At 41.7% G+C, this 72089-nt stretch overlaps 1 protein-coding gene across 1 annotated transcript; it reads left to right on the plus strand.

Annotated features, from left to right (window-relative positions):
• The first annotated feature begins 11010 nt into the window (after positions 1–11010).
• On the plus strand, positions 11011–39077 carry LOC311061840 (protein mono-ADP-ribosyltransferase PARP14-like). Its single transcript, XM_084080537.1, has 14 exons — positions 11011–11093; positions 11576–11632; positions 11804–11971; positions 12220–12345; positions 12590–12691; positions 12940–14043; positions 14171–14951; positions 25926–25984; positions 27774–27892; positions 28026–28238; positions 34420–34711; positions 35018–35154; positions 36789–36963; positions 38647–39077. The coding sequence occupies exons 3-14, from the start codon at positions 11824–11826 to the stop codon at positions 38928–38930; spliced, it is 3540 nt and encodes a 1179-aa protein (XP_083936663.1). The 5' UTR covers positions 11011–11093; positions 11576–11632; positions 11804–11823; the 3' UTR covers positions 38931–39077.
• Positions 39078–72089: the final 33012 nt, after the last annotated feature.

A 72089-nucleotide genomic window follows, 5' to 3' on the forward strand; every position in this document is an offset into this window, starting at 1 on the left:
AGGGTCATAATACAATGACATCAGTATTATGACGTCACTAGAATGGCATTATGCACTATGACGTCACTAAATGTCATTTCTCCATTGAAATTACCCCAAAAACGGGGGGAATAATAATAACTAGAAAAAGTGCTCCTCGGAGCACAAGTCTCCGCCAGCAGACTTGTGTTGGGAATGTTGGGAATGTTCTAATTCTTATGTTCTAATTCTTACAAAAAATAGAACATGTTACTGTGTCATAGTAACATGACACAAGTGTCCTATCCGTCTGTATAAGTGTCCTATCCGTCCTGTCTGTATAAGTGTCCTATCCGTCCTGTCTGTATAAGTGTCCTATCCGTCCTGTCTGTATAAGTGTCCTATCCGTCCTGTCTGTATAAGTGTCCTATCCGTCCTGTCTGTATAAGTGTCCTATCCGTCCTGTCTATGTAAGTGTCCTATCCGTCCTGTCTATGTAAGTGTCCTATCCGTCCTGTCTGTATAAGTGTCCTATCCGTCCTGTCTGTATAAGTGTCCTATCTGTCCTGTCTGTGTAAGTGTCCTATCCAATTGTTACAGTATCCGCCATTTCTCAACCATTTCGTGATTATTCCTGTCTTACCTCACTTTGAAAGAGGCACAGACTCTTTCAAAGTGACACATGTATTTATAGGCCGCTATACGTCACTAGCCAATCAGATCACACTATTTCACCGTATTGTCACGTGTCAAGTGAGGCTTGACCAATGTTAGCTTGTTTCACGGAAAGTGAAAACGATGTCTCCTGGCGGAGACAATAATAAATAGTGAAGATAAATAGTGTGCTAAAGCGATCCCACAATTATTATTACTAGAAGCGAAGGGCGGCCGAGCGTCTAGCCCTTCGGGTTGCCGAGGGTCTAGTCGGGGACCGGCCTACACAGGAACGATGTAAATAGGGAATGAATGCTCCACCCTTTAAATCAAACCCCATTATACCTGTTGTCATAGGACCCGTTTTGGCCATCTGTTTGCCTGTGTCCATTTATGCCCATCTGTGTGTGCATTTATGCCCATATATGGAGCTATCTGTGTCTGTGATATATGGGTGTGTCCCTTTTATGCCCGTATATGGAGATCTCTGTGTCTGTCTGTGTCCATTTATGCCCATTATCCTAAAGGAGTTCGCTATAAACAATGTTGTCAGTAATGCCCTTGTCATTATCCACAATGAAAACTTTTACAGCGCTGGCTCTCTTTCCTCTAGAGAAGGCTGTGTAGAGTTGGCCATGAGCAAACACAGGTTTAGGCAAGTAGATGCCAACTCGTTCATTCTCTTGGCCCTGACCCTTATTGATTGTAACAGAGAATGCTAAGCGGATAGGGAACTGTCGTCTAATGAAGGTGAAGGGAAGCTCATCTCTGTCATAGTGAGGTATTCTTGGTAGGAAGATTGTTTCACCCCTGTTTGTGCCTACAGCAATCTCACACTCAATGACTCTGTCCATCATTTGCATTACCACCATTCTGGTGCCATTCTTGAGAGTGCGGTCAGGACCTGATTGCAGGTTTCTAAGCAGCATGACTGGTGCGCCTACTTTCAATTTGAGGTTATGATCAGGGATTCCAGAGGGTGTCAGTGAATTGAGTAATTCCACAGTCACGTAATCCTTGTGGTCGTCCTCCTGAATTGAGTCGGCTGAAAGGTAGACTCTCTCTTCTGTAGGTAAGTCAGCCAAGCATATGTTGTTGATTTCTCGGATGTCATTGTTCAGAGGAGTGTATACAGTGCCTTTGAGAAGGTTGTCTTTGTTGATACATCCATTTTGCAGGTCAGGAAAGGTGGAAGAAATCAGAGTATTCAGATCCTTAACCAAGTGTTGTGGTGGAATTCGGATTTGAACTTCTGTGTCCTCGTGAGGGAGTTTTCCGTCCCCTAAAGCAAGAAGATAGTTGGAGAAGTCCCTTTCAGCTGTTTCTGTCCTCATGTTGATGTTAAGCTTGTGGTGCTTCATGAGAGGATACAGTGGTGACATCTGGATGCATGCTGTAACTATCTGGGCTCTGCTTGCTCTTTTAATAACAGGGAGTGTCTGCCTAGGGTCTCCACCCAGAAGGACAGTTTTGCCACCCCAAGGTTGTTGCGAGTGCATGAGGTCCCTCAGTGTTCTTTCCACACACTCAACATTAAATCGGTTAACACTGAATATCTCGTCCCAGATTATCAAGTTGCTCTCTTTGATGAGCCTAGCCAGGGAGGCCTCGGCGTTGATGGCACAGACAGAGTCTTCAAAAATGGGGATTGGGATCTTAAATCTTGAATGAGCTGTCCTACCACCCTCCAGGTTCTGTGCCGCTAAGCCTGTGCTGCCCACACACAGTACAATGCCATTCTCTGCGCGAATCTTAGCTGCAATTGCCTTAAAGGTAAAGGTTTTGCCATAACCTGCTGGGGAGTTTAGAATGAACTGCCGTGTGATGGTTTCTTCTTTTGGTGCATGTACTGCCTGATAGACAGCTTCGTAGAGTGCCATTTGTTCTCCATTGAGCTTAGGAGCAAGTGACTTTACAATTTGTTCTTGCTGTGTTATGTTGAATTTTTCAGATCTGAAGATTTGTGTCAGTTTTTCCTGCTCAGTTAGTGGTCTTGGCTGTGGCATATCATTGTGTTTGGATAGACTACCTCCCATTTGCGAGAGCTCGTTTTCAATTGCAAGTAGTACCTGATTGTGTATAAATGTTGTGTCTACTGCATCTGTAGGGCACCTCTGTGCAGTGGCCTCCTCATGGACAAAGTCTTCACTAAGCTGTTCAAAGAATCTTTCAAACAGATCTTTGGGCTCTGAAGGTTGACAGTAGTGGAGGATGATGGCAAAGGTTTCTCTTACTTTCCTTGAGGAAGCGTAGCTTGAGACGTCACGCATGGCGGTAATCCATTCTCCATCGTCCTGAAGCAAGCCCATGGCTAGAGCAGTGTCTTTGAAAGTGTCATAGTGGTTGCCGTTATATACCTTAAGGTCATCATAGGTCTGTGGTCCTCTGATATGTCCTAGGAGCAGTTTCAAGTAGAATCTTTCTCCTTGGAGCACTGATACATTGGACATCCTGCCTATTGTACTTGGAAGTTCTGCATCCTTGAGTTGGTGGACTTTTTTTTGCCACATGTGGTCCTTTGCATCCCATTTGTAATGTTCTGGAATCTGCATGTAAAGATATTGCCTTGCGTCAGGGTCCCTGCTGTTTAGTTGGAAGAAGGCAAGCAATGTAGTTGGTTTGGCTGCCGCTAGGGCCTCCTGTGCATAGCCTTCTCTGAAGATTATGCTCTGCTGGCCATCTGTGTGGATAGCGAGATTGGTGACAGCAGGGACTCTGTCCTGGATCTTGTATTCCATTGTTCTCCAGTGTGCATCATGAGCATCAATGGTTCTGGCATTGATGAATCTGGAGATCTCATCCCTGTCTTCAATATCGAGAGTGCCAACATCAACTCCTTTATGGACGTATTTGTACAGGTACTTGATGGTACGGAAGGAGCCAACAAATTCAACATTGATGTGGCATTTATATTTAAGTAGGACCCAAGCGTTGTATGGAACGACCCACCTGCTGTCAAACAGAAAGTCATTCTTCTTATGGGTGTGACCGACAATGGGCCGTCTGTACTCTGGGTAGCCATGACCATCATGAGGCAGTCGTGTGTTGGCACAGAAGTTTTTAGGGAATTTCTTAGTACAGATACCATTGACCATGCAGGGGCTGTTAGGGTAGGCCGGGCCACAGGGTCCATGTAGCATGAATCGACACACCAGCTCATACAGCTCTGGCTCCTTTTGTTTGTCAGGTATGTCTGCTCTAATTATTTGATCAATGTCATCGACAGTCAACATCTCATGTAGGAGTAGCAGTATGTGGGCATGTTTCAGTCCTCTCATCTGTCCTTCAATAGTGTGTATTCTAGCCTTCATCTTCCCAAAGACGCCGAGCTTTGTGTCGTGGAGGAGCTCATCCAAACTCCTTTTGAAAACTTTGTTAACAATGTCTGGTCTGTCAGTGGGCTGCTGTCCTGGAAAGATGTTACTCAGTACACCTTCACTCCTTGCGTTTGACGTCATGGTAATGAAGAGGTCAAACCTTCTATATCTGGCTGCTATGGCAAGGGCATCTTGAAAGCGCTTGAATTGGTATCTGGGGCTACCAGTGTGTGAGCCTGGAAGAATTATCTGTTGACCAATCCTGGTGGCCTCAGTCTGTCCTGGCTGTGCTTGCTGTGCAGTTAGGGCATCATCCAGACCTGAATACTGGTGGGCCCTGTACTTGTCTTGTTGTTCCCTACTCCTGTAGAATTTCATCCGGCAACTTTCAATTTTGGAGTATTGATCACAGAAGTATTCTTGAGTAAGTCTCCCTGACTTCAGAAGGGTGTTGAAAGAATTAGTTCTTTGTTGTAGATGGAATCTGAAGAACTCCTGAAGAGTGACTTTGCCTCTGGCTGAATTTGCATTAACCTTGAGGATGGGATTGTCGATGCTGAAGCAAGCATCTCCATATGGCAAGATCAAGGGATAGGCAGCTGGGTCATACATAGGGTGGAGTGAATTGATATGTGTAGTTTGTCTGTGATTAGGTGCATCAGCTGGAGTTCTGTACAGAACAATGTCTCGAGGTTGTGTCTGGTCTCCTGGTGCAAAAATAACAACGTCAGGGACATCAGGGTTAAGATGTTTTTTCTTAGCTCCCTGTGAGCTTTTGGACTTGAACACCATTTTCAGGTCCTGAGTTGGATTTACATTGAACATCTCGGCTCCGGTTTTAAAGAATCTTACTAAAGGGTTAACTGTCTTTAACTCATTTTGAATGAGGGTCAGAGTGTGTTCCTTAATAAGTCCATCTCCCTTAGCCTGATGAAGGCGGTTCTTAATTTCATTGTCTTGATCAAATACAAAGATTTGTGAGAATTTGGGTTTGTTAGTGCTGTCAGGAAAGATCGCTGAGGGAGTGATGTGGTACATTTGGCCACTCATCTTAAACGGTTTAATTCCTTTGAACTCCATGATCCTACCAGACACATGCTTTGAAGCCATAGAGACTAACTTTTATGAAGTGATGTCACAATGAGTCAGCGCTTGCTCCGAAACGGCCCGATGTCAGTCATCTCCGCATATGGAGATTCCGAACCTTTCGCGTTGGTTCCGGAAAACCGCATTGATGTTTCCATATATGGACACTCAGAGAGATTTTGTGTTGACTCATCTAGCGTATGTGATGTCAGAGCCTTTTATGAAGTGATGTCACAATGAGTCAGCGCTTGCTCCGAAACAGCCCGATGTCAGTCATCTCCGCATATGGAGATTCCAAACCTTTCGCGTTGGTTCCGGAAAACCGCATATCGGGTTGGGTCGAGGCCTAGCTAAGATCGTAGGCAAAGGTCTGAGCTATCTGTGTGCGAAATTTGGAGTCTGTAGCACCAACCATGTGCTGTCAGGGCTCATCCATGCGATTTGGCCCAATTCGGCCTCGGCTTCAATTAGTAGTCACGATAGAGGATTATTGCCAGACCTGAAAGGTATGGCCTACATGAGCCTTTGTCACCATTTTGTCCATACATGGTATGTACGGTTCAGTTTCTTTTTTAATGTATTCCTCTGCAACGAGCATGTTAATATAACAACACCAACAAGTAAAAAATCAAGTTAGTCATTTCATATCACATCACATTCTAATGTAAAGCAACACACCTGTCTGGTAGATAGGTACAGGCTGCCCTCTAGTGGCACAAAACTAAAACTACAACATAGTGATCAGTGAAAATAAAGGTTTATAAAGGTTTTACTCTATAAATCTATAAATATAGATTGAGGCGTTGTGAGCGTTTTGAAAATGTTTGCCTCTTTCTTATATTATTTGACAATTTGGCCAATTAATATTTGACCAGTTTTTATAGTTTGTTGATTATTTTTTATGCAGTGATGGTGCTTTTCTTTTCTCTATTAAAAAGGTCTTACAAGTCCTTAAATTGTCACTTCACTGACATCTGGGGACCCCCACCCCCCTCCAAAAAAAAATAAAAATCAAGTGGGGACCCCCCTGGGGGTCCTGACCCACAGATTGAGAACCACTGAGCTAGGAAGCAGGGAGGGGCGGGGCTATTTAAGTACTCTGATTGTCACCCCTTCCCCCCCTCTCTCACAGACACATAGGCCCTCATTTATCAACGCAGCGTATAAACCGGCGTATATTTTTCCATATATTCGGCCGTACACCAACGTCGAAGTCACATTTATCAACGCATCCTACACAGCTGATCCGAGCGTACACTTGGTCCCAGCGTTGATAAATGTCACGGCTGAAACCGAGCCTCATTTAAATAACACGCCCTTAAATATTCTCAAAACGCCCCGATTTTACGACATGAAGATTGAAGAACCAGAATACGACCAAAGACATCATGAAAAGCCAATAAGAAAGAGTTTCCCTCGCTCGACACACACGCACACGCCCCCCTCTCTCTCTCTCTCTCTCTCTCTCTCTCTCTCTCTCTCTCTCTCTCTCTCTCTCTCTCTCTCTCTCTCTCTCTCTCTCTCTCTCTCTCTCTCACACACACACACACGCCCGCCTCTGTGTTTTTCATCTAATCCGTACCGTAGTGTATCTTTGTCACGTAGTAGCCTACATGAGCCTACATGAATGACATATTATGATACCAATCACATCGGCATGAATGGAATACGTTTGTATATTAATGTATTTAACCCATACCGAGCAGTGCGCGGTCGGGTTACACTAAAATAAAGCCGTCATGTAGGCTATTCCCATTTCCCAGTGAGACTCGGACCGTCAGACGGGCGAGTCCCGTCCCGCTCCGCATTAATGAGAGATAGCCTGGAGAGAACATTAATGAATGAAGGCTGGGGTGTGTTGGACCATGGGTTAAATGTCTGATCTCCCGGTGGCCATGGAAATATAACAGCAGCGCCGCCTGTTAGACCGGTGCTCGCGCAGAAGAGTGCTCTCGCAGAAAGCGCCCGTATATTTTGAAAATAGCAGATCTACAAGCTCACAACGCGTCGCTGGCTTGTGAGCTTGTAGATCTGCAATTTTCAATACAGACAGATCTACAATCTTATCTGAATGACTGTTAAAGCAGTTTGTTTAAATTACTTTATAAAATGTTATTTTTTCACAGGGATTATTTATTAGTGCAGATATACAGATTTATGAGTGGATTATGTGTCCAGATGCCTCTCAGACAGTCAAACAATGCTGCTCCGCAGGTCTAGAATGGAATAAACGGGTGCAGCCAACGTCAACAACTGGTCTCGACCAGACGCGAGATTTCAGCGTACCGTAGGATGAAGCCCACGTCAGGATATATTGATAAATGCCGAAAGGTGTGGTGATCTCGCCGTACGCCCATTATTTGGGCTGCACCGCGTTGATAAATGAGGGCCAGAGTCTGGTCACACAGTGGCCCTCATTTATCAACGCAGCGTATAAACCGGCGTATATTTTTCCATATATTCGGCCGTACACCAACGTCGAAGTCACATTTATCAACGCATCCTACACAGCTGATCCGAGCTTACACTTGGTCCCAGCATTGATAAATGTCACGGCTGAAACGAGCGTCATTTAAATAACACGCCCTTAAAATATTCTCAAAACGCCCCGATTTTACGACATGAAGACGAACCAGAATACGACCAAAGACATTAAAAGCCAATAAGAAACAGTCGCCCCCCCCGCTGGCCTCGCCGCACACGCACACGCCTCTCTCTCTCGCTCTCTCGCTCTCTCGCTCTCTCGCTCTCTCTCTCTCTCTCTCACACGCACGCACGCACGCACGCGCACGTGCGCGCCCGCCATACTTAGTCTTTCATGTCCGTGTCCGTAGCGTAGCGGTACATGAGACTCGGGCGGAATGCAGTGATTCCGTGCCGCCACGTTAATATTGGAGCGTCGTGTTTATATCCTTAACCCAGCCAGGTTGTGTAGCCTACATAACTCTCTATGACATAACTCCATAACATAGGACAAGCCACTGTAAGTTTGTGGACCTCACTGTCCATGAAAAGGTGGCCGCCGGCGCAAAAGCGCTCGTATATTTTTGAAAATAGCAGATCTACAAGCTCACAACGCGTCGCGATGCAACGCTGGCTTGTGAGCTTATATATCTGCTATTTGCAATACAGACAGATCTATAATCTTATCTGAATGACTGTTAAAGCAGTTTGTTTAAATTACTTTATAAAATAATATATTTTCACAGCGACCAGTCAGACAATGGTGCTCCGCAGCTCTAGGATGGAATAAACGGGTGCAGCCAACGTCAACAACTGGTCTCGACCAGACGTGAGATCTCAGCGTACCGTAGGATAAAGCCCACGTCAGGATATATTGATAAATGCCGAAAATTGCGGTGATTACGCCGTACGCTCATTATTTGGGCTGCACCACGTTGATAAATGAGGGCCAGTGTGTTTCACCAGCCTGGTAAAAACACTGATAACTCAGCCTCCATGTAGAGTAATATTACATTATCAGTTGTTTATTTCACTATAAAGTGTTATTACTTCTAAACAAGCAGTTCTGTGTAACAATCATTTGTGTTTGCTGGTACAGGGAAACATTAGCTCCATCCACACCAAGGTGAGTTCTCTACAGGTGTGTTAGCTACTGAGCTTAGCTTATGAACTGCTCAGCGTTAAGGAATTGATGCCACTTTTATTTGAATTGGTAAAAAGCTAGGGTTGTGTAGTTAACGTGCCATGATGTAACTCCAAAGGTGGACAAGAAATCAAAAATAATCGCTCCAACACAGATACCCTGCAGCATCAGTGAGGGGAAAAGCTTTCTGTTGATGTAGCACTTTTTTTGTGTCAATCTAGGGGGGGACCATTCGGCAGCATGGCGGAATACCGTTCAAAGACAAGCCCTGCATTAGGGCTTATGCTGGCATAAATACTACATCATATACTGTATAAGCTACATTCCTACTACAGCTAATCATTTCTACAACACAGGCTGATTAAGACCAGTGGTTCTCAACCTTTTCAGGCCGTGACCCCCCAAAATGATCATAATTGAACTGGGGACCCCCCACCCCGACAGGCTCTTGGAATTATATATTTTTTTTACTCTGTTCCACAGATAAATATTGTGAAAATAGCTGATCTACAAGCTTGTAGATCAGCTATTTGTTTTAAATAGTATAGTTTGTTTATTACTTGTGATGCAGTAATGGTCTTTTTTCTTTTCCTTCTTTTTTTTAAAGGGTTTTAAAAGTCCTTAAACTGTCACTTTACTGTCATCTGGGGACCCCCCAAAAAAGCATGTGGGGAGCCCCCTGGGGACACATGAGCACTTTAAACCTATATGCATCGCCTATTTGAAACTAGCCGATGCATCTTTGAGGTCCATTAGCTCTGGTCCATAGCGTTATAAGGAGTTGGAGAACTCCTTCTAACACTAGTATGGACCAGAGCTAAGGGGTCCATGACATGAAAATATTTGAGAACCACTGTTGGTTTAAATGAGAATTAAAACATGTGGAAGCAAGGCCAAATACGCAACTACACTTTAGAAACAGGCCCAAAAAAGCCCAATATTTACAAGCACTAAACAAAAAAGAAGCCCAAAGTCGCTTATAATAATCCGACATGGCAACGCTAATGATTTACTGCGGTACAGCGGTGAAAAGTCGACCTACAAGCTCACAGTATGTCACAAATGCGACGTGTTGTGAGCTTTTAGATCGGCGATTTCTAGCAACATCCACAGGCAATCAAATACATCAGAACGACTTATGGAATGCACCGCAGTCTGGTCTCACTCACCCTCAGAAAGTTGTGTTAGCCTATTAATGTAAATGAGGAGACGATGGATTTTGAAAAGCTAACGCTAGCTTTTAGGCTAGCTGGCATTACTGTCGGAAGGCTCACCTCCTTACAATTAATAATCAGTCGGATAATTATCCATATTATCCTGTTTCAGAACCAAGGGGTTGGAGATCTCTCTCTCCCTCCATGTAGGTTTGACACAGCTGGACTGCACAGTGCGTGTTTGATGCACTGTTTACATTTAACATGATGATCGACGCACATAATAGTTATCGTGCTCGCTTTTAACTTATCTTATGCAAGCCAATTCTAGCGGTCTCGCCATTGTGGTTGAAACTTTATCTCCCTCTTTTTCGTCTCATACTGCTTTTCACTCTGGTGACTTATTTTTTCTGTATTTGTTTTTACCTGGTGTTTGACCGAATACTGGTGGTTTTAAAAACTTAAAACTGAAATATAGCTGCAAGCAGCAATAATACGGGGCCAGTGAATGCAGAAAGAGAAAAGAAAGAAGCAAAAATAAGTAATATGCACAATAAGCCATAGAAGCGTAGAAGACTGAACTTGAGAGAAAAAAAGACCATTTAATTAACAAATGAGCATTTTAAGTTCCTAATTTCATGATATAAATAAATATTTTGGGTCATAATTGATTTCATGTAAGGTTAAAAATGTAAAACATGATGTGATTAAACTTTCTGAACAAAGGTTCCCTGTCTGTCAGTAGCACTACACCAGACTAGCCTTGAAATATGACTGTCATACCATGACAGTCATGGAGCCTTGAGTTCCTGGTTTTTGATTTTTTTACATTGCCAACTCTCACATGTACATAAATGTTCAGGTTTCAAATATAAAGTGCTTACCCAAGTGCCACGGATGTTACAAGGCGATCCGTACCACGATATACCCGTATCTCCCGTATTGTTCAATAAAAAGCATTTTAATGCGATCGCCAGCCATTTTTTCCCTTTTTTTCTTTTTTTGTTGTTATCAGTGCAAACACCTCCCAACCATTAGTGTCGCATAGTTGATCGATCGGATTAAAATGCTTTTTATTGAACAATACGGGAGATACGGGTACTTATCGTGGTACGGATCGCCTTGTAACATCCGTGGCACTTGAGTTTTATTTAAATTATTATTATTTATTTGAATGATTTGTTTTATTTAAATTCTAGAATATACAGTAGGGCCTATGTGTATGTCTTTTGAACAAACTAATAAACAGTGATGTCATTGTGTATGACTATGTCCCCCTTTCTCTCCAGACCCCTCCAAAAGTTGACAATGTCGCAGGTAAGATCATAAAAAAATATTTGTTTTTGTTTCACATCTGAATATTTTAGGAATTTAAGTGATACAGACGGACTTAAACTAAGTACTGCAGTACGGGCACAAATGGGCGAGTGGTTAATGTGCATACCGTATACAGTTCTATCAATATAAATTAAGGCAGTTAAGACCCCAAAATAGTTTTTGTTTTTTTTAAGTTTACATTTCCAGTTTACAAGAAGAAGCAACCAATAGTGAGGAGGACAAGGGTCATCACCGTCTCCAGGCAGTTGCTTGTTCATTGCTTTGCCAAGTACCAGTCAGGAAGCGTGCCATTTCTAAGAACATTTTCACAGAACTAATCATTATTAAATATTAATAAGATTCCCTGTCATCATTCTGTATAATGGGTATGGCCAGATGATTTAACTAGGTAACTAACTTTAAAAAGGTACAAATACAGGATCTGAATTAACTAAACTGAGCTGAATATACGTATCTGTTAGATTTGGTGAACAATCCAGCTGATGCTGATGACGGATCTGGACTCAGAGGCTCTACAGGTGAGGAGAGCAGTACAAAATGAGCAGACTTTATGGCAGTCCTTCATATTGGGAGGGTATCAGGTTTCAGGATTGGATTTCAAACCAGTGGGTGGAGGTTTGCTAGCGTTCAAAGAATCAGCCAAGGGAACTTATTGATCATATTTTTTTCCCCCTTTACCTCTGAGTTAGAGTCTGCACATGGTGTTGCCATGGTTCTGGAGAACATCCCTGAGCACATGAACAGAGACCTGCTGTCCATGGTGGTGGAAACCGTCTCTGGGCTTGATGAGGGGAGCTTTAGTTTGGAGATCATCTGGGAGACAAAGAAAGCTGTGGTGACCCTCAACAATCCCACTGGTAGGAACAAACTTAGTCTACAGTATACCTGTTGCTTACATGAATGATACAAGCCACCTTGTAGCTACTCATTTGTCATGGAAGTACTGGGGTTGAATTAGTTCTCTCTGAAATGTCAGGATATCTAATCGTGTATAGTATAGTATGAGGAAGAAAAGGTAATAGCGTGAATAGATTTAGTGAAAGATTCGGCAGGAAACATGACGGTATGATGTCGGATGATACTGACCCAGTGGCGTTTTCTTCAGCTGTGGACAGATTTCTGCAAGCTAGTCTGGGAAATGAGAAGTTCAAGAGGCATGGGCTGGCTGCACGGCAGCTGGAAGGAGTACAGACTGTCCGAGTGGAGAACCTCACACCGGTTGTGATTAAAGGTACACATCTCTATATTTCACATGTTTTATTTACCTGGTCATTATGCCACCTTAGGTCAACTTCTCCATCTTGGCAGCACGCAGTGGTTGAATGATCTATATTCTTAAGAGTTGTAATAAATAAATAAATGGATGGATTTACTCAGCCAGCATGTGAAGTGAAAGCAAAGAGTTGTGAGACGTTGAGTAGTTAATGATGTGAATGGTGTAAAATGTCCCTGAATTTGACAAATTCCTTTTGCAGAGATGTTGGAACTGTACTTTGAGAAGAGCTGGACTCTGCCAGTCAACATCAGCATGATCCCTGAGGAAAAAGCAGCTGTTGCCACCTTCGATGATCCTAAAGGTGAAAAGGGGAAATAGTTACCAAACCATAATACTAAGTATATAACAAGCAACAGTTAAGTACACAATGAAGTGTGCACATTATGTATTTGATTTACATAAAATGGTTTAGTAAAGGTTTAATGATTTGGTAATAGTTTTGTAACTATAAACTATTACATTAACAGATTAAATATTCAATACACTACGCCTGCTGTCACTTTCCTATACTAAATTGTCCTGGTACTTTTCCAATTACTTCCTTTCCAGTTGCAGAGACAATCTCCAATATTCAAGACCATATTATATGCAAGGTCCCTGTCAAGGTGTACCCCTTCTATGAGTCCCTGGGCACTGCCCTGTATGGCAAAGACAGACCAACATGGAAGATGCCTGAACCTTTCACAGAGAATGTCCACCCCCCTGTCTGGAAATTCCTCCTCATGAAGAAACAGCTAAACGCCATCAACCAACAAATGTGCCCTTACTTCTGCAATGTGGATTTAGAAAACCCTGAGGCAAAGCTCAGCCCTCTGCCATGTCTATTGAAGCAAAAGGGTCTGACGGCAAGACAGGTGGATGAGTGGACAAACAATGCTTTGGAGGCCTTCAGAAAGCTCTTGAGCCAATACATTGCTTTTGACTTTACAGTGACTATCCCTGCTTGGAAGATGATGGAGAAAGATATCCGTTCAGTAGTGAAAGAAGACGCAGTGCTGGTGTTGGATGCACCAAAAGGGATGCTGACTGTGGCAGGGCGGGCAGAAGATGTGGATCGGATTCAAGGTCCTGTAGAGGATATCATTCTCAATGCTGTGCGACAGATAGAGAGGCAGCGAGACACTGTATCAGAGGCAATGGACATGTGCCCGGCCTATTACTATATCCTACAGCAGGAAGGGCTGCTAAAGGCGGTGTCAGATATTTCTCAGGAGTTGCACCTGTCCTATCAAGATCCCACCAAGACACTGACCATTTCGGGCCTTGAAGCAGAGGTCTCTAAAGTGAAGTGTTGGATCTTGGAGAGAAAGCTCAGAATGTGTAAGAAACCCCTGGATGATGTGGACCCATGTCTCCTAGACTTCCTCAAGTCAGTTGATGCCATGGAAATGTCGCAGGACTTATTCACATCTCAGGGAATCAGTGCCATTTACAGCACAGAAAGCAGGGTTCTTCTCACAGGAAGTTCTGAGAATGCTCTGGTCGATGCGGAGCGGAAGATGAGGAATGCATTTTCAATGCAGTCTCTGCTTGTGCAGGATGAGAAGGTAGTAAGGATGCCTGAGTGGATGAAGTTGAATACACAGCTGATGGAAACCTACAACACCTCAAAGACGAAAACGGTGCTTATAAATCTCAACCCAGAGAGAAGAGGCACAATAACAGTGTCCGGCTTCCTCAACCCAGTCAAAGAGGTCGCCGGCAGCTTGGAGAAATTTATTGTAAATTACTCACAAGTCACAAAGTTTGGTGGCAGCTCTCTGCACTGATGCACACACAGTGGACAAGCCTGGGGCTAAGAAGTACTTCCTGTCTCAAGAGAAAAAGTTCCTTACGTATATCGTTGACTGCGTGGTGGTGCTTCAGCAGGACAAGGAAGAGGAGTATGATGAAGATGAAGACGGCTATGAGGAAGAAGGCGGGGTGGGAGGATCGATCTACTGTGAAGTTAAGACGGCCTCGGGAGTCCTGGTCTCGGTCTCGAGGACTGATATCTGTAGCTTCAGGGTGGATGCTGTAGTCAATGCTGCCAACGAGGAATTGAAGCACATCAGAGGTGTAGCTCTGGCGCTGCTCAAGGCCGCTGGGCCACAACTCCAGAAACTCTGCGATGACTACATTGCCACGAATGGACGTCTGCGACCTGGGGATGCCATTGTGACAGATTCAGGCAACCTGCCATGCAAGTATGTTGTTCATGCTGTCGGCCCTCGGTTCTCTGATTCAGACAGGAAGACGGCAGTGTCACGGCTAAACCTGGCCATTCAGGAGAGCCTGAGGCAGGCGGCGGTGAACAACTGCTCTACTATTGCCGTGCCGGTAGTGAGTTCTGGGGTGTTCGGCTTCCCTCTTGAGCTTTGTGCTGAAACCATTGCTCAGGCTGTACGGGAATACTGCAATACTGAGAAAGCTCCCGGTTTGCTGACTGAGATCCACCTGACGGACAATAATGACCAGGCTGTGAGGGCTCTTGCCAAGGCTGTTAACAAGAAGTTCATAGACCTCCAGCCAAAGATGACTCTACCACGGCAGGGAGGCAGCAGACATGCTGGATATTCAAGGTATAAATAAAGTGAATTAATTTACAATCATTTGGATAGTCTTGTGTAGAAGACATGTATACTACCAGGTTGTTTCTTTGCTTTGGTCTTGAACAAAGTTTAGAGGCTGCAAAAAATAAATTAAAGGCTGAACCATGTATCCTCAAAATAATACTATATTAATGGTGGGGAAAATTAATAAATGTTTATTTCTTTTATGTTTAACAGTTCTTTCATTCATATGTTTATTTATTTTAATCGTATCTTACAAAAGAAATCCAAATAGATGCTATGCTACTACAGTTCTGCAGCACATTTAATCTCCAATTTTCTTGTTATTTTTCAATTTCTTCTCCCAGTGCGCATCAGGGACGAGGACAGTGGGGAGCCAGAGGACAATCAGGGTCCAGGAATCTGACAGCCAGCGGACACTGGGGCAGGGGGAGAGGACAAGGAGGATCTGGAGGGAAAGAGGGCCAACAGGGACCCAGAGGAGCTCCTAGCCCCAGAGGACACCTTCGGTCTGGTGGGTAAGACAGAGGGTAAGGGAAAAGGCTTGTCCTATACTTAGTGTTATAATTGCGCTACTGCTATGAGTAATATATATGGTAATAAATACAGTAGTAGTATTAGATTAACTAGTAAGTACTTGTCTCGTTTCCTGGCAGCATCCCCTCTACACCAAATTTGCTCTGAAATTAGCCAATCTACAAGCTCACAACACGTCACAATAGGTTGTGACTTATAGATTTGCTATTCATGGCGAATCTTACTCTATTTTTGTCAAATGTTCGCCTATTATGACTTTCCCAGAATAGGTTGCCTAGTGTTTAAGTGGTTTACTTCTCCAATGTGTTGACATCATTGTTCAGTTCTTTTGTGATTTGTCACAGGTATAGGAGACCGGACCATGAAAGAGACCTTGAAACCACACACACACAAGAAGGGCTGAAGATTTGTCTCAGAAAGGGAAACATCCAGGAGCAGGATGTAAGGACATACAGTGTGCATATTTCATCCTAGAATATATCCTGTGCTATATCTCTTTTCTCAACTGACATTTGTGCCTACCTAACCCTAACCCTTGTGTTGTGGAAATTCTATAAGTGTGAGGTGTAGTCAAATAAGTAAATTCCACAGAACGGGTACAAAATGTGATGATTCAAAGTTAGTTTATTGGGAGCTCTTAAGAGAACAGAACACATCATACAATCACTCAGATTGTCAAATCCTGTTCAAATCTGTTTACCTTGTTATATAGTAATAAACATACCGGCGTAATTTACAGCAAATGGGAGTATTATTCGCTTTACCTTCTGGCTATCATTTGGCAAGCATTCTAATAAACCTCCTTGTTAGCTGAATATGGTGCTCAACCTACACAACCTACCACAACTGTGGTTGTCATATGCTGCAAAATATAAAGGTAAATTATACTTAATGAATGTTTTCTATCACACTCGGTTCCCAGACTGATGTCATTGTCAACACCATCTCTGAAAACCTAAACCTGGACTCAGGAGCTGTTTCCAAAGCGATTCTGGAGACAGCCGGCCCGAGACTCCAGTCTGCGGTCAAACAAGAAGCCGGTTACGGTGATATCATTGTAACAGCTGGATTTAACCTGAAGTGTCAAAAGGTCTTCCATATCATCTGCCCCCTCTGGGACAACAGGGCCGGGCAGGCAGAGGAGGTGAATGGTGTAGTTATAGAAAGAAGGTCTGGGGAACAATTCATTGTTTAACCTAATCCCAGATGAAGTCAAACTTTATTTGTCCCTAATGATAAATTGTTGGCGCAATGCCTCAAGCACGAAAAAATACAACATATGGTATTTTTCTGTATAAAAGGAACACAAGAGACATACAGTATAACCTGCGACCTCAAGGGAAATATTTTGTTATAATGACAATATTCTACCCACTCTTTCCTGTACAGTCCAGTAAACTTGAAATACTTTTGAAGAAAAAAGAACTGACCTTGGTTTCCTCAGTTGCTTACATCACCCATTTTCCCACTTTTCTCTTTTGATTAGATTACATATGAATGTTACTGATAACATTCATAATATTATGATAAGTTTCTGATATTTGTTTTCATAAACCTGCGCATGTGCGAATATTGTCATTTTACAACTTCAATCAATAATGTTGATGCTGTCGTTCTGTTCCAGAAATTAAAATCCATCATCAGATATTGCCTGGAAGAGGCAGAGAAGCTCAGAATGGCGTCAGTGTCTTTCCCAGCGATTGGCACTGGTAACATGGGTTTCCCTAAATCTCTGGTGGCCAGACCCCTGCTGGAGGAGGTTCACATCTACAGCCAGAGGAGAACACCCCAGTATCTGAGGGAGGTGGCCGTGGTACTGCACCCTAGTGACACCCTAGCGACTGTGGAAGTGAGTTCCTACATTTCATCTCAATTCAGTTAGTTCATCTTTAAGTCTAGTTTATGCTTTGTCGATATTTTCTTAGTCTCGCGTAGCCAGACCCCACAGAAAATGAAAAACAGCGACCTCTGCTGTTTGTGATTTAATCTGTGTGGTCTGGAGGGAGGCAAATGGGAAGCCAGTGCGCAGGGAAACCCCGGTTTCATGTCTGCCTTCAGCGCATCACTTCCGGTTGGTGCGACTACGTTTTCATTCCCACTAACAATATTTCTACACGGAACACTAACACCACTTCTCCCAGAGAACATGGATGGTTTTGGTTATAAGCCCTCTTGTTTCTATGATGAAAGAGTAATTTAAAATGTGAATATCTTTCCGTAGTTTTGTCCGCTCCGAGGACGCTATTGTTAAATTAGTTTCGGCTAGTTTCGAGGGGGGAAGGGTGGATGGACACGTGAATCCCGCCCACTACATTTGATTGGGTAAAGCGCGGCCTACTTCCTGATCTGAAGGCACGCCCACTTGTAGCCAATGCGCACACGTTATGACGAACCTCTCCGACAGATTCCACCGCAGGGCAGAATCTGTTCTTGAGAGATTAATATTTTCTTGACACTTAACCCATTAAGACCTGAAGCCAATTCTACAAATGCCTTCTAGATCAGTAGTTCTCACACTTTCAAGATTTTTAAATTCAAAATGGCAGATGTACAAGCTCGCAGCGCGGCACAAAGTGACGCGCTGTGAGCTTGTATATCTGAAATCCTTTGAATAGCCAATGCTAAAATCTAAAATGACACAGATGCTTTCCCGGTTTTAACGGGTTTAGCCTTTAGTTCAACTCGAGTGTTTGTGTATAGCCCTTAATCACTGTTAAAGTCTCAACAGGCTTCACTGGCCCAAATTTAACAAAGGAAACAAAATTACACACTGCCATTCATTCAAACTGATTCAACTCAACGCAGATCAGTTTCATTCATCGATTCATCGTTTAAATCATCGATTTGATAAAAATGGATTCTAATAATTTGACTGTGCATTCATATTGCACAAGTATACACTGGACTAAAAACATGCAGAGCTATGGAGACTCTACAGTACGTACTGTATCATACAATGAGACGGACCCACACTAAGGTCTGTCTGTCTTATTTACAGTATGCTATCTAAAAGTAGAAATAACCATCCTCTTAGCATTGCCACCTTTCCAGAACTTGTCAGTTTTTATTATTGTCCCGTTCTTGTTTGTCAGAGTTATACCAGAGAGTTCAAAGGTCAGAAGCCGGGAAATCATCAGGGAGCACGTGCTTTTGACCCATCATCACCCTCTAAATCTACTGTACAATCCCAGCAGACCACTGGTAAGATTTTCCACCCTGAAAACATTTATTTTCTTTCTTTATTGATGGGGAAAGTTAGGGTTTAGCACATTTTGGACCTACATAGGACAGGTATGTGCCTAGAGGTGGAGGTCTAAACCACTCAGCTAATACTATCTACACATTGCGTTTGACCTCCATTCACTGCATCACTGTAAGGTTTTCTTTGCATGTATGCATTTACTTTACTGGAACAATCGTAGTCTCTTTGACACCAGTTGTTGATGGAAAATAATTGCTACTCAATCAGTTTCTTCTTCTCAGCTGGTCAGGAGAATTGAACCTGGACCCTTATTTACCAAGCCAGTGTAACATGGTTAATAATGCTTCCACTTGCCCAGACATCAAATGTGGATTGTGGTCTAGTGCTCTGTCACTTTAAGAGAATTGGCGGCTGCCTCTAAGGGAGTGACGTCACCTACCTGCTTCCTAGTCTTTCTCTACTATGAGAGCGGTAGGTTGTGTTCATTTTACTGTGCAGATTATTTCAATTATTGTGTTCATTTTCAGTCATAACTGTGCAGGATATTAATACATATGTACCCAGAGTTGTGTAGGCACAGCCTGATCATTTTTGATTGTATTTTCATTGCACTGTATCTGTTCTATTTGCAGCAATTGTTATGTGGAAACACATGTTCAGGGCAGACCAGTGATGTGCCTTATTTGTCTGTTTATCAGGTACATATTATATTTGTTTTCATTATTATTGCTAGTCTTTCTCTACTATGAGAGCGCAATTGTTATGTGGAAACACATGTTCAGGGCAGACCAGTGATGTGCCTTATTTGTCTGTTTATCAGGTACATATTATATTTGTTTTCATTATTATTGCTAGTCTTTCTCTACTATGAGAGCGCAATTGTTATGTGGAAACACATGTTCAGGGCAGACCAGTGATGTGCCTTATTTGTCTGTTTATCAGAATAAATCAACTCAACTGAGAATCCTGGTCTGTGGTGCTTTACAACACAACGCAAGATCACGTCTGTTACACCTGACTCTCTTCTCTTGTCCCGTAACACTTTTGTCTGTGTGTGTGTGTGTGTGTGTGTGTGTGTGTGTGTGTGCGTGTGCGTGTGCGTGTGTGTGCGTGTGCGCCAGCATCCTTCAGCCAGGTGTCATCCCCCTCTCTCGGTGTGTACCAGATGAAGATGGGTCAGCTAAACTTAGAAGTCTCATCTGGAGACATCACTAAGGACAACAGTGATGTTATTATCAACTCCTCCAATAAGGACTTTAACCTCAAAATGGGTGACTATGACCTTTAATCATTAAACTCTTTGGTGAGAGTTAGGGGGGTCACTATACAGACTTCTACTCTAGTCAATATACCGTTGTTGTCTTGATTCATGGCGATTATCAACAAATAAGGAATAGAGGAAAGAGAGCTTGTGTTGCACAATATTAGTTGCTTGTTTCTGTCAGGGTGTGAGACAGAAGTGTAGGTGAAAACGCTGAAACAACGAGGGTATTTAAATTCAAGGGTATTTAATAAGAAATAAACAGGATACACAAGGAAGCAAACTGGAAAACTTAACTATTATGGGAAACACTAAACTAATGACATGTAGATACAGATCTGGAACAGACAAACTCACAGATGACAAAAAGTAATAAACTGGCAATGAACACACTCAAACACAGGGCTTAGATAGACACAGGACTAGACACGGGTGAACTCAAAGACAAATTAATACAGGGGGATTGGCTGGGGTACAACAGGACGCTGGTGGAGAACACTTATCAAAGGGTAGGTGAGACAAGACAGGCAACAGCTACAGTGGGTGACCATTGACTTTGTCGCTTTTCATAAGAGAATCACTTCACTCATTTGCCTCACCCGCTTTGCAGTAAATTTAAGTTCCAAATACTACCACAAGGTGCCGCTTTGGAGTCACTTTTTTTTGTGACAGACAGACATACATACAGACAGACAGACAGACAGACAGACAGACAGACAGACAGACAGACAGACAGATAGATGTCTTATATTATTATTAATAATAATAATAATTAGCAATAATTACGTGTGCTTAGAGCGTTTAAATTGGGTTTTCTGTTCAGCGTCGGGCAGTCAGGAACGCATCTCTGTCATTTTAGAAATGTTCAGACACACATTGGTTTCTGTCTGATGTCTGTCTGTCTGTCTGTCTGTCTGTCTGTCTGTCTCAAAAGTCCTTGGAGAGAGCGAGAGACAGACAGACAGACAGACGTCTTATATGTTTTTTTTTTCTCGCATCAATTTCTGTATAGTAGGATTCTACCTCTTTCCTCTGTAAATGAAATAGTCCAGTTAGTGTAGCGGTTAAAACTGCTATCCGGTGATTTTACGACCCGGGTTCGAATCCCACGCTATGAGCATGCTGACCTGTTATTTTTACTTTTACTTCTACTCCACTACATCTCAGAGGAAAATATTGTACTTTTACTCCACTACCATTATTTGAACACTTTAGTTACTAGTTACTTTGCAGATATAAATCATTACATTATAAAACATACATTATTTGCCCTATTTCACATAGTCTATTTGAAAATGGCCGATCTACAAGCTCACAACGCATTGCGACGCATTGTGAGCTTGTAGATCAGCTATTTTCAAACATTTCAGTACTTTAAGTATATTTGCCAATACTTTTGTACTTTTACTTTGATTGAACTCAAGTAACATTTTGAGTTCATCCATGACCGTAACAGACGACCGTCATGTGATCCATGGCCAACAGCGAGGCGTTTGTTTTCATTCTTATAAGACCGCGTGGCTCATTTATATGCACGTGAAAGTAACTAAGCGGAAAGTAACTAAGTACATTTACTCCATGTCCACTTGTTGCTGACGGTGGTAGTGTAGGAGCAGCGCTGTAAAAGCCCCAAGCGTCATCGGTGCAGGAAAGATGCGTATTTGGTTGTACACACGGAGACGCAAGGGTGGCGTTTTCAGTCGGAATTCAAATCATGATGCAACACTTTGTGAGCTTGTAGATCGGCTATTTTCACTACTTTTATGGGACACTGTTACAACAAAGTAGAATTCATTTGTGAAGAAAGAAAAACCCATTAACAGTTGAAAATAGCCTACACCAGAGGTTTTCAACCAGTGGTCCGGGGACCACCAGTGGTCCTTGAGGGGGTTCCAGGGGGTCCCCAGCCAAATTAATAGTTAGCAACCAAATTGACCCTTATGTGTCTGTAACTCTTAATGTACAAATGGAACCAAATGGACCCGTCAGGGTCCATTTGGTTCCATTTGTACACTCTCAGAGTTAAATGAACACTGATGATGATGATACAGTGTAGATTGGGACGCCCAAGAAATCTAAATGGTTGAGTCCCTGGCATATCTTTTCAAATGGGGGTCCCTGGCCTAATATGTGTCAATTTGGGGGTCCTTGATGGGAATAAGGTTGAAAACCACTGGCCTACACCATTTCTGCCCATCCCTCTAACTTCATGTAGGCGCATTAAAAATATCAAAATTGGCCGCTCTGAATTTGTATCTGAACAAATACTTTGATAGAAGAGATAGGCCTACAGAGGTACTGTAGGGGGGAGGGGGAACCTGATAGCAGAGTTCCTCACTTGGCTTATTTGGAATAGGCTGCATAATCATTAACATAACCGGTTTGGCAAGAGACTGGGCCAGTGTTGTAGGCTAGTGCTAATTTTGGAAGTGGGGGAGCGCGGTTCTTGAGCGGATTGGAGGTTTTTTTTTGTTACTTTATTTCGGTTTTAGGGTTAAGCTCTGATCCACCCGTCCCCCCCTCCCACGAAAGCCCCCCGACCCCCCGCACGCAACCACTCCACTCCGCTGCGCTGCGCCAGGCCGCGCTGCGCTAAAACGCACTGTCTGTGCCTGTGGTGGCCAACTGAAAGCTATAATAACATAGTAGTATGACAAGGGTGCAATTATATTCAATGATATTCAATTGTTTTGTGGAAAACACATGGCTCATCATGCTTAATTAAAGAGAGACTCACTTGCCTTTTCTTAGTGCTTTTCATTGTTTGGACAGAAGAAATTGTAAACATTTAGCCAATATTCGATCATCATTAAATAACAGACAGTGAACTGGTTGGTGACAGCATGTCATGGATAGCACATTAATTCTTAAACAATATTGAGGAGGAAATAAGTATAAACGAGGAAATAAAATAAAACAAACCAAAAAGACGCCAATAACCCCTGTCTTATAAAAACTGCCAAAATGGGTCGGGGTTATCTGACATGACAGGCTGTGCCACTTTGTTTTTTGTGCTTTCTGCCGTGCGATGTGCTCGCAGCCAAGTCTTGATATAAGGCTCTGGATTCCAGGACCTGAGCGGAGGTCCATGAGCGGAGGTCCATGCTGTCTAATAAACATCAGAGCCGACACACGTTCTGTATGCAGTCGCGAACGGAGAGATGTTATTATGAGGTTCAATGTTCATAAAATGCTTCACAGATGATCCGATCATCTTTATTTTTAAATTGATGATGAAAGCCGCACACGCAAAATGGGGGTCCCCAATATGGTTATTTTGGGGGGTCATGGCCTGAAAAAGATTGAGAACCCCTACTTTGATGCATCTCTCTCTCTCTCTCTCTCTCTCTCTCTCTCTCTCTCTCTCTCTCTCTCTCTCTCTCTCTCTCAGAGACGTTGTCTTTGTACAGAGAGAGAGAGAGAGCGCATCTGGACAGAGACGTTGTCTTTGTACAGAGAGAGAGAGAGAGCGCATCTGGATAAAAGAGACTTTGTCTTTGTATAGAGAGAGAGAGATAATTAACATAACCGGTTTAGCGATGAATAGACTGGACAAGGAGCACATGTCGTTGAAGAGTTTTTTGGTTTGCAGTTTACTTAAGTAAAAATATCAATACTGCAATGTAGAAGTAGCCTACTCTGTTACGAGTACCTAAAGTATATATAGTAGGCCTATATTATATTAATTTCTCTCTCTCTCTCTCTCTCTCTCTCTCTCTCTCTCTCTCTCTCTCTCTCTCTCTCTCTCTCTCTCTCCGCCAAAAATAGACTAAAATGTTAGAAAATAGAGTTGCATCGCGACTGAGCTTGTAGATCAGCTTTTTTTTTGCCTATTTAATAGCCACGCTGAAATTGCATCTGAACAAATAGCCTGCCTTGATAGACCCCCCCCCCCCCCCCGCTCAAAGAAAGAGACACACGGCATAAGTGCACACACAGAAAGCACAGAACGTATGACCCCAGTATATATTATATATATATATATATATATATATATATATATATATATATATATATATATATATATATAGTGCCACTGAACCACCACCACAGAAATACAATTTGTCAATTCAATTGAGCTATTGGCAAGAGAAAAAAATACGTTTATTTTCCCGTCTCGTTTTATCAATTAAGACGTTAAAATTAAACTAATGTTAAGCTCAGCATCATGCTATCTAACTTTATTTGCTTAATATTTTGCTTAATATAGATGTCACGTCTTGTACTGTAAGCAACAGACAGGATCTTTCTCTGTCTTTCTAGGAAAAACAGTACCTAAAAACCCCAAAACAAACAATTTTGCTATTCAAATGAGCTATTGGCATGATAAAACATTTTCCAAAGCAAGTGTCAAAACATAATACAAAAGTGTAAAGTAATGTATGTACAGTTTGGAGAGGATATACAGTAACTAGTAACACATATATTCTTGCTGTCTGCTGTGGGCTGTAGGCAGCTGTAGGCAGTAGACCGCTGCTGCCCCTAGTGGCACAGAGTGGAAATCATACATGCCCTGCATGAAACGCATGAGAAGAATGAAAAAAAACGACAAAGTCAATGGTCACCCACTGTACAAGGAGAACAGGAAACACTGGGACGATACCACTAAATAAGGTACAAGGAGACAGATCCTGACAGTTCAAAAGGTCAATATTGTGTCATTTTGATCTAGGTGTTTCCAAGGCCATTTTAGACAGCGCTGGATTTCAAGTGGAGTTGGAATGCTCAACGCTTGGTATGTTTTCATTTGATGATTTTTATTTTTTATAATGTGAACCATAGAAGGGCTGCAGATTATCAGTAAATGAGGGCAAATAATTAAAAAGACACTGCTCTTGATGGACAAACTATAGACGTACATGTTTCAGCCACTGGAAATGCCATTGTAAAATTATACAATATATCTATCTATCTATCTACAGTAAATCCATATAGATGCAGTATATAGATGTGTTTATCTATCAATGATGTAGTATTTCTTCTGAAAATAGCTTCTGTTTATCATTGTGTTTGCCATTCACTTTCTGCCTTTCTGCAGTTAGTTCTCCTAGTCACCAGTCATCATCCATGATACTGACATCAGCCGGATCTCTCCCTAGTCGACACATTCTCCATATCATAGGGCAGAATGATCCTGCCAGGGTCAAAGATGTCGTCTGCCATGTGCTGAAGTACTGTGAAGAACAGAAATTCACCTCCGTCGCCTTCCCTGCCCTTGGAACAGGTCTGTTTACTGCTCTACACTATGCCACGTTGAGGTGACATCATTATCACATTATGCATTCCAATTCCAATTATATAATACAGTATAACAGCCTTTATTTGACCTTGGTAAGGGGGGTGATAAAAGGAGAGGGTGATTAGCTTGTGCTTATTGGTCAACTGCTGTATAACCCCAAGGGCTGGTAAGGCAGCTGACCAATCAATGCAAGCTAAAGCCATATCTGGCCTAGGGGTTATACAGCACTTTAAGATTAAATTCTATCATAATGTGCAGATTTCATGAATGAGGTTGCATATGTGAGCATTGCTGCTCCATTCATTAACGCTCTCCACATCTTGTTTAGTGGCGGTTTGTGGCCTCATACAGTATGTAGCAGTTGGTGACAGTCATTTTGTGAGTCAAGTTGGCCACAGCCAACCTTGAAAGCAGTGGGGGAATGACGTGCCCATGGCTTTTCAACATGCGTGCCTACTAGATTCACCAATCTTCTAGCAAGGTCCCTGATTGTCTCTCTGTGTGTTCATTGTTCAAAATGTGTTCAGTGTGTCAGATCTGCCTGTTCATCAGTCATCCATATTTGTTAGTCTGTCCATTCATCTGTGTGTCTTTATCAGGTCAGGGAGGTGCCAGTCCCACAGCTGTGGCAGATGCCATGATAGATGCTGTGGTGGAGTTTGTGAGGAAGAAGCACCAGTGTTGTGTCCACACTGTGAAGATCCTGGTTTTCCAGACAGCCGTGATGAAGGAATTCCACAACAGCATGAGGAGGAGAGATGGTCAGGATGTAGCGGAGAAGAACGTCTTGACCAAGATCGTGGGTATGTCACACAAGATGGGTTATTACTGCGAGGCTCTATAGGAGACTAGCTGTCTATTAAGTCACTTTCACAGTTGCACTGTATTATGTAACGCAACATTCCGGCTCAGTAGGATGGGACATGCAACAGACTTTATGCTGGCAGAGCCCTTGACTTAAGTCCTCTGTATGTGTGAATGGACATGGTGATTGGTTGTCCGGTGAATTTACATTTAGCGAGTGGACCTGTTGATGACGCTTCTATTTTCAAGGAGAGAAGAGCCTCCCCTCCTCCCGAGGTGTTTGGAGAGAGAGGCAGTTAATTGAAAAACAGTTCATTCATTCTGCTTTTTATTAGCGTTTGAGTTGGAAATATTCACCAATCAAACTTGCATGATCAACGGCTCATAATCGAAACAAAACACAAAAAACAACTCTTAATTAATAAGAAAGAAAAAAAAGCTACATCTGCACTTTGCATTTGATCCTTGCATCTCCCTCAGGCTGTGCCTTTGTTATATTTAAGTGGAAGTAGCTAATGTGTGTGTCTACTACCCAGACTCCGGCCCTCACCTTATCAAACAGGCTATTTACCTTCATGTGTGAACGCATCTGAAACGGACATTCTCCTGTTGCTTCATGTGTGAAAGGCCAACACCGGACAACCTGATTCCCTGGACATTTTCCAGTGTTCATACTGTATGAGAAAGGGGCTTTAGAGAAGTCTGTGTGCCTGTGTTTATTGAGCTAATCTTGCAAACCACTGGACTGATTGCCAACACAACAGTGCGGTTACATGGACAATATTTATTCATTCAGAATTAACTCATTCCAAACAGAGATTCATACCCAACTGTTTACATGGAACCTGAATAAAAGTATCCCTCGTGACCTAAAGCATTCATTTGGAATTTAACTTTTGACATGCGCAAAGTGGTTTCCGCCTACGCCCGGGCATGGACCAGGGGCCGCCCGGCTCCACTACCCGGGGCGGAGCTTCCCCTGGTGGGCATGGGGTGGAAGCAATAGCCCCCTTGTGCGTCCGTGGCGGAGGTTTGTCTGCCTTAGGCAGGCCGGGAAACAACGCACCGACTCCTGCCAGGCAGCATTGTATGCTGCCTGGCAGATAACAAGCGTTCGCTTGTTATCGCCGTTTTAATGCGAAAGTAGCAGATCTACAAATTCAGACCAGTTTCTTTTTTTGTATTGGTACCAGACACGGTAAAACTTAGGCTAGCCTACTACTTGTCACATTTCTCATGTAGGCTACCTTAATTTTATTTAAACAAAAAACGTTTCATCTGACTAAATAGATTATTTTGATTTTAAGTTCCCGTTTCATGTCAAGGACAGGTAAAGATAGTTCCTCCATCACAGGATCAGATCCTCGGAGCGTCCGGGGCAAGCCTGGGCTTAACCATTACAATAAGCTTATTAAATGATGCTATAGAATATGAATCATTAATTGTATCCCGCAGGAGCGAGCGCTTCTCAGCACCAACCGTGACTTATGCAGTCTTTGAATTAAAGTTCTACTGCATACAATATTTTATATTAAACATAATACAAATTCGAGATTTGATAGGTAATTTTTGGCCAATTCTGACAGCACTACTAAGCGCGGACATGTGCAAAAGCACATCCAAACCCGAATGAAAATGAATTCGGGTCAGACTGGAATGGAATATTCTATTCCAATTGAGGTGTTTACATGAGCATTTCTATTCTGAATGAATTCATTAATTCATTAATTCCGAATAAAACCGTCCATGTAACCGCAGCCACTGTGTTCTGCTTAAATGTCTCTTCAGATAAGTTTACTTCATTCTTTATGGGATCCATTGAGGCACGTCCCACCAGCAACAACGTGACGTTGGAACGAGAGGAGTTTGAGCCTGCAGTATTTCACCTGTGTGCTGAAAGCTCCCAGGTAAAAACATAGAAATGCAGACCATTTAGCAACAGATTGTGGTGGTACTGGGCAGCTCCTGCTTGTGAGTGTGAAGCAGGACCTCAGTTGACCTCCCGTGATTTCATATGTATATCCTAACCCCCACCTGTAGGCTCTGAGTCTGGCTAAGAAGAAGATTGAGGAGCTGATAGTGGCTGAGCAGAACAAGAGAACCATCACTGACCCCTTTATAAGTCATCTCTCAAAGGGGGATATGGACCAGCTCCGTGCCCTGCAGAGGAAGTTGACCGTCAGTATCCATCTGAAGAGGGTGCAGGGCAAGGAAGAGGAGGCCTGCATTCACCTGGAGGGGCTTACCAGAGACGTCTTTTCAGCAGAGTCAGCTATAAAGTCAGACCAACACTTACCTATTTAACCCCTTTAGCCCTATTTATTACTTTGCCTATTCAAAAATAGCTTATCTACAAGATCTGCTTTTGAAAACTCATGACAAATCATGAAAAAGCTTTTTAAAGTTTTTCAAAGAATGTGAACGCAAAAGTGACGCCAGGGTTAATGTGGTCGACTGACACTTGTTGATAGATTGCTTTATCATTTTACAAACACCTTAGGCTCAGATCACACATTGGAATAAGATAGACACAGACACAGCGGAGATCTCCTTCACTTTTTACTTGCCGCAAGGAGTAAATGTACAGCTTGACCTGAATCATTTCTGAAGTACAAAATACTTTACATTGATATATATACAGCAACATGAGAAGGGGAGACAGTTAAGCAGGAGGCAGGGCTTAGGAAGTACTCAAAAGTATTAGACTACTATGAGTACTCAGTACTTGAAGTTAGCAGGCAGAGCAGAGAAAGAGAGACACAGCAATCTCTGCTGGACTTAGAGATAAGGAAACAATGTAAACATCGGTAGCTTACAGGAGCTTTGTAACAATAACAAACCACCTAATATGCAGTCTTTGGCTCCTGCACACATAAGGAGAAGAATATACTTCATCTATTCAATTGAATGATTAATTAGTTGAACACATTAACAATATGAATAGAACTTATAAACCCACATTACATAGAACTGAGAATCGGCTCTGTCATTTCCCTCCTGTTGATCAAATTTATTAATCTTCACATTCTTCTTGTTTTCACCTTTTCAATTAGCCTTCCCCTGCTTAACTTTAATAATAGAGACAAAAGATACATAGAAAAATATACAATAACATAGATAGGAAAATATAAAAATAAAAACAAGTGTGGTGCATCGTCCTTCTAAGTGTAATCAGGTGAGGGGGGGTACTATTCTAAGTGGGTTCTTCACCGGTTAGGGCGTAATCTCACTCTATATGTGAGACTCCACCCCGCAAGCCGGCCTTCTTCACCTTCTTACGTAATGTTCGATGATGTTTGCACCAACTTGCGAATGTTTTTGTGTGGATTGGACAAACCACACGCCTCACATCAGGTGACATGTTGACCAGGGACTGCACCTCACAGCAGTCGACGCAAACCAGGACTCAGAAACGGCTTCTCAGCAGGACATAAATCCTCCAGTATGGAGGGCTCCCGCTTGGCTTGGCGACCTTATCAGCTATCTTATCAGCACCAGATCACCAGGCTTCGGTCCGTGGCCCTGTGGGGAGAAAAGAAATCTTGGCAGATTACTAGTTCTTTTGACTTTTTGTAACGTCTCCAAACTCATTTTTACAGTGTATGGCTTTTACCAGAATTTTTAAAATATAAGTGTGAATATAGTGTGAATATGCTTCATAATTACGTGTACTATCCCTCCTGTTGAACCATTACTCAGATGATTGGTTCAATATATTTCAATTACTGCATTAAGACACTATAATTATAAAAAAAACAATGGCCTTATAACACTGCTTGGGTACTTCAAATATAGGGATTTGACACACTAGTATCAAGACACAACAAATGAAAGATAAGTTCCATGAGAACTGAACTCGCTTCCTTTGCTATTTTTTTTTTATAAGCGTTCCCATGGGCTTGGAACGAGGGAGTCACTGCTCTAGTCATAACAGCTTGCAGGCTGAGATTAGAATGCCTTCACATGATATACTCCACAACTTGAGTAGAAATACTCTTCAGTCAAAGTGAAAAAAAATGCTTTTAGAAACACATGGCAGTTTCTTACATGTGGAGAGGGAAAGGGCCAAAACCATGAATATTACTGATTCTCAAACATGTACGAAGTGTCTCTAATCTTTTAACAAAAACAACACAGCTTTGACATAGGGTAACTTCAAATAAGTCTTCCTCTAATACTTATGATACTTTTCATTATTGAGTATTTCTTAAAATCAACAACTGTTCTACAGCTTGTAGATCTGCCATCTTTTGGAAAAAGATTTCCATTGCTAGTTACGACACAAATGTCACTTTCAAAAGTAGAACTCCCTGTCATTTGACTCTTATTTTAATCAAAACAAAAATATTGATTGCATACAGTTTTAATAAACTTATAGTTTGTGAGCCACTCCCATGGTACAGCGGATTTGGATCTGCCGCCCTGCAGTAGCGTACAAACCCAACCCACAATCCAGGACGCAACACACAAACCTCTACGCTTCTTATCTGGACAGGAATGACCCTTGACCCTGCAGTGCACATTCCTAGCTTGGGGCACTTGCAACTAATACATCTCAATACTTAAGCGCTTCGCTTCGCTTAAGTCTTTCGGACCTCCCCACTCCTGTGCCTCCTGCACCGGGACGCAGTCCTAGGCTAGACCCCTTTCCACTTGAGGTCTACACCCAGGTCACCCTAGATAGAGAATTCAAGTCTCCTGCTTCCCGGCGTCTTCTTTTCAAAGCCCACCGATCACAGGAGCATCACTCGCTTAGTAACTGTTGCACAAGCGGCGGTCGCTTTGAGCTTGTGATGGCCTGACTGTACATTGAGCCGAGCACGACGGCCAAGCATACCTTTCAAAGGCATCGCATGGTCTTAATGTCACCTGTGACCCGACCGGCCGGTGACCCAGTCGATAGCGACCCCTTACCTGTCGGCGTGGTTGGCGCCCCAGGCAGGAAACCGACGGTCTTGTCCTGGCCCCGCTTGGCTACGGGAACCAGAATTTTAACCGTTTTCACCAGCCTTGCCTTTTCACAGAGGTTGTCCCGCAAGACTGCACACTCTGCTAGGTGTGGACTGTCGTCCACCTACCACGCAGTGCCTGACACATCACAACATTTACAAAAACCCACAGGTGACACTTCAACGCTGTGACTTTCAAAATGTTGCCATGTGCGACACCCACGCAGACTAGACGGTTGTTTACACAGCTAGGATGTTAATTCATCCTTGACAGAACACGGGGGCCTTTCAGTCACTCCCCAGCACTATAAGTAGTATTTAACGTGCTCTGGGAGCCTTGCGACCCCGCTGCCGCCTGTTTTAGCCAAGGATCGGGGAGCGTAACCCCCTAACCTCAGCTAATGTACTAAAAACTTCATATTTTACTGCAACAATGAGCTCAATCCCATCAAGTGAAGGCCTGCATTCCTCCGATCAATGCGTCAAACACCTACAGGCCCTAACCTAATGCAATTTTGTTGCAACAGAACAGAAGTCATAAAACATCTTTAACATCATGTCCAGGGGGGTGTACTTGTACATCAAAACTGGCTCACACTAAGGAAACAGGAGATAGGCTCCTCCCCTATGGGCCTCACACTGTTGCTGGGCAAGGCTTACTTAACAACTTATTATGTAGACAATAAAATAATGTAGTGGAAATACTCCCCACACCGTCACTAGTTTTACTCTTCCTGTGCAAACACTTTGTCGGTCTTGTGTGTCACTAGTTGACTACTGGGAAAGTTTTGGGTATCTACAAGGGGCATTTAACTGTAGCTTTAGACAAAAGGCTTACTGTAAACAGGAAAGGAGCCAAGACATCGTAGCTAATTAACACCAAATGTGTGCCCTCATCATATATATATACATATAGATAAGGGTTTCTGTCCCAATTAAACCAATGTCCTGCCATTTATCTGTATCCATTCTGCCCTTAGACCTGCGTGGCCTTCTGTTCTTCGGCCTATTGTCACTACAGTTCTCCACAGTTGTTCCTGAGTTACAATCACCAACAACAACATGGCCCGTGAGCCCACACCTAAAGCATGTATTTGGGCCCTGTGTGTTCTCCTGCCTGTTATCGTCCCAGTCATTAACTGTGGTGCGCGATCTACAATCGGCTACGAAATGTCCAGTACGGCCACAGCGAAAACATGTTCGGGGGGGTCCCTTCCTTCCTTTTGGCCTAGCTCCTTGGTAATCAACATCACCCCACTCTCTTTCTTTCGCTTTCTCTCCCATCTTGCATACACGCACGCACACTCACGCACGCGCACTCCCACACAGTCCCCACACACACAGCACGCTTGAGTACAGTATCTGAGTAAATGTACTCAGTTACTTTCCACACACAGCTTTCTCTCTCAAGCAGTCGCTATTTCTCTCTGCTCAGCACGCATGCAGCCCTCACACACACACTCACTTGTATTCCTATACTCGTGAGGACATACACAGACACTCTCATTCAAGCATCACGTGTCCTGGTACACCACGACATGTAGAGTAATACAAACACACACAAAGTCTTACAACTGACACAGATCTTGACAAAATCACTGTATCTATGTACTTCAATTTCATTCACATACTCATGTCATTCACCAGGCACACACATTCATGGGGATCCCATCCATCACACTGTACTTTCATTCATAGATTCACACAATAGTCACCAGTCCAAGGGGGGGTGAGACACTACTCGTCTCTCAACCACCGTGACCCACTCACACTTATTTCGAGCGTTATTTACACTGCTGTATACTGGTTGAATCCCACTTCACACATTCCTTAATAACACATCTTAATATCACACTACCACGTTCCAACGGATTTCTCCGGAAAGGTGCTCACGGTAGTGAGGATCTTTTAGTAATATTAAGCACAAACATACAATATAAACACATTCAGTTTCACCACGTTCCAACGGATTTCTCATCGAACACCCAAGGGTACTTTGTGGGTTATTCTAGATGATCAGATCCGGAAAAATGCTCACGGCTCACTCATAGTGATGACCGCGGAGAGAAAATTGTTAGACCCGGATAATTCACTCAGATCGCGTTTGGATACACATATCGCGTTTGGATACACATAGTGATGACGCGCGTCCGTCAATATCTGTGATTTCATACACACTACAGTATACAATTTGCAGGAAATAAATCACTCTTGTTGCTTCTAAAACATAGCAACATATCCTAAGATTTCACTGCTTATTCAGTGCTTAGGCTTATGTCTATATTCACATAGATAGACAATGTCTATATTCACATAGATAGACAACTTTTGTGTCTCACTTACGTGCTATCTTATAGTTGTGTGATCAGCGTTCAAATGCCGTCGGCCGTTCCTTGAAGATAAGATGATAAGACGAGATGACCACCGGCCTGGAGCCGAATTCAACGCTCCAGGATTTTTTGCAGGATCCGGGCTACCGAGTCCTGGCTGCTTGCAGTCTTTCCCGGCGGCGTCTTCCCTCTTAATCTTCTTGGAACAGCTCTGACATCCAGGCTCGAGGGACCATTGTAATGATAGATTGCTTTATCATTTTACAAACACCTTAGGCTCAGATCACACATTGGAATAAGATAGACACAGACACAGCGGAGATCTCCTTCACTTTTTACTTGCCGCAAGGAGTAAATGTACAGCTTGACCTGAATCATTTCTGAAGTACAAAATACTTTACATTGATATATATACAGCAACATGAGAAGGGGAGACAGTTAAGCAGGAGGCAGGGCTTAGGAAGTACTCAAAAGTATTAGACTACTATGAGTACTCAGTACTTGAAGTTAGCAGGCAGAGCAGAGAAAGAGAGACACAGCAATCTCTGCTGGACTTAGAGATAAGGAAACTATGTAAACATCGGTAGCTTACAGGAGCTTTGTAACAATAACAAACCACCTAATATGCAGTCTTTGGCTCCTGCACACATAAGGAGAAGAATATACTTCATCTATTCAATTGAATGATTAATTAGTTGAACACATTAACAATATGAATAGAACTTATAAACCCACATTACATAGAACTGAGAATCGGCTCTGTCACTTGTCCACAGTCAGGGCCATAGACAGGGCCATTTGAGACATTCTTGACAGTTAGGTCCCAGTGTGCCCCCATCCTCACCCAACCCTGAGAAAGTCCTTCCTTTTCTCCCCTAATCAACATGTCATCACTAAGAATGGACCATTTGGCTTAAACATCCAAAGCAATAGAGGACACTTTCAAAGTAATTCATTCTCAGGTCCTATGAACTGGTGTAAACACTGCTTACTGTTGTATGATCTGTGTAATATTATGCACATACTAAATTGTACTCCTATAAAATCGTCAAATCACACTGGGATTCCGCTTTTTTCAGAATGTATCTAGAATTTTAAGTTTTGTAAAAGAAAATAAGTATTTTCTTGTGAAATCTTTAAAAATGTTAAATTGAGTTTGTTGCCCATTTTGTCAGGGACCTGATCCTGAATGTAGAGAGGACAGAACATCGCAGACAGAAGGCTATCCTGACAAGTGAACTGGTTAAGTGGCAATACCAAGACCAGCAGACTGGGCCAACACCCTTCGACATATTTACCAACTACGACCTTGAGGAGGCACTAGGGAGCAACCAAAGCTTAAAAATAAAAATCAACAATCAAGACTATACTGCTGATGTGCAGCGCAGGAAAGCAACTGAAACCCAAGGACAGGGATGCATTGAATTAATCAGAAAAGAGAAGAAAGGTAAGCAAATATAATATTTAAATACATAATTTAAATTATGTAATGTTTAACCAGAGGACACACTTGTTTTCACACCCTGGGCTTAGAAGAGTGGTTACATTTGGGGGAAAAAAAGAGAATAAACTACAACACACTGACCAATTATTAATTAATTAATTTGTAGGACACTTTTTTGTATCTAATTGTACATTCCTAACCCTAACCCTCAGAACGAGCTGTCCAGGACTTGAATAATATTCCAATTCTTGTTTAAGTTGTGAAACTAATTCCAAATACTTCTATAAACTATTGAACACATTTTTGCAGGTGAGATCGCTCTGCCTGCAAATTGGGAAAACTTGAAAGGCTCACTACTTACTGTTCCTGTAAGACAGGGGTCCAAGGAATACAACGATGTGGAGAGAGAATGCACAAAGACTGGACTCAACCTGACAATCATCAGCGTATGTTCACACCTGACTAACGATCAGATCATATAAATTGTGTTATTATAATACCACACAAATGCAACACATTAAATGTTGTTATGCTGTGTTCACACTGGCAGCTACAAAAGATACTAAGCGACGGAGCATATCTGTAGCCGAGTCACTGTTGAAGTATTGATTTAACCTATTAAGACCTGAGTCCGATTCTACAAATGTCTTCTAAAAACAGTTTTCTTAAAAAAACGTATGTTGCTATATCAGTGGTTCCCAAACTTTTTCCTGTCAAGGACCCCCAACATTATATGTATTTGGCCGCTGTTCCAGGGACCCCCAGAAGCAAAGATTTGAGTAAAACAATTTTGCTTTAAAAAGATATTTATTCAAATATTTTTCTAAAACAGCAGATCTACAAGCTCACAGCGTGGCACGAAGTGACACACCATGAGCTGGTATATCTGCTATTTTTGAATAGCCAAAGTATAAAATAATAGTTAAAGTGGTTAAAATCTAAAATGACACAGATGCTTTGCTGGTCTTAACACATTTAGACTCAAAGATTCATGTTGCTATGTACTGTATATGTCACGGGGAAATTGGCCTTCCAGGGAAATTGAAAGAGGAGCGCTCGCTTTTAGGCGCGGGGCTTCGGCGCGAGGTGGGGCTTTTCGAGACAGGGTTTTTTACGCGAGGCTCGCGAGGAGGCGGAGGAGGCGCGAGCCGGGCTTTGATACAAGGCGGCGCGAGGCGGGGCGACCTGGCTTTTGTTGTTCCCCCCCACATAGCAACCAGGAAGCTACGCTAGGGGAACGCTGAACAAGCGTTCACACGCACACGTGATAATAGTTATTGTCCATGACGGAGGCGCGCCGACTCAGCAGAGCTTGGGTGCATTTCTCCTTTCCGACATGTCGCCTTTCCGACGTTGACGAACCCTATACCTAACCCTAACCCTAACCCTAACCGCACGCGGAAGCCACTAGTCGGAGTGGTGAGATGTCGGAATGGAGAGTGAACACCGCAGAGCTTGAGGCCGAGGGGGCCCGCACTCGCGCCTCCAGTGCCCGCGCAGACTGGCCGAAGGTCTGCTAGTCGAATCAGCGCCGTCCGAGTTGTGAACCGATAGGGGGAGAATAGATCTTTTCATGGGTTACAGTCTATGGTTACTATCCAGTGTCCACGACGACACACATGTGTGCGTGTGTGCGTGTGCATGTGTGCGCATGCACACACACACACAAGCGTGCGCACACATGCACACGCACACACGCATGTGCATGCATTGGCTTGCATTCATTGCCCTCTAGTGTTGGTTATACAGAATTGCCTGGGTGGGTGGTAAAAACAAGCGCTCCTTTTTCAATTTCCCTGGAATGCCAATTTCCCTGTAACATATACAATACAACAACAACTACACCAAAAGGGGTTCCCGGATTGAAAGGTATAGTTATGTATTGGTGTTCCAGGTCAAATGGGTATGGGTTAAAGCATGTGTCTGACGAGCGAAAAGAAAATAATGACACATTATGCTACAGTGATTATGAGCTCTTGGTCTATAAGATAGCCTGGGAATTGTATTTTCGTGATAGGTGCTTAATCCTGACCATATCATGTTATTTGTGTGTATGTAAACAAAACCATTGTGTTAACAGATTGAACGTGTCCAAAACGAGACACTGTGGCAGATCTACCAACTGATGAAGAAGAGGCTGGAGGAGAAGAACCAACATAAGAACAATGAGATGCTGCTCTTCCATGGAACCACCGCCAAATCCATTGATCTCATCAACTCTCAGGGCTTCAACCGTAGCTACGCAGGGGCACATGGTAAACTTTGCTTTTGTCTTCACAGCAGGGCTGTTGCTTGTCCACTTCCCTTTTTGCCTTCAGCCACTAAACAGCAATATTGCCATTTGCCTATCAGGTTTATCCTACCCACATTGAATAGCGATTATTCTAGTAGGGAAACCAAACATCTACCACTAACCCAAAAGGGAATCCTTCCTCGCCAATGGAGATAACAGGCTTCTGGGATACAGGCAGGGCCACTCTGCAACATTAGTGGGAGTGATAAATAGACCTAAATACATAGACACTAGACCTTAGGGTTGTATGTCACAGTTGCCACCATATTGTCAGGGGACACTTGACTATGAATTGGGCTTATGAACTGGGTTTTAACTGCATTGAAAATACTAGACCGGAGCCCGTTGGGAACAATGCAAGTTAGAAATGCATCCCCGCCCGGTTATGCAATACCTGTTGTACTAGTCAGTCTGTCTGTCTGTGTCCCTTTTATGCCCACATATGGAGTTCTGTGTCAGGCATGCCCAAATATGGAGTCTAGGCCAGTCTATTGATGACATCAGCGGTTCCGGACAACTGGATCTCCATATACAGTATGACTAAATGTGGGCATATCGTCTGTCGCCTATCTGAACGACTCGACGAAAAGGGTTAGGGTTTGAAAAGTGAACTAAATCACCGCCCATCCATTAACAAAACACTTAGATGAGGTGCTGGAGGCGAATAATACCAGGGTGAACAAAAAAAAGAAAGCTGCAGCTGACAGATTTGGACAGCGACGTCACGGGCCCTTAGAAGGTGGGGGCTTTCGGTGGATGCATGCACGCGCGCATTTTCGTTTTTTGGGCGGATTTTGTTATTTCTTTTCCGTTTTTTGGTTACTTTATTTGGGTTTTAGGGTTAGGTTAGGGTTATGTTATTTAATTCTTCTTCTTCTTATTTTTTTTGCAAAAAGTGGGGGGTATGAAATCACGGATCTGTGAGAGTGAGGGTGTTGTGTCGTACGCACAGTGAATGGCCGTGACGCCCCTGGATTTGGATGTGATGGCAGTGCCATCATAGCCTGGTAAACCCTCCCTCCGGAAATCTCATTTCCATTTGATTTCAGGAGTGAGTCTGGCCTGATCGCCCATTCTGCAATATTGGCTGTGGGCTGGAGTTGGGCGGGAGTAATACCGTTGACTGACAACCCCTTCAGCCAATGATCGTTTTCCCCCTTCAGCCAATCAGCAGACCTCCAGACTAATGTGACGCAACGGGACTTTTGAGACGGCCATGCCCAAAATAGGTTGCCTTATTCGGATACATGTGTGTCATGTGTGTCAATCACAGAACGATGTGCGACGACGCTGATAGGCTCGTCTGTTTGGCGTACACAGCCAATATTGCAGAATGGGCGATCATGCCAGACTCACTCCTGAAATCAAATGGAAATGAGATTTCCGGAGGGAGGGTTTACCAGGCTAGTGCCATCATGGCACATTAAAATATAATTGAATATATCATAATATAATTGATATAATTATATATAATTGATTTCTCATAATTGCTAGTTAATGGCTTTATATTTTTACTATACATAATTATTTATCCAGGTGCATTATAGAACAACGTGTAAATACACTTACTGTATGTTTTTATATTGATAATGATACAAAAAAGTCTACCATTGATTTATGCTAGGATACTCTGTTATTTCTTCAGGTGCATTGATTGGCAATGGCTCTTACTTCGCCGTGGACCCCGTGTACTCTGCACGTTACTATGCCAAGGCTGACACCAGTGGGATGCGTCGCATGTACCTAGCCAGGGTTCTGGTTGGAGACTTCACACAAGGAGCAAGTGGCATGATTGTACCTCCTCAAAAAGGCACTGGGAACACTGCAGACCTTTATGACAGTGTCACCAACAATCTAGCCAGTCCAACAATGTTTGTTGTTTTCGCTGATACACAAGCATACCCAGAGTATCTTATCACATTTAAATGAATCCCAGTGGTTGTTAGCGTACTTAGCAGTAGTGTTGGGTGGGGTAAGCAATTGATTGGTGGTGGAGAGGTAAGGTGCAAGTGTTTGATGTTCTAAGTCTGGCTCCTGTTTCAGACCTTACATTTTTATTATTATTTGAAGGAGAGTACACAGTCTAATCTATCTTGTATTTGTAAGATTTATACCGGGAGGACGTAGTGCCTCCGTCCTACTCCTCCTGTTCAACACCCCCCCTGTGACAGGTGTCCCCCCCCCCCTCCCCCCAGCCCATTGGAGTCGCTAACACAGCTTCCCTCTCCTGAACACGGACAGTGTGTTGGTATAGAACGTGATGGATTCAAACCCCCTAGACTTCACAGAGGTGGACTTTACCCCTAGACTTCACAGAGGTGGACTTTACCCCTAGACTTCACAGAGGTGGACTTTACCCCTGCCACAACCAAGTGCCTCTGAAGTTGCTTTTGTTTTTGTTGGCTGGGACGCAGTGATGTAACTGCAGTTAAGATTTATAAATAAAAATAATGTTAAGTGTTTTCTGTCATACATCAATCTATGATCTAACGTTACAGGCAGAATGGTGACCAGGCATACCTATACACTATGTCCAAATAACTAATTTAGTAACTAAAGCACTCATTTAATTTGAGTGGAATAGAAACTACAGTATTTACCTCTGATGTTTAAATACTCAAGTTTATTAAAATACCTCAAACTAGTATTGAAGTAGTAGTTGAGATAATTTCCACCACAGGTGAACCTCAGGAACTCATAAATAGTCCAGATTAGCTCTAATCTTCCATCCTCCTATTGACATACAGGACTATATTTAAAGAGTTTGTTAAACCTTTGTATTTACACTTGATTTTTCTACATAAAACCCACAAACTAGTTTTGTTGTGACCAACAAATTGTAACTCCCAGTTACAGATGTCTGTCAACTGAACAGTGTGTAGTAGCCAGGATATTACACATAAAAATACTAATACAAAAAACTAGCATTTATTCCACAGCATGGAAGCCAGGAGGGAGAAACTTCTCTAGGATGTGTAGCTGACATGTTATTTAATGAGAGAGTTCACCCCCAAAATGACTTATTTTTCCTATCGATTAGTCACCTTATGGAGACTTGAGTTGAATTCATAGATATCGTTTTTGTTTTTGTCACATCCCTAAGCCACAAAGAGTCTCCTTTGTGTTTTCTACCGAAACCGCAGCCTACTGGTCCGCTGGTCTGGTATTGGTCCTGTATTGGTATAATTATTGCTCCTCTAGCAGAGAAAGCACCTAGTGGAAGAAATGAAAAAACGGAACCCCAGTGCAAGTGGCATTGCAGTAATGATGGACCAGACCTTTGCACTGTGGAGACGGGAGCTTGTGGTGGACGAACCTCCAGTGGCAACGATGAAGGAGCGGTGGCCAGCTCTTTTTAAAGAGAGAAAAGTACTGATATTCATAAGCTTTTTTGTTTTGCCCTATAATAACATGCATTACATTTTTGGCTTGGACCATTAACCAAATGTTTTCCTAATTTACACACTGGTTCAAATGTATTTAGTCACTGTATTTTGTTCTGTGGTTTGCTGTGTTGTAGGTTTATGCTGAGCTTAACAGGATCACCACCACACACCTAGAGACAGACTTCTTAGATGCTCTGGATCGCTACACACCACCATTGGTCACTATCTTCAAGTCCAAGAAAGGTGCCATTAGAGAGAGATTGTCCGGAATTGTGCAGCAAATTGACGGGGTAAGTCTACAACATGCTTCTTATATTTGTATTTATTAAGACCCAGTTTATGTACAACCTATAACCCCAAATAGTACTTAGATAGCTTCCTGGTTGTATTATAGAAGTATTATAGTGTTGGTGAGTTATAATACATCAAGAGAGATAATACATTGTGATCCTTTGCTATTGTTAACTATTGATTGTTAACTAAATGCTGTGGATTGTATTGTTTTAAAACACATCTCCAATCAGTAACGGTTCTCTGCACGATCAAACATAAATTGTTTCATGCTGTAACTGTACTGTAAGTTTTGAATGTCAGAACTTGAACTTTATTTGTTCATTCTCCACTTCTAGAAACCAGATGTGACAGTGCTGCGTACGCTTGTTCTCCGAGGCCTCCCTCTTCTGCTTGGAGATGACCCCAGCAATTTCTACACCACTGCCTTGGTAAGTTCTCATAGTTACATCTTAAAGGTCCAAATAAATGACATTTCTGTTCACTTTATTTTGAAGTTTCAGTCTGAAACGGCCTCGCAACCAATCAAAAGGTTCCATCCCTTCAGGCTATGGCACGGTGGAATCTCACTCACATGGTGTGCAGTGTTGCTGTTAGCCTGCACGCGCACGCTGCTCAAGAGAGAGAGAGACTATGCGCTGCTATAGAGAGAGAGAGAGAGACGGCCACTAGGCAGAATGTGTTACCAAGTTGCTTATTTGTCACCTAAAATGTTTTCAGATACATATTTTACTGTGCTGATTAAGTTTACAATGAGTAATACACCGGGAACCGTCCGGCAACAAGTGCGCTCCTCTAACCTCTAGGCCAGTGGTTCTCAAAGTGGGGTCCAGGGACCCCCAGGGGTTCCAGGGGGTACCCACTCCCCAGACAAATGATTGATAGTCAGGATCCAAATGGACCCTTATGGGTCAGTAACTCAGAGTGTACAAATGGAACCAAATGGACCCTTACGGGTCCATTTGGTTCCATTTGTACACTCTCTGAGTTAGATTAACATTGATGATTCAGTGTAGATTGGGGGTTCCAGAGGTTTTTAAAAAACGGTGGTCAAGGTTCTAATGCATATCAAATTGGGTTCCTTGAAATTAAAATCGTTGAGAATCGCTGCTATATAACCTTAAAAAAATGTCTCTGTTGGGGGTCCATGGCATACCTTTTCAAATGGGGGTCCGTGGGCTTATATATGTATCAATTTGGGGATCCTTGACGCAAAAAAAGTCTGAGAACCATTGCTGTAGGTCAACCGCTGCCCCAAAAGGCTTCATCTGCTCTCTGTAGTACCATGGTGATTGTGTGCGTCTCAGAGGGTGCTGTGTTGTTGTTGTGAGCTTGTAGATCTCATGGGTTAAAGTTCTCAGTCGCCACGACTGATTTCAGTCATTTGGACTCCATAGAAGCCAGCATGTCTTCTTATGGAAGCTTGTTACGCAGCGAAAATGGCCGATCTACAAGCGCTCAATGCGTCATTGACAGCTTGTATATGGGCTATTTGTGGTTATTATGGGGGGGGGAGGGGCTCCTTTCATAATGTTTAACAAATTGTACTGTTGTGAGATTGTATTTTGCTTTATTTGGCTATTCAAAAAATAGCAGATCTACAAGCTCATAGTGCTGCCCTATGAGCTTGTAGAGCTGCTATTTCTTTGAAAAACCGTGAACATCTTTGTCAAATCTTTGAATATATATACTTTTTAAAGTGAACATTTGTAACTCAAATCTTTGCTTCTGGGGGGTCCCTGGAATTAAATATTTGACAAATGTTCGCTTTAAAAATATATATTCAAAGATTTATTTTGCACACATTTTCAAGATGGATAGATGTAGTGATCGACCGATTGTGTTTTTTTCCGGCGGCCGATTGTTAGACTATAGGGAAGTCCGATGGACGATCAAGAACCGATTACTTTTTTTTTTCTTTTTGTTTCGGCATCACTAATAGTGTGAAAATAAAAACAACAAGCAGAACTGCCCTGGCTGCTAGTTTTGTCCCACAAACTAACACATCTACAAGTTATGAACCTGTGCTTGGATACCAGTGCACTTGCTCATGGGCATAGAAAACTGTGATTGGTGTTCTATCTACAGATAGGCCAAAAACAATACTAATAATAATCGTCTGAAATTGGACTGATATCCATAAATCATTAGATTCATCGAAAAATCGGGCAAATAAAATAACGGACGATTATTTATATATATATATATATATATATATATATATATATATATATATTTTAAACTCTTTTACTGCCATGGACGCGTTTTCGGGTCAATTGGTACTAGGTCCATGGCCATTGAAGCGTTAAAAAAAAATGCTTCATTTTTTTCCCGTTATTCACTCGGAACCAGGAGATAACGCGATCCAAAGATTTGCTGCTCCATTCACTTCCCTGTTAAAATATTAGGGAAATATTCTGTATCTCGGCTCCTGTGTGTTACTATGTATTTTTGGCAAAACATGCTATTTTCAACTTGCCGCAACTATGGAACGGATTACCACGTTCAGCAATTTATTCCCCCCAAATGTGTGTGTAATGAGGGGATCACCGTGTGGTGAGGTACAGTAGGTAAAAACACTAGTTTTCTCTGGCACTGGGGTGACAATTACAATTTTACTCTGGCAGTTAAAGAGTTAAAGACAAATATTGGCACTGATTAATCGGCCGGTAACTTAATTAATCGGCCGGCCCCCCTTTAGCAACTCTGAGGACCCCCTGTTGATGACCCCTGGTCTAAACCCAGTGTGATTGTGTCATCTCCAGGACAGGCCATCTATGGCGCCTTTGACACATATCTGATTCTTCACAAGTATTCCAACACACCGCCGTAGCCACGGCGACCTCCGAGAAGACCCCTCCCTCACGGGAAGTGACCCCAGGGCTGCGGTCCAATCGGCAGAGACCATGTGTGACTTGTCATCCCTGTCCCGGATTGGCTGGAGAAAAAGAGAACATCTCACTTGAAGGATTGCTGGCCTCTTCTAATGACATTTTAGGTATTTTTATAAGGAAAACAAGATGAATAGATTATATGACCTCTAGTTATGAATAGATTATGATATTTATGGCATGTTTAAACTCATGCACAGAAAAACAAAGTGCCTTTCATTTGACCTATATAGAGATTTGGGTTTTGTTAACGGCCTTCAAACTAATCGCAGTATTTAGACGTTTTCCATTGAGGTTGAGCCCTTGTGGAGCGTGTGTGTGTGTGTGTGTGTGTGTGTGTGTGTGTGTGTGTGTGTGTGTGTGTGTGTGTGTGTGTGTGTGTGTGTGTGTGTGTGTGTGTGTGTGTGTGTGTGTGTGTGTGTGTGTGTGTGTGTGTGTGTGTGTGTGTGTGTGTGTGTGTGTTCCAGTCTGCATACAATGCCAAATATAATAACTGAATTAATGCCATGCATTTCTACATCCTAGAAGGTAGAAACAAAAAACGTACCATTGACATAATGCAGTGGCTGCGGACCCCCATTTGAAAATGTTTTGTGTCAGGGACCCCCAGAAGCAAAGATATCAGTTAATTTTAGCTTTAAAAAATAATAAGTGCACACATTTTCAAGGTTTTTCAAAAATAGCAGATCTACAAGCTCGTGCCGCGCTATGAGCTTGTAGATCTGCTATTTTTGAATAGCCAAAGCTAAGTGGTTGAAGGAAAAAAACATCACATGGATGCAACTGGGACGTATCATCAGTGTTGTAGCCTGGGGTCATCGGGTGTTTCGGGTCTCACAACATACACCCTCGCCCAGGTGACCCAGCCAGGGTTGATCAAGCCCCGACTTACGTCCCAGTAGCTACTGTACCCACGGTCAGTCCTATAGGGCGAGACAGGGCCACTCAGTCCGCTTCTCCGGAAGTACTCTGCCGGAACACGGGGAGGCTCTGGCATTCCGGCTGTCACCAGTCTCTCCTGTGGTCACCAAACTATTCCTGGTTGTCACATTCCTATGAGCCACTATAAATAGAATAACTATAACGAAAAAATGGATCACATGGATGCACCTGGGACGTATCATCAGTGTATAATATATATATAATAATATATAATAATATATATATATATATATATATATAATAATATTAACATGGCTCTGGTCTCGACTGACTCTATTAAAATCAACTGGGAGGCGGAATTGGGCGACAACTGACTGAAGACATGTGGGATAGAAGTATTGAATACATGCATACCTGTTCCTTTAATGCACCACATAGTTTAATACAATTCAAAATATTACATACAGGTTACATTACTCAAAAGTAAAATTACACAAAATATTCCCAGACATCCCCCCCAGTGTGATAAGTGTAAATCTACTGCACAGTTATGCCCTGTGTCCCAACATACACAATGTATGGATGGAGATATTCAGACTATTTTCCAATAACTAGAGCATTGGTTCCCAAAGTGGGGTCCGGGGACCCCCAGGGGTACTTGAGGGGGTTCCAGGGGGTCCCCAGCTAAATGATGGGTAGGAACCAAATGGATCCTTATGGGTGTGTAGAGTGTACACATGGAACCAACCAACCGAGTGTACAAGTATAACTCTGAGAGTGTACAAATGGAACCAAATGGACCCTAACGGGTCCATTTGGTTCCATTTGTACACTCTCAGAGTTACATTAACATTGATTTTACAATATAAATTGGGGTCCCAGGGATAGAAATGCCATTAAATGGGGGTCCGTAGCCCTAATGCATGTCAAACTGGGGGTCCTTCAAATTAAAATGGTTGAGAATCACTGCTAGAGCCGTAAAAATCTTCTCTTATGGGGGGGGGGGTCCTTTTGTTATGGGGCCAGGCTTCCAGCATGGACCCATATTGTTATTCGCATTATTTCCGTTTCTTCTTCTGCCACTTTTGGCAGTTCTGGCTGAACCGTGCAGTCGCTTTTTATGAAACTCGGCCATATGATAGATGGTCATGAAAAACGATCAAGAAATAATTCTCACAATCTTTCGTCAAAAGGTGGCGCTATAGCACTCAATTGAAAAATGCCAACTTTGAACAGGTACAACTCATGCCCTGTTTCACCTACAGCCATGAAACTTCGATGCACACATGCGTCTCCTCATGCTGAACAACTTTCACACTCTGACTTTTGACCTCTGACCTTTAGATCTCCCACCATTTGGAATTATATGAAAAACAGTTAAAACCTATCTCCCCCTGGGATTTTTGAGTAATCTGCACGAAACTTTTTACACATGAACTTTGGACCTATACCAAAAAACGTTTGCAAAATATCTTCCATAAGTGAAAAAATGAAGCTTTAATGAGCCAATGAATATTGCAGTTTTATGACAATTATTCATCTGCCCCTAACACATACATGCAGACTTACCATTCTTTGAAACTTTGCAGAAATGTAAAGGGCCATTCCAAATATCACTGAAACCAATCTTACTCCAATTGGTCAAACGGGGGCGCTATAGCAATTTTTTGAAAATTGAAACTTTAAACAGGCAAAAGTCATGCCTCGTTTGGCCGACAGCCATTAGACCTGCTTACACATGTGCCTTGACTAATGAGGAACACATGTATCACGTTGACCAGTAAGCACCGCCCTTAGATTGTCCGCAATCTTGAGCAGTTTGAAAAACACTTAAACCCAGGATTTTTCAGCTATTTGCGTGAAACTGTATGATCTGTGTGATCTCCTTTTTCACAGGTTCTTGTCTGTTGGTGGCTTCTCGCTTAAATGTGTGCCCCACAACCTGAAGGTCACCAGTTCAAGCCTCACTTGGTGCAGACTTCATCTAAGTTGCATTTCACACAACATGACTATCAATGAATACATCTGCAATTGTTAAAGATAACATGAAATACTTAATTGAGTGTTTTTTACATACAGCTGATCTACAATCTCACAACTTTTCAGATAGCAATGAGAGTATGTTTTTTCAATGTATAACATACTTCATTGTGAAAATAGCCAATGTACAATCTGACAACTTTTAATGGTTTGTGAGCTTGTAGATCGGCTACTTTCACTAATTTTGGTTCTGAGGAGATGTACAATTTCTTCATTGGTAAATGGTTTGTGAACGAGTGATCTTAGTGTTAGTGAAACATGGGCTTGGGTCATGACAGAAGGCAAGAGTTTGTGATCCTCAACAGACAATATCAGCCTGGACAAAGATATAGCACTATAGGTAGTGTTGCAGCTACCTAAGAGTGCTTCATGACCGTAAGGTTGCCGGTTCAAGCCTCACTTGATGCAGACTCATTTAAGTTGAAATGCAAAAAACATGACTCATTCTATTCCGTTTCCATGGCGCTCTCTCTCTCTCTTCAATCTATTCCATTTCCATGTCTTTCTCTTCAATCTATTCCGTTTCCATGTCTCTCTCTCTGTCTCTTCAATCTATTCCATTTGTCTCTCTCTATGTCTCTTCAATCTATTCCGTATCTATCTCTCTCTCTCTCTCTCTCTCTCTCTCTCTCTCTCTCTCTCTCTCTCTCTCTCTCTCTCTCTCTCTCTCTCTCTCTCTCTCTCTCTCTCTCTCTCTCTCTCTCTCTCTCTCTCTCTCTCTCTCTCTCTCTCTCTCTCTCTCTCTCTCTCTCTCTCTCTCTGAGGGGTGGCCATAGCTGAGTGGTTAGTGAGCCCGCCCAGGGAGCCAGAGACTCTGGTTGCCCCAGGTACGATTCCAGGCCAGGTCAGCAAATGTGTCAATGAAATGAAATTTGTCCCTGAGCAAGACTCTTAACCCCTAATTGCTCACAGGCACTCATTGGAAACAAGACCGCAAGGACTTTCATGAACTGACCTGTTAAAGGAATTATCATTTCTCTTTCTCTCTCCTGGCCCCATATTATCGCTGCTTGCAGCTATATTTTTTTGCTTAAGTTTGAGTGAATTCTTTTCATGTTACTTGTCTATTTTGTTTATACGTCTGTTTGTTTTTGTTAAAAAAAGGAAGCAATCCATGTATATGAACAGAGATGTATAATCCCTTTGCTTCACAACAAAAAAGATTTGAAACATAAATATTAACAATATAATATTTCCTGAATGTGTATAAATGTATTTGGTACAGTGTGTGTGTGTGTGTGTGTGTGTGTGTGTGTGTGTGTGTGTGTGTGTGTGTGTGTGTGTGTGTGTGTGTGTGTGTGTGTGTCATTGGAGGAAGAGGAGATATCTTACTAAATGCGTGGAATGGAAATGAAACTAGAGAATAATGACCTGACCCCAAGAGTTCATCATTTAGTACAAAATGTTATGAGAGAGAGAGAGAGAGAGAGAGAGAGAGAGAGAGAGAGAGAGAGAGAGAGAGAGAGAGAGAGAGAGAGAGAGAGAGAGAGAGAGAGAGAGAGAGAGAGAGAGAGAGAGAGAGAGAGAGAGAGAGAGAGAGAGAGAGAGAGAGAGAGAGAGAGAGAGAGAGAGAGAGAGAGAGAGAGAGAGAGAGAGAGAGAGAGAGAGAGAGGGAGGTGTAATTTCAATGTGTTTTCACAATGTGTTTTCACACCCAGCAGAATATTGAAGCTACACACCGGTCCAAGTCAGATCCTGAACTACACAAGGTAACTTTCAATTGATTGTAGCAGTGAGCCAAATGGGTTGCAATCTCTCCCCTACTAGTGGAGCAGATTGCTGAAACGATCTTTCACTTGGTGATACAAGCACCAAATTTGGCACACAAGTGCTTCAGAACCTACTCTCTCAGAAAAGTACGAGATCCACTTGAAAAAACAATATGGCCGCCATTTTTCAAGATGGCCGCCATTCGAAGTGGTTTTAAATGGTGTTTGAACTATATTTTGATTGAATAATCCTATTTTGATGGTCTATACATCCAAATATATGTTTTTGAGTATGTGAAATCCAATTCTGCATTTACAAAATTTTAATTATTGGATATTATGATGATACAAATGCTGTGCTGTGCTGTGCTGTGCTGTACGGCACTGTAGGCACTGTACGGCACTGTATTATACTGTACTGCACGGCACTGTACTGTGCTTTACTGGACTGGACTGGACTGTATTATACTGGACTGTACTGTATTGGACTGTAGTACTGTACTGGACTGTATTGTATTATGCTGGACTGGACTGGACTGGATTGCACTTTGGTCATATGGAACCAAACCGTAACAGTTTGGTTCTTCTTTTAGTCCTCACATTTGCAGACACACAACTGTGTACACTTAAGCATGAAGTGGTAGCATTTGCATCGTCCTCGGGATTCAGTCTTTTAGACACATTTTGTCAACTGCTCACAAGTCTGAACAATAGGTGGAGGGATTGTCCAGACCTCTCCATCTTTTTGCCAGCCACAGTTGGCAGGGCTTTCATTTTGCATTTTGCACACTGTTGCCTGACATGCAGTTTTCTTGCCTTTACCATGAAAAGCTGACACAACTGTCTTTCCACTGGCGTGGAAGGACAGCATGCCACTGGATTTATCTGGGCCAACAATTACTACCATATCATGAATTGGCAATCACCTAATGGACTGACCCTGGCCAAATTATACCCACATAATTTCTAAGCCTGCACTGACTGCAACAACAAGAATATCTGTGTTGCATGCCTCAATCAACACAGACTTCATTTGCTGCTTGGCTGCATGGAGAGCATGTGTGAAGATGCTGGAGTCAGCTTCTTCGTGGTTGCAAGGACTTAAGCCTTCAAGGCTGATGAGTTTGTTTGTCTCCCGCGCTGGCACATCCTGTCAATTCAGGTGCGGCAATCTAACTACAATACTACAACAAACTAAACTTGTAGTTGAGATATATACAGGGGTTTATTAGCATTTGGGACATTAACGTATACTACAGTACAAACTACAATGAGTACACCACTACAACAGTTAGTAAACTACACCTACAGCTAGTACACTACAAGCCGACACTGAACCCCATGCTGAGTCTCACAGCAGTGATGTCACCAGTGTGCCCGGGTTGTGCTTTGACATCACTCTTATAAAAAATGACAAACCAATAGAGCTTGACCACAGCATTTCAATGAATGATCATGGATGTTTCCCTTCAACTTAATGCAATAGGTGTGATCAGACAGCTTCCGAAAATGCTCATTTTGAGTCACGTAATAACCGCCATCTTGAAAACTGGCGGCCATATTGGAATTCAATTGACACTATTGAGTTCTTCCAGTCAGAATACATTCATTTTGATGTTTGGATCATTAATACATTTGTGTTCATTCAAGTTTTACTTAAAAAAACATTTATTTTGCATTTGATGAGGCGGCCATCTTGAAAACTGGCGGCCATCTTGGATTGTCAGCTGGATCTCGTACTTTTCTTAGATAGTACATCCTGGACATCATTTGTGCCAATTTTGGTGCTTGTATCACCAAGTGAAAGATTCTGATGGAATATTGACTTAATATGCCCCACTATACAGTGAAGCCGTAATCTGGGCCAAGAAAATGTCTTGACTCTACTCCACCTTTCAATTGACTATAACAGTAATCCTCAATGGTGATGTTGCAAGTATGACATGTAGCCTAATTACCTTGTCTTTCACCAACAGGAAATCTTATCAGAACTCCCAGGAGAAAGTCACAGGATTCCAAAAGGTACATTTTGATAAAGTTTGGAAGTCATCTTACTCTGGCAAAGATTTAATTGGGGAGAGATATTGATGTTGAACTTGAAAATTAAGATCTGCACCAGCCAAAGTATAGCCTCAAATTCACAGGCAGACTGTCACATGGTTTATTTCTTTCAGTTTCCCATGTCGGAGAAAAGTATTATTTATCACTTTTTTAACACTTACGTGTTAGTGTATTATTTCTGTTTCATATCAACATAATTGTCTTCTTTGCAGGTTGGCAGAGTGTGCCGTTTTTCTTTTTGCAATTTAGCGTTGCGTTTTCTTTTTGTTTCAGACTTTTGACCAATGCCCTGATGAGTCCTTTCTACTTGCATGGACAGCAGGAGAGAGCTTTCAAAAGCACTGCCTTCTATCTGTCATCAAAGGTAAAAATAACTTTGTCAGTGCTAGTTATTTGTTGATTGCTTATTCACGTTGTAAACGTGTGACTGACATATACTAGATAACCTCTGTAATGTCTACTGTCAGCCTGAGAGTTATTCGTCATTGTTTTGACTGCAGAAGCCGTTCAGAAGACATTCAGAGAGACAATGGAGAACCTGGTCAGCGCTGCCATCTCTGACCACTTCAAGCAGGCGCCTGGTAGAAGTGGTGGAGGGGGTTACAAGAAGAAGAGGACAACGCCTTGAAGCAAATCCAATGTTATTATTTGATCAAAACATTTTGTTAAGACTTGTCTTTTCTAGTTGTTTAACCCATTAGGTTAACCCTAATGGGTTAAACCCTACAGGACACACCATTGTATTCTGTATTCTTTAGTAGGATGGTCATCCTTAGCATCTCGCAGGTTGCTACATTGGTACACTTTTATCTACAAAGCCATTCTTGGTAATCTCCCTAGTTATATTGGTTCAAAATTTAATTTAGTCCAAAATTCGCTTAACCTCAGATCAAATGCTTGGATGCGCTACGTCATACCAGACACCAAATCTGAGGCAGGGAAAAAGAGCCTTGCATTTTTTGGGCCCTGGTCATGGAATGACCTACAGACCAGACTAAAATTGGCTTCTTTGATCCCCCTAGTGAGTTTTAAGAGGATTGCCATGGGCACATTCTCCAGCCACTGCTCCTGCTTTGACGAGTAGCAAATGCTGTGATCTTAGTTTTGTATTAGTTTAATAGTTTTAAGATGTATTGTTGTTATTAGCCTTTTAATAATTAGTCTGTATTTGGTGCTTTTGGTAGTAGATTTTCGGTATTATGGATGACATGTTTGTCTTTGTTATGTCTTGTTATGTTGTTACTGGCAGAGCTGTGTAACATTTATTTGCCTCTTCTCTTGGCCAGTGCGCACTCGTAAAAGAGACATTGGTCTCAATGTGATTTTACTGGTTAAATAAAGGTTAAATAAAAAATAAATAAAAAATAGGACAGGGAACGCATCTGTGTCACTTAAGATTTATTCGGCTATTCAAAAAAACATCAGATCTACAAGCTCATAGCGCTTCAGATATTCATTCAGATATTATAATACAACAAAAAGGCTAAATGGCACCATCAGCATCTTCAGTGATGTTGTAGTAGCCTACAGGTGTAAACGTGTGTTTACAAGAAAACATAAGAAGTGGGTTTCAGGTGAGCTGATTTGATTCTGAACACAGCCAATACACACAGTTGTCAACAGTTTCAGTAAAATTGTTAATTTCTTAACTCATTAATAACATTTCATGTAATCATACAACAGGACAAAGGTGACACACTCAGCAGGGTACACAGCACTGCAGGGAGTTGCACCCTGGATCCAGCAGACGCTAGAAGTACTACTACCAGTGCTTGTTGGCTTTGTGACACACCACCATGTCTTACTTGCATGTGAAAACAGAAAATATTAAAAAAGGGCTGAATAGCCGGTGTAAAAACACAAATCGGCTGATTACAAGCCAATCTACAAGCTTGTAGATCGGCTATTTAAAAACATTAATGAAGTGTTTTGGAATATTTGCATACATAACTGTCTCAAATAGGAACACACAGTATCCCCTGTCACAGTGGTTCTCAAACCTTTTAATTTCAAGGACCCCCAGTTTGATATGCATTAGACCAAAGACCCCCATTTGATAACATTTTCTATATCTCTGGGACCTCAATCTATATTACAAAATCCTATCTCTCAGAGTGTACAAATGGAACCAAATGGACCCCTGAGGGTCCATTTGATTCCATTTGTACACCCTCAGTGCCCTATAATGTACAATAAACAAGAGCATGGGGGCCTAGACATACACAAACAGATCAGATACAGTGATTAGAATCAACATCTACAATACATTACATTGTCTGAAACAGTCCATCACTAATTAGATTTCTCCTCATTTAGCAGTATAATATATATCATGCATGTTACACTGAGCGGTTTACAGAACCCCCCACACACCCCAGATGGAGGTAAACATGTGTTGACCAACAACACACATTGACCCATGACCACAAAACATTAAACTGTCATGTTAAATAACAGTACAAAAACGGAGCTAGAGCTCTTTCCCTCAAACTGCTATATAATAACCAAGCTAAAATATATTATAAATAATATGAAATATAAAATCGGGGACTAGATATGTGTCTAGCATGGACTAGCATTCAGCCCACTATAAAGCCTGCAGCAGCAGCTATATGAAAACAGCAGTTACAGTCAGCCCAATACACACTCATAACATCCCAGATTGATCTAACAATGAATCCACTGTCCATTCATCAGCTCACCAGGTTATCTGAGCACACAACCGTTATCTTTACAGTGTTATAAACGGTCCCATACAGCCTTTAAACCCCTCAATAAATGACGCTAACGCGCTAATTTCGCTAGCATCTCCTCCTTTCAACAAATAAGAGCCTTAAACTAAGCTAAATGTATATTTAAAATCATATTAAACATAACATCGTCTTCCTTAGGGACTAGGGAGTATATACTGATCAATGATTATGTCCTATTAGCACAATTGGAGCCATTTAAACGTCTGTTTACAACGTTAGCATAGCATCCCTTGGTCATATAAAAAAAAGAAACATGTGTCAGTTTAAACACACAATGTTACACAATGTGTTAAGTGCCGTTTTGTGGCGTTTTGTGTCTGACTATGCTCTCACCAGTGGATCTGCTGTTTTCATACTGACGATGTAAACAGTAGGTTTAAAAGGCCAGCCGCTCGTTTCACTCCCAAACCTGGCAACGCTGGCCGTAACGGAAGGCTGCGACGGAGATGTAAGAATCCACGGCTTGATGTCATCAAAAGCTCATAAAACATCAAATCTAAACGTTATTGGGTCCCAACCAGCACAAAGAGACCATCCGTTGGGGCTCGCGTGGCCCATATAGTCCACACAGTCGCTTCTTTTGGGCTTTGTTTTCCCAGACCGGGTCGCTCGATTCTCTCCCACAGTCTGGCAACGCTGGCTGCAGTGGGCCCGGGCCCGGGCGTGCCCTCTCGCATGTACGCATGTCTGCTTGTCAGACCAATCACAGCCCTTGCTGACTTTGTCCCTCCCCTTAAATCCACGCCTCCTGCGCTGCTCGTATCACTTCTCATGTTATCGTGCGGATGCTACGTCTCTCCGTCCGATGAGAGATTACTATGGAAAGTGTTCTACTTGATGTCGCTTCATATTATATCACTGATCTACTTTCATTTCGTCGTCTTTTGTCTGAGGTGAGTAATATTACTTTATATTTACTTTTTTCCCGCCTTTATTACTTTATATATTTTTTTCCCGCCTTTTTTGGAACCTACATCTACGTTCATATTTCAAACACAGTTTGTACCCCATGGCCACGGATGTTATAATTATGTACGGGCCATCAGAAGTAGCCGTATCTTCCGTATTGTTCAATAAAAACGCATCTTAAAGGGTTAGTTCAGATTTTTTGAGTATTTTCTGTAGGAAATACTTACCATTAATGTAGTGGTTGCAAAGGTATTAATTGATTGCCCGAGTCCCGTGGTCAGAGTTATGGTCCGTTTCTGATAAATATGAATGTAGTTCCGGTAGATTAGTAGATTTGGTGGGGGCCGCTCATTAAAAATAAATACATTTAAAAAACTAGCGTCATTTGTATTGTTGACCTATTTCTACCATATAGAGCAAGTTTCGTTCAATTTCGACCCCTCTGTCACATGTTACTATTTTTTGTGTCATATATTTTGTGCGTGAGTAGGCTGCCGCGGCGCAGTGATTCTGGACACAAACATTAGTACCATGTGACAGAGGGGTCGAAATTGAACGAAACTTGCTCTATATGGTATAAATAGGTCAACAATACAAATGACGTTAGTTTTTTTAATTTATTTATTTTTAATGAGCGGCCCCCACCAAATCTACTAATCTACCGGAACTACTTCATATTTATCAGAAACGGACCATAACTCTGACCACGGGACTCTGGCAATCAATTAATACCTTTGCAACCACTACATTAATGGTAAGTATTTCCTACAGAAAATACTCAAAAAATCTGAACTAACCCTTTAATCCGATCGGTGGCCATTTGCTCATAGTGGGCACAGTCTATCAGAGTGCAGTACACCTACCAACCGATGGGTAAAGCAGTTGAAAGCATGGCGGACATGCTGAGAAAATGGCCACCGATCGGATTAAAATGCTTTTTATTGAACAATACTGAAGATACGGTTACTTCTGTGGGCTCGAACAGAATTGTCACATCCGTGGCCATGAGGTAAGAACTTTATATTTGAAATTTGAACGTGTATGTACATGTACGGGCCTTAAATGAATTAAGTGCAATGGCCAGGTTGCGTTTGTTTCAGGCCCCAGGACTCTGGGTAATGGTTTGTTTTAATAAACTTATGTCACAATCGACCTGTCCATAACAATTCATTATACAACGCAGAATGCAGCTTTTAATCAACATTGCATTTGTTATATCAACAACAACATGTTGGTTTTCACATCCGTGTAATGAACTAGAGTTAGTCAGAAGCTAGCTTTCATCTGTAGTCCCTGAGCAGGCTGTTAAAAGTGGTGATATAACTATCCATACAAAAACGGTTGTATTAATACCATACAAGACCAGTAGACATAGTACAGGAGACAGAACAATGATATTTTATATGTTAGTGGACTTTACTGAGACAATGGCAAACAACGTGGCTTTGACTCAGTATAGAGTAACATGAGTTTAACTCTAGAAGGAGATGCTGTTGTAATTTGACTGTTTTACTAGCAGTAAATAGACATTCATTTGACGCACTGTTTGGTTCAACAAGTGTTTATCTGCACCGAGCATTGTACTGGGTTGACTAATGTTAGAGGACGACGCGGTTTTGTTGTTTGTTGTTGTTTCTCTCGCTGAACCTGGCAACTGCCATGTCCGCTTATTGTAAGCGGATGGTCGCGCTTCTTTTGGGGCTTGTTTTGGGGTTGAAAAGGACCGTATGAGAGTAGACGGTGCACGGTTGGTCGTACCGTGTCGGTCGCGCATGCGCGCCACTCTCAATTGTATATTAATACTTTTTGCAACACAGTGGACTGGTGCTGCTAATTTGAGGTTTCTGGTCGGCTCCGCAGCTTTTATTTAAATCACTTTTCTCTCTGCTGCTTTAATTTAAATCACATTTCTGGTTGGCTCCGTTGCCTTAATTTAAATCACCTTTCCTTTATTATCATTATTATTTTCATTTTTCTCTGTGTCTTATTAACCTAAAATTGTACAATCATCTATTATCTGTGTAGGTTTGACAGTAGAATATTTATACATCTTTTTTTGCCGAATGACTGAGTGTATAATAATTCACTTAATTTATTTTAAATCACCTTTCTTTTATTATAATAACTCACTTAATTTAATTTAAATTACCTTTTATTATTATTATTATCTTCATTTTCTTCTGTGTCTTATTAATCTACATAAAATGGTACCATCATTTAACTACCTGTGTAGGTTTGACAGTAGAATATCTTTTTTTTTCTTTTCCTTTTTGCGGTAAGATTGAGTGAATAATATGTAGCCACTTACACCAGAAACTTTTTGCAACATAGTGGACTGGTGCTAACTTTGCTTTAATTAAATATATTTTCCTTTATTATCATTATTATTATCACTTTCTGCTGTGTTTTTTTATTTATATATAAAGTGTGCCAACATTTAGTGTCTGTGGAGTTTTTTTTTTTTTTTACAGAAGAACATCTTTTTTTCTCTTTGTTTGTCGGATGGCTGAGTGTGTGGGCCTAATATGTATCCACTTACACCAGAAACATTTTGTAACATAGTGCATTGGTTCTCAAAGTGGGGTCCGGGGACCCCCAGGGGTACTTGAGGGGGTTCCAGGGGGTCCCCAGCTAAATGATGGACAGGAACCAAATGGGCCCTTATGGGTCTCTCAGAGTTACATTAACATTGATTTTACAATATAAATTGGGGTCCCAGAGATATAAATGCCATTAAATGGGGGGTCCCTGGCTGTAGCTTAATGCATGTCAAACTGGGGGGTCCTTGAAATTAAAGCCTTAAAAACCTTCTCTTATGGGGGTCCCTGGCTTATCTTTTCAAATGGGGGTCCGCGGGCTATTAAGTGTCAATTTGGGGGTCCTTGACATGAAAAAGTTTGAGAACCACTGACATAGTGGACTGGTACTGCTGCTAACTTGTTGTTTCGGGTCAGCCTCGTTGCTTTAATTCAAATTGCTTTAATTTAAAATGCTCCTTGCTGGGAGCCGCTGCTTTAAATTAAATTCCCTTTTCTTTTACTATCATTATTATTATCACTTTTTTCTGTGTTTATTAATCTACACATACATTCTGTCATTATTAATTATTTGTGTAGTTTGGACAATAGGCTTGAATAGTTCTTTTGCCGACTCACTGAGTGACTGATATCTAACCACAAACACATCAGAAAATGTCTGGTGAAATACTGGACTGGCGCTTTAACTCGCCGTCTCTGATCGTCTTTGCTGTTTTAATTTAAATATTTTTTTCTTCATTATTATTAGACTACTGTCACTATGATTATTACCAGGTCTATTACTTGTATCACTTCCACAGCTGGAGGCTGTAAGGCTCCTGTCTCCAAACTCCAAAGCAGAGTGCAGAACTTGTGGTGTTGCCTCTTCCTGCTGAGAAAGACGTTGTCATCAACGCAGTGTTTGACTCCCTGACTGCATCTCCAACTGGATTGGCTGAGTTTGTGTCCCACCTTGTTATGTTCTCTGGAACGGTAAAAAAACATAAAGTAAAGATAATAGAAAATGTAACCATGCACATTAAGGTTTGAAATGACAACATATTTTTGCCACTTTTCAGGGAAACATTTCCTGCTCATCATACCAAATAATGTAAGTAGATCCATCAATATATAGTATTATGGTTTTTGAAGACAGGTAGATGTGATTTCATTCGTTATTATTGGCTGATGTTAACCCCTGACTTGTTGGGTCTCAGTTTCACCAGACTGGACCAGGACCAGGCCATGCCTACTCTTCCTCAGAGTGTAGCATCATCCATCGCATACATGAAGCTAACTTTAGCTCATCACGTTCCACCAGGTGAGATCTTCTATCTACATGACGTAAACATTGCCTTTACATTTTATTTGCCAGTCTCCCTTTACAATTTCTGCTCAGATGTCCCACTTTCAAACATCCAAAGCATAGTCCTTTTTCCCTGAGAAACTGAACTTTGTCTTCATGTGCCTGTGCATTCATTTTCTGACATTCAGGTAAGGGATGCTTGCCGGTACAGAAAATACATGCGAAATCATATGTACCAAAAGGCATGTTGCTTTTGACAGGTGACTTTTCGGCTTTGCTGTCAGACACTGTTGCCACTGTAGTAGCAAAACTACTCCCCTTGCTCTTAAATCTGCCTGAGGTTGATTCAGCTGCAGTCCTTGGTTTTGAAACCTTCACATTGGCAAGAGGATCATGAATGTCGCCGAAAAGTGGGTCCTGGAGTATTCTCGCTTGCTTTTCCATAAATAGTACCAAGTGGCTCAATCTTGCTCTCCTTTGCGTTTGCTCTAGAATATCACAAGCTGTCGTTCTCCATTTTTCCTTCAATTTATAAGGCAGTTTGGACACAATGAGTTTCAGGTTAGAAGTCAGATCCAGGTCCTCTATATCCTCCAAATCTCTCATTGCGTGAATGTAGTCTGTGTTGGCATTCATATGAAGACAGCTCCTAACCAATTCTCTGCAGGGTCCAGAGGTGTACTGTTCCAAGTAATATAGCCTATCTTGTTGGCTTCTAGTCTTTTCCTCAATACCATGCTCAAATGCCCTCATAAATGCCTGGTAATCTAAAGGGTTGCCATTATAAACTGGGATTTCCTTAGAGGGAAGTGAGGTCAATTTTTGCTGGACAACCAGTAAATCAGCAATCTCATTTTGCCTCTGTATTACAGTCAAGAATTTGTCGTCATTGTCTGACACTGTAATTCCAGTTCCTGTCCCAATTGCTTGCTGTTGGGTATGAGTTGCTGTGATTTCTGGTGGCCTTAGGCCTGGGTTTGATGGTCCTTGTAATTTTATTTTTTGTCTGGCTCCAAGTGAATTAATTGGAAATGAGTCCATATTGATGCTTGGGGTTTTAGTATTTTCCAGATACTCATTCATGGCATCATCCTGTGATTTTGGCTGTAATATTTGTGGTTGTGATTTAAGCAGTGATGGTGCTGGTGGTTGTGAAATGGAGTCAAGATCCGCCAGGATTTTTAATCTAGCGTCGGATTCAGCCAGGCATATGTCCAGTTCCATTTGTTCCAGTCTGGCTTGCATTTTAGCCTGCTCCATTTCACATTACACATATTTCTGTGTTGATACTGCTGTCGTATCCTAGTGAGGAGGAGGAGCCCCCACCAGGAGGATGTAAGGCCTTCGTCCTACTTGTAGCACCCAATGCCCATTGGCCATAGCTCAACATCATTGAAAATGTCATATTGCACACACAACAAACAAACAATGAACCTGTTAACTTCAAAATTACCTCTCACTATGTTACAGCCCCAGTGGTCAGTGTCTCCATGGAACTGGAAGGTAACACGTTAACCTGCAGCTCCAGAGGAATCTACCCAGAGCCCACTCTCACCTGGTCCACCAGCCCTTCCACCAACTACAGCCAACTACCAGTAGACATAGTACAGGAGACAGAACAATGATATTTTATATGTTAGTGGACTTTACTGAGACAATGGCAAACAACGTGGCTTTGACTCAGTATAGAGTAACATGAGTTTAACTCTAGAAGGAGATGCTGTTGTAATTTGACTGTTTTACTAGCAGTAAATAGACATTCATTTGACGCACTGTTTGGTTCAACAAGTGTTTATCTGCACCGAGCATTGTACTGGGTTGACTAATGTTAGAGGACGACGCGGTTTTGTTGTTTGTTGTTGTTTCTCTCGCTGAACCTGGCAACTGCCATGTCCGCTTATTGTAAGCGGATGGTCGCGCTTCTTTTGGGGCTTGTTTTGGGGTTGAAAAGGACCGTATGAGAGTAGACGGTGCACGGTTGGTCGTACCGTGTCGGTCGCGCATGCGCGCCACTCTCAATTGTATATTAATACTTTTTGCAACACAGTGGACTGGTGCTGCTAATTTGAGGTTTCTGGTCGGCTCCGCAGCTTTTATTTAAATCACTTTTCTCTCTGCTGCTTTAATTTAAATCACATTTCTGGTTGGCTCCGTTGCCTTAATTTAAATCACCTTTCCTTTATTATCATTATTATTTTCATTTTTCTCTGTGTCTTATTAACCTAAAATTGTACAATCATCTATTATCTGTGTAGGTTTGACAGTAGAATATTTATACATCTTTTTTTGCCGAATGACTGAGTGTATAATAATTCACTTAATTTATTTTAAATCACCTTTCTTTTATTATAATAACTCACTTAATTTAATTTAAATTACCTTTTATTATTATTATTATCTTCATTTTCTTCTGTGTCTTATTAATCTACATAAAATGGTACCATCATTTAACTACCTGTGTAGGTTTGACAGTAGAATATCTTTTTTTTTCTTTTCCTTTTTGCGGTAAGATTGAGTGAATAATATGTAGCCACTTACACCAGAAACTTTTTGCAACATAGTGGACTGGTGCTAACTTTGCTTTAATTAAATATATTTTCCTTTATTATCATTATTATTATCACTTTCTGCTGTGTTTTTTTATTTATATATAAAGTGTGCCAACATTTAGTGTCTGTGGAGTTTTTTTTTTTTTTTACAGAAGAACATCTTTTTTTCTCTTTGTTTGTCGGATGGCTGAGTGTGTGGGCCTAATATGTATCCACTTACACCAGAAACATTTTGTAACATAGTGCATTGGTTCTCAAAGTGGGGTCCGGGGACCCCCAGGGGTACTTGAGGGGGTTCCAGGGGGTCCCCAGCTAAATGATGGACAGGAACCAAATGGGCCCTTATGGGTCTCTCAGAGTTACATTAACATTGATTTTACAATATAAATTGGGGTCCCAGAGATATAAATGCCATTAAATGGGGGGTCCCTGGCTGTAGCTTAATGCATGTCAAACTGGGGGGTCCTTGAAATTAAAGCCTTAAAAACCTTCTCTTATGGGGGTCCCTGGCTTATCTTTTCAAATGGGGGTCCGCGGGCTATTAAGTGTCAATTTGGGGGTCCTTGACATGAAAAAGTTTGAGAACCACTGACATAGTGGACTGGTACTGCTGCTAACTTGTTGTTTCGGGTCAGCCTCGTTGCTTTAATTCAAATTGCTTTAATTTAAAATGCTCCTTGCTGGGAGCCGCTGCTTTAAATTAAATTCCCTTTTCTTTTACTATCATTATTATTATCACTTTTTTCTGTGTTTATTAATCTACACATACATTCTGTCATTATTAATTATTTGTGTAGTTTGGACAATAGGCTTGAATAGTTCTTTTGCCGACTCACTGAGTGACTGATATCTAACCACAAACACATCAGAAAATGTCTGGTGAAATACTGGACTGGCGCTTTAACTCGCCGTCTCTGATCGTCTTTGCTGTTTTAATTTAAATATTTTTTTCTTCATTATTATTAGACTACTGTCACTATGATTATTACCAGGTCTATTACTTGTATCACTTCCACAGCTGGAGGCTGTAAGGCTCCTGTCTCCAAACTCCAAAGCAGAGTGCAGAACTTGTGGTGTTGCCTCTTCCTGCTGAGAAAGACGTTGTCATCAACGCAGTGTTTGACTCCCTGACTGCATCTCCAACTGGATTGGCTGAGTTTGTGTCCCACCTTGTTATGTTCTCTGGAACGGTAAAAAAACATAAAGTAAAGATAATAGAAAATGTAACCATGCACATTAAGGTTTGAAATGACAACATATTTTTGCCACTTTTCAGGGAAACATTTCCTGCTCATCATACCAAATAATGTAAGTAGATCCATCAATATATAGTATTATGGTTTTTGAAGACAGGTAGATGTGATTTCATTCGTTATTATTGGCTGATGTTAACCCCTGACTTGTTGGGTCTCAGTTTCACCAGACTGGACCAGGACCAGGCCATGCCTACTCTTCCTCAGAGTGTAGCATCATCCATCGCATACATGAAGCTAACTTTAGCTCATCACGTTCCACCAGGTGAGATCTTCTATCTACATGACGTAAACATTGCCTTTACATTTTATTTGCCAGTCTCCCTTTACAATTTCTGCTCAGATGTCCCACTTTCAAACATCCAAAGCATAGTCCTTTTTCCCTGAGAAACTGAACTTTGTCTTCATGTGCCTGTGCATTCATTTTCTGACATTCAGGTAAGGGATGCTTGCCGGTACAGAAAATACATGCGAAATCATATGTACCAAAAGGCATGTTGCTTTTGACAGGTGACTTTTCGGCTTTGCTGTCAGACACTGTTGCCACTGTAGTAGCAAAACTACTCCCCTTGCTCTTAAATCTGCCTGAGGTTGATTCAGCTGCAGTCCTTGGTTTTGAAACCTTCACATTGGCAAGAGGATCATGAATGTCGCCGAAAAGTGGGTCCTGGAGTATTCTCGCTTGCTTTTCCATAAATAGTACCAAGTGGCTCAATCTTGCTCTCCTTTGCGTTTGCTCTAGAATATCACAAGCTGTCGTTCTCCATTTTTCCTTCAATTTATAAGGCAGTTTGGACACAATGAGTTTCAGGTTAGAAGTCAGATCCAGGTCCTCTATATCCTCCAAATCTCTCATTGCGTGAATGTAGTCTGTGTTGGCATTCATATGAAGACAGCTCCTAACCAATTCTCTGCAGGGTCCAGAGGTGTACTGTTCCAAGTAATATAGCCTATCTTGTTGGCTTCTAGTCTTTTCCTCAATACCATGCTCAAATGCCCTCATAAATGCCTGGTAATCTAAAGGGTTGCCATTATAAACTGGGATTTCCTTAGAGGGAAGTGAGGTCAATTTTTGCTGGACAACCAGTAAATCAGCAATCTCATTTTGCCTCTGTATTACAGTCAAGAATTTGTCGTCATTGTCTGACACTGTAATTCCAGTTCCTGTCCCAATTGCTTGCTGTTGGGTATGAGTTGCTGTGATTTCTGGTGGCCTTAGGCCTGGGTTTGATGGTCCTTGTAATTTTATTTTTTGTCTGGCTCCAAGTGAATTAATTGGAAATGAGTCCATATTGATGCTTGGGGTTTTAGTATTTTCCAGATACTCATTCATGGCATCATCCTGTGATTTTGGCTGTAATATTTGTGGTTGTGATTTAAGCAGTGATGGTGCTGGTGGTTGTGAAATGGAGTCAAGATCCGCCAGGATTTTTAATCTAGCGTCGGATTCAGCCAGGCATATGTCCAGTTCCATTTGTTCCAGTCTGGCTTGCATTTTAGCCTGCTCCATTTCACATTACACATATTTCTGTGTTGATACTGCTGTCGTATCCTAGTGAGGAGGAGGAGCCCCCACCAGGAGGATGTAAGGCCTTCGTCCTACTTGTAGCACCCAATGCCCATTGGCCATAGCTCAACATCATTGAAAATGTCATATTGCACACACAACAAACAAACAATGAACCTGTTAACTTCAAAATTACCTCTCACTATGTTACAGCCCCAGTGGTCAGTGTCTCCATGGAACTGGAAGGTAACACGTTAACCTGCAGCTCCAGAGGAATCTACCCAGAGCCCACTCTCACCTGGTCCACCAGCCCTTCCACCAACTACAGCTTCTACAACACAACCACTGTCACCAAGACTACAGAGCAGCTCTACCACATCAGCAGTATTCTGACCTTGGCAGCAAAGGACTCACAGCTTGAGTTCACCTGCTCTGTTGGCACAGAGGGAGGAGGAAAGACCATCACCTTTCATTTATGTAAAGCTCTTATCTAAAACAGTTTACAATGATCAAACCTGTGTTATTTCTATCCAAGTTCAGACTCATTCTAATAACTGCTGGGCCACCCTGTCTCTTAATATTTCAGCTCCAGTCCTTGGTTATGACTCTGCTGATGTGGACATTCCCTGCAAGGCACCCAGCTCTGCTCTGAAGGACTTCCATGTTGCCTGGAGCTTCAACCACACAACCATCCTCAACTCCTTGTCCACCAACCCTCTACCTCTGGTCAAGGACCAATGGAAGGGACGAGTCAAGGGTGTGTCTGAGTCGGGAGCCCTCCAGCTCAGCGCCTCCTCGGTGAAACTGGAGGGTGTCTACAGATGTGAACTCACCCATGCTGACGACACATATGTCACCTACACCACTCTGAAGATAAACCAGAAACCAGGTAGTGTACTCCAAATACGTAAATATATGCTGTTACTTGTGATCTACAGTACTCCAAAATCCTTAGTAAGTCACTGAAGCATGTTGGGGGAAAGTGTACATTTTATGTCAACATGTTGTTTTGTTATCAGGTCAAATTAAATCAATCTCCACTGACCCACTTTTTATTCATTTTATATATTATAGGTTGATTATATTGCTGGGCATAAAAAAGACAATAGGATTTTAATACTAGTCATTAAGTTACTAATATAGACTGAAGTAATTAAAGCGGGTCATGTTTGCATGTTTGGAATCATAGCAGCTGAAATCAATAATATATCACTATTCTGATATTAACCTGTGGGCCACATTAAGTGATGGTGGGGGCCACATTAAGTGAAGGTGGGGGCCCCCGGACATGTGGCCCCCGGGCCGCCACTTGCCCATGTATGTCTAAAAGGGACCATGGTGAATTATGTCCCCAAAAGAGTCTCCACAAACTATACAACTTAAATACTTTTGAAGAGCGCTGATCTCGTCCCTGATTGGCCAGCATTAGGTGCTCGCTAGGGGGTCTCTCTCTGGGTGGTCCGGTCACCCCGTAGCCACTGTAGCCTTCATCACCTGGACATTTTCATCTTCCTCTCTGTGCCATTCACATAGTCAGCTTGATTTATCTCTTCATTGACCTCTTGTGCCCTCTGCTGGTTGAACACTGCATGTGTGCAACAGAGCAAATGATTTGGTTTTCAAACCAATAGCTTTGAATTTGTCATTAGTTTTTATTTCATTTCATGCTGATTAATGTCAGTTACTTTTATGTAGCTTTTAAAGCGGGTGGGGTGGTTTAGTTTAGCTTTTACTTTTGTGAATGTGCCTATTTTTGGTTTAGTTTATACCTTTTAGTGTTAGTTTACGTTTTTTTAAGCGGTGCCAGCCACTTCTAAGAGTGCCCGTGTGTGTGTGTGTGTGTGTGTGTGTGTGTGTGTGTGTGTGTGTGTGTGTGTGTGTGTGTGTGTGTCTGTCCGTCCGTATTAGCACGGCATAAACAGCTGCAGCTGATTGCTACACAAAGATGCAACCAGTTACACACATTTAACACAAACAGGAGAGTACCATACATACACATACTTGTGAAAATGTGTCTGGACTCAGGCCTCAACCTTTCTACCCTTAGAGAAGCTCACATAAGAGTTTTTCCACCAAAGGGTTTTACCCTTTGTGATTTCTGGTCGCTTTCTCTTTGTTGAATGAACTGATGTGTCTTTTACAAGGCAGGGCAGTTGTATTTGTAGGCTATAGCACATTTCAACAACAAGGCAATTCAATGTGCTTTTACAAGCAAAGGAAACACAATTATACAATGGCACAGGGGCGTCCATTGGGTATAGCAAGGTATGGCAGTTGCCATAGGCTCCAGGGGGAAAATAAATAAATGTACTTGATAAAATTACAAGTACAATGTTTACCTCTGTTAATGATGTAAGTATAAATTATTGAGGACAATTTTGAAATACTCAAGTTGATTAGAAATACCTCAAAATTGCATTGAAGTAAAGTACTTGAGATACTTTCCACCACTGGGAACAATAAATAGTCCAGATTAGATCTACTCTTCCATCCTCCTTTTTTTCTGTTCATATATCCATTCAGTGACATACAGGACTAGTATACAAAGAGTTTGTTAAACATTTGTATTTATTTATACTTGATTTTGTATTCGTGTCAACAACAAAGACAAACACTAATGTGAATACACTTTTCCACATAAAACCCACAAACTAGTTTTGGGTGACCGACACATTGTAACTACCAGTTAAAATGTCTGTCAACTGAACATCTTAAATGTCTGTCAACTGAACATCTTAAATGTCTGTCAACTGAACAGTGTGTAGTAGCCAGGATATTACTGAAAAATACTTGATATGCTCGATTAAAGCTTCAGTATATCAGATGACTATTGACTACATAAGACGCGAACAAGTCAAGTTTCTTTGCATTTTAAAACGTGGAGAGAGTGACTTCACATCTGACAACAATGGAACACAGGGAGATAGAAAACTATTTTAATATATACGTTCAAGATGAGCAGAAAATAACACCCCTAAATCAGTTCCAGTGTGTCTATTACAGGACTGGTAAATAGTGTTAATTTAACTCTGAACCCACGAGGGGCTTAAACACAGTTCAGATTATATAGTGCCTGCTATTCAGATGGGAGGGGAGAGACATGACGTAAACATGAATGTAGAAAATATTACATTTTATGTGATGGTATTTACTAAACCATCTGTGGTTCTAATGCCATAGTTTGTAGTATGATGGGGGTCAGAACCTGTTGTCTTTTAGCAGACCTACGTTGTCTAGTGGTGGAAAGAACTCATTGCCGACACATTCATAAAGCTACTTGTCTTTATTTACTCACCATATAACATCTGCAATAAAGGATTATCTTATCTATCTTATCTTATCTTGTGTCAATTAATTAGCATTTCATTTCTACACAAAGGAAAATGCTAACATATGCCAATTCAGTATTCCATGACATACATTCATAGTTTGGTATGAAGGATGAAGGTAAAGTAGGCTCAATACGAACAAATGCAGAGAAACTCAGTTCTTAAAGACAGAGGTCATAGTTCATAAAGACTCAGGTCATAGTTCATAAAAACAGAGGTCATGGTGGACAAACAGGTTCTCAAGTAGATTAAGAGTGACACTGAAATCTGTCTGTCTTTGGATGAATATATATTGCTCTTATTTTGTTTATTCTAACAAGAGTCAAGACAATAGTTGAATCAGTATTTGAATGTATAAACAGATATATTTAGGCTTCATGGTTTGAGTTCCACCCTCAAACCTTTGTGTGGAGATATCATTTTACATATTAACCTTATACTTCACAAGAGCTTGTAGATCTGCTATTTCCGCCGAATGTTTGTACATTTCCATTTCGCTAAGAGGGGGGTCGCTAAGACTCTCGTAGACAAAATCGATAAAACACATATTTTTACTTGATCTAAGGCTACCATCACCCAATCCATTTCCTCATTCATTATCTGATCACCTGGTTAGTGCTGATGCTGCTTACATCATGGTTAGATAATACTACTACTGTACTACTAATACAGGATAAATACTCCAGAAACACAATCAGAACAATGCTTATTGCCAAGTGTGTTTGTACATGTCAGGTATTTGTCTCCATGAGGTTGATGCATTGAAAGGAAGTTTACACAGACGGTAGTAGCATACAGCAGTGGTTCTCAAACTTTTTCATGTCAAGGACCCCAAAATTGACACTTATTAGCCCGCGGACCCCCATTTGAAAAGATATGCCAGGGGACCCCCATAAGAGAAGGCTTTTTACGGCTCTAGCAGTGATTCTCAACCATTTTAATTTCAAGGACCCCCAGTTTAACATGCATTAGGGCTACGGACCCACATTTAATGGCATTTATATGCCTGGGACCCCAATTTATATTGTAAAATCAATGTTAGATTTAACTCTGAGGGTCCATTTGGTTCCATTTGTACACTCTCAGAGTTACAGACCCATAAGTGTCCATTTGGTTCCTATCCATCATTTAGCTGGGGACCCCCTGGAACCCCCTCAAGTACCCCTGGGGGTCCCCGGACCCCACTTTGAGAACCATGGGCATACAGTACATATACCATAATATACTTGTGTAAATGAAATGATTGCACACATACATTTAATTTCATATTCAGTCCACATACATACACTTGGTGGAGGGGATTTTTGTGAAGGGGACCTCTGTACAGTAGCGTTACTGTAGTAATTATTATTCATTGACTGTGAGCTTGTAGATCTGCTGTTTTTTTTTTAAATATTTGGAAAAACATTTAAATTATTTGTATGTAATGGCATGCCCACAGCACTGTAACATTGATGCTGCTATGTATAATATTATGTATTCTTCTATAGATAGCAGCTAATATTACACTAACATTTACTATGTTGCAGTGATGTATATAGTCTGTATACATTTATACTATACTATCAATGCAGGTATGTATGTAGCAGTGATGTATATAGTCTGTATACATATCTTTTATGAACAAACACTCTATAGCAATGAGAATATAGACCTATTTAACATTGATTTTAGCCAAATAAAATCACTTACCTTACCTTTTAATACTGGTATGTATGCTGGGGTATTTCATCATGTCTCACACTGTAGGTGTGTGGAGTAAAGTCTCTTTACCAACACAGAACACACTGGTTATTATAACCATTATTATGGTCAAGCAGTGATGAGAGGGTCTCTGCTGCCCCTCGGTGGTCACCTTGTGCATTACAAATACAATTTAGGCATTTAGCAGACCCTCTGATCCAGAGTGTAAGATCAGAGTAAATGACATGAACCCTATATACACTCTCAGAGTTACAGACCTCTAAGGGTCCATTTGGAAACCCCTTAAGTCACTCTAGGTCATACATGGGCAACTGGCGGCCCGGGGGCCACATGCGGCCCCCACCTTCACTTAATGTGGCCAGCAGGTTAATATCAGAATAGTGATATATTATTGATTTCAGCTGTTATGATTCCAAACATGCAAACATGACCCGCTTTAATGACTTCAGTCTATATTAGTAGCTTAACTCATTCAGTGCCAAAAATATTTCTGGCTATATCACCCCTGTGCCAGAGCCAAAAATACATTGTAAAAAAAAAAGTGCTTAGGAAGCGAGATACAGCTTTTTTCAGTAAGATGTTAAACAATAAGTGAATGGAGCAGCAAATCTTCAAACCATGATATCTTGGGTTCTGAACATTTAAAAAAAAAAAAAAAAATGATTTTTTTTTTTTTTTTTTTTCATGACGTCTCAGACGTCATTGGCACTCTGGGCTTATGAAAAACGTGACGTCTCAGACGTCATAGGCACTAAATGAGTTAATGACTAGTATTAACATTCTATTGTCTTTTTTATGTCCAATGTATTTGTATTTAAGTTCATAAAGTTAACATAAGTATAACTAAATGCATTTGAAATTAAATAAAAATTATACTTTTCAGGATTCCAATGAAGAAATAGCAACACAACATTCAGGATTCCAATAGCAAACATTGGGTCATCAAAGTTGCATCACCCCTGGTCTAGATAAAGAGCATCTGATAAGTGACTACATTGTCCTGTTTTTCCTCAGGTTGTAAACACACACGTCACACAGCCTGTGAGGACAGACAGGGTGACGTTGGACCTCGCTCTGAGCCCCCTGAGACAAGACCACCTGAATAACAACAGCACACACCCATCTGTGAGTACACACACACGCACGAACGCGCACGCACGCACGCACGCACGCACGCACGCACGCACGCACGTTCACAACAGAACAACTGACAAACATACACTTAGACAATATTTGAGATATATATATATATATACATACACACACACACACACACACACACACACACCTCCACACCCACACCCACACACACACATGCGTGTATATATAGGTGTATGTATATTGAATTGCATACACATGCGCGCGCGCACACACACACGCACACACGCTATGCCGCGCTTTCTCCCTGGATCTATTTATTGCAGTCGTGTTTCCTTTCTTGCTTATTATACATTTTACTTCCTTGTATGATTCCATGAGCTGCTGCTGTTCAGCCACAGAGAAGAACGCTGCTTTCGGTTTGAGCTCCATGATTGGTCAAGTTCAAGGATTCTGCTATCGACTTTCATGGTCTTTTACAGGAATACGTGAAGCCTGGCTTTACTATCCTGGCTCGACACAGCCTGGCTTGACAAGGCCTAGCTCGACAAAGTCGCTCCTTTTCAGCCTGGCTTGGCGTTCATGGAACAAAATAAACCAGGCTATACGGACCCGACTTTGTCAAGCCTGGATTTGACTTCAGGCCAGGCTTATTTAATTCACCTTTCGTGGAGTAGGGCCCAGATCAGTGTGTAGTTAAGTTCTCTGATGACACTGTAATCCTCAGTCTAATCAGTAGCCATACAACTGGAGTGGACAGGTTTGTAGGATGGTGTGATGAACACCACTTACAAATAAATGTAAGGAAAACTGAGGAGATTGTGGTGGATCCCAGGTCCATAGGAGACCACACCACGATCACCATTCATGGTCATGACATCAAACAGGTCACCTCCTATAAATATCTAGGAGTACAGATCGATTGTGAAATGAGCTGAAAGTATGTGTGCAAAAATACACCAGCGCCTTCATTTTCTCCGTAGGCTTAGACTCTTTGGTGTATGTAGAAACATAATGCTGATCTTTTATAGAGCTAGTATAGAGTATGTTGTCAGATATGGTATCACCAGTTGGTTCGGAAACCTGACGGTAAAGTATAAATCTGAGAATCTTAGATTAGTCAAAATGGCAGGGAAGATTATGGGTATGTCCACACCCCCCAGGTCATTTTTGAGCAGTCCACCATTGGGCTGGCTAAGAAGATTGTGTCAGATCCCTCTCATGTCCTACACACTGAGTATAGGTTACTGCCGTCAGGTAGGAGGTACGGGACCCATGCGTTCAACTACAATAGGTACAAGTACTCCTTTGTCCCTATGTCAATTACACTCCTCAATGATGTCCTTGCGGTGGACAGACGGCGGGGCAGAAGGTTTTGAGGTGTGCTAAGGTGTTGGTCTTATTGCACAATATGCTGGATGAGGTGGTTATTATTTATTATTATTATGGAGGGTGATGACTAGGAAAAACGGATTGTACATGTCACTGTGTGCTTATGTTTTTGTTTTTGTCTTTGTCTTGTACTGTATGGTATTGTGTATGCTGCTGGTCTGTGTGTCCAAGACAAATTTCTCCCACGGGAGACAAAATAAAGTAACCTTGAACCTTGATGCTTCACGTAAGGCGATTGTTTTAACTGTGTGAGCCTTCCAGAGATTTACAGGCAAGATTTGCACAACGGTACCAAGGGGTGAAATCGAAATCCCAGAAATCTTCCATTTCATATTTTCAAAATGTATAAAATCATTTGAAAATAGCAGATGCGACGCATTGTGAGCTTGTAGATCTGCTATTTTCAAATGGCCAAAGTATATATAGGGCTGAAGTGGTTAATGTATGTTTTGTGATAATAATCAAAATCTTCAAAATAACTAGTAACTAAAGTTTTCAAAAAATTGTAGTGGAGTAAAAGTACAATATTTGCCTCTGAGATGTAGTGGAGCAAAAGCAAAAGTGCTGAAAATTGGAAATACCCCAGTAAAAAAAAAAAAAAAAAAAAAATTGTACCTAAGTTGATTAAAAAAGTTAAAAGTTTAATATTTATCTTTGAAATGTAGCGGAACGAATGCCATAACTAGTAAAGTTCAGATATTCTAAACATTTACTGAGTATTCCACAAATGTACTTAAGTACAGTACTCAAGTAAATATACTTGGTTACTGTCCACCACTGATTGATTGTATCTTTATTATGACTTCTTTATTCTAACAGCAGACCTGCAGTTTGACACTTTGTCCACACGAGGGCGACAAAGACGGTTGAATGAAACCAAATGGACAGAGCAGTTCCACTGAAACCAGAGAGAAAACAAACTGCATGTTTTACACATTAATGTAAATATCATATATATGTATTACACATCATATACATTAGACGTTAAACATCATGTACATTTATTAAACATGGATACATTTATTAAACCTGGATACATGTATTAAACATGGATACATGTATTAAACATGGATACATTAGGTCAAATTAAAAAAAGTTAGTTTGAGTGCAGATTTCAAAGCTACCCTATGTGACACCATAGCAACCAACCAGCCAATCACAGCCTGGACCGTCCCACCGGGCTATGGGATGCACACATACACTTTTTTTTAGAACAAGACAATACTACCTCATCAAAGCTGGTATGGTGACGATATACATTATCAGATAATTGAAATTGTCCTTATGTTATCATCACTTTATCCAAATACAGCTCATGTGGAGTTAGAGGTTTTTGACCATTAATATGGAGGTGTTCAATAGCACTGTTTATGTATATTTTCTTAAATGGAGATAGCTGGTTTCTGCCTGACAGCAACGACGTGCAGTATGTGCAATGTGCAGTTATTTTGTGTATAAGTGTGTACTGCAGTTTTTATGTATACACTTCTCTGTTGTTTGTTTCATCATGCC

This window comes from Gymnoscopelus microlampas, assembly GCF_963454915.1.
Source record: "Gymnoscopelus microlampas genome assembly, chromosome: 15".
Lineage (NCBI taxonomy): Eukaryota > Metazoa > Chordata > Actinopteri > Myctophiformes > Myctophidae > Gymnoscopelus > Gymnoscopelus microlampas.

Bases quoted from the DNA above. Each gene is read 5' to 3' on its own strand.
- LOC311061840 (XM_084080537.1), top strand. From the start codon at position 11,824: ATGGTTCTGGAGAACATCCCTGAGCACATGAACAGAGACCTGCTGTCC. The intron at 12,692-12,939 runs GTGAAAAGGGGA...CTTCCTTTCCAG, and splicing joins CACCTTCGATGATCCTAAAG to TTGCAGAGACAATCTCCAAT. The intron at 14,952-25,925 runs GTATAAATAAAG...ATTCCACAACAG, and splicing joins AGACATGCTGGATATTCAAG to CATGAGGAGGAGAGATGGTC.